The sequence below is a fragment of the Ovis canadensis genome, chromosome 9 (assembly GCF_042477335.2).
Source record: "Ovis canadensis isolate MfBH-ARS-UI-01 breed Bighorn chromosome 9, ARS-UI_OviCan_v2, whole genome shotgun sequence".
Taxonomy (NCBI): Eukaryota; Metazoa; Chordata; class Mammalia; order Artiodactyla; family Bovidae; genus Ovis; species Ovis canadensis.
This window is the reverse complement of record NC_091253.1, coordinates 44,542,084-44,613,860: the sequence shown is the minus strand read 5'-3', so window position 1 is coordinate 44,613,860 and position 71,777 is coordinate 44,542,084. Positions and strand designations below refer to the sequence as shown.

At 42.5% G+C, this 71,777-nt stretch overlaps 1 protein-coding gene across 2 annotated transcripts; it reads left to right on the top strand.

The window, feature by feature from the left end:
• The first annotated feature begins 21,963 nt into the window (after positions 1-21,963).
• On the top strand, positions 21,964-63,324 carry RB1CC1 (RB1 inducible coiled-coil 1). 2 transcript variants are annotated; one of them, XM_069600021.1, is made up of 24 exons: positions 21,964-22,361; positions 31,861-31,975; positions 32,906-33,026; positions 33,960-34,086; positions 34,243-34,413; positions 36,710-36,912; positions 38,302-38,728; positions 41,808-41,978; positions 44,627-44,811; positions 44,975-45,161; positions 45,243-45,324; positions 45,446-45,507; positions 46,714-46,817; positions 47,211-47,337; positions 47,426-49,326; positions 53,808-53,973; positions 54,518-54,626; positions 54,708-54,936; positions 55,495-55,549; positions 56,415-56,462; positions 57,633-57,691; positions 59,246-59,382; positions 61,276-61,346; positions 62,075-63,324. In XM_069600021.1, exons 3-24 carry the CDS (start codon positions 32,956-32,958, stop codon positions 62,150-62,152), a joined length of 4,770 nt encoding a protein of 1,589 aa, XP_069456122.1. In that variant the 5' UTR covers positions 21,964-22,361; positions 31,861-31,975; positions 32,906-32,955; the 3' UTR covers positions 62,153-63,324. The 2 variants fall into 2 exon arrangements, with proteins under 2 accessions (XP_069456122.1, XP_069456123.1); XM_069600022.1 differs by lacking the exon at positions 59,246-59,382.
• Positions 63,325-71,777: the final 8,453 nt, after the last annotated feature.

Below are 71,777 nucleotides of genomic sequence, written 5' to 3'. Positions count from 1 at the left end.
GTACTCTTAAATTGATGGAACAACCACCAAAATTATTATGACTAGTCATAGCTCGGGTCTCTCTAGCAGGGCTAAGTGGTGACACAGAAACCAGGGTGCAGATATGCACAATGATTCCTGCAGAGAAGTGCAATCATTTTCTTGGTCTTTTAACTTTGTTTGCAGCATACACACAATCATTCTAAAAATATTTTCTCTTGTGTTTGCAGAGCTGAAATGACACCTTCCAAAGGACCTGTGTGTTTTTCTGTTGCTGGTGGATGGGGAAGGCTGGTACCCTCGTCTCCTGGGGAATGAAGAGCCCCACACATCCTCAACTGGAAAGGGAGATCCTGACAACATATTGAGCATCAGAAAATAATTTGTCAAAGAGAAAACACTTCCTTCTCTCTCAACCTTTCAGTCATCATTTATCTCTGCCGGTGATATGTGAATGGACCCGGTCAAATTAACCTTTGTGTGTTGTTGTTTGGTCGCTGATTCATGTCCAACTCTTTGTGACCCCATGGACTGTAGCCCACCAGGCTTCTCAGTCCATGGTATTCTTGTCCATTCAAGAATACTTCAGTGGGTTGCCATTTCCTTCTCCAGGGGATTGAACCTGCATCTCCTGCATTAGCAGGCAAATTCTTTACCACTGTGCCACCTGGGAAACCCCCAGGAGATCATATCTCCATACATTTGGCTGTCATATCTCTGTTGAGTTTCTCTCACGTCTTTGTTTTTGGTAGTCCTGACAATTTCAAGGAGCAGTGGGCAGGTATTTCATAGAATGTCCCTCAGTTGAGATGTGTCCCATGTTTTTCTCTTGATTCAAGTGGAATTCTGTTTTGTGGGGACTGACAAAGTACAGTTTGTTCTTATCATCTGTATCCAAGATACACACCACCAACACGACTTACCACGGTCAGGGCTCACCTGGATTGACTGACTGAGATGGAATTGCTCAGATCCCCTGAAGTACAGCTACTGTTGTTTCCCCTTCACCACTGTGTTCCCTGGAAGGCTTTGCATACAGCCCACTCCACCACCTTGACAGAAGTGTATCTACATAAATTATTCAGAATTCTTTTGCACAAGTTCAGTTCAGTTCAGTCACTCAGTCCTGTCTGACTCTGTGATCCCCTGGACTGCAGCATGCCAGGCCTCCCTGTCCATCACCAACTCCCAGAGTTTACACAAACTCATGTCCATTGAGTCGGGGATACCATCCAGCCATCTTACCCTGTCGTCTTCTTCTCCTCCTGCCTTCAATCTTTGCCAGCATCAGGGTCATTTCAAATGAGTCAGTTCTTCACATCAGGTGGCCAAAGTATTGAACTTTAGCATCAATCCTTCTAATGAATATTCAGGACTGATTTCCTCTGGTTGGATCTGGTTGGATCTACCTGCTGTCCAAGGGACAACACTTGGGTCTTCTTCAACACCACAGTTCAAAAGCATCAATTCTTTGGCTCTCAGCTTTCTTTATAGCCCAACTCTCACATCCATACATGACTACTAGAAAAACCATAGCTTTGACTAGATGGACCTTTGTCGGAAAAGTATTGTCTCTGCTTTTTAATATGCTGTCCAGGTTGGTCATAATTTTTCTTTCAAGGAGCAAGCATCTTTTAATTTCATGGCTGCAGTCACCATCTGCAGTGATTTTGGAGCCCCCCAAAATAAAGTCTGTTACTGTTTATATTGTTTTCCCAATGTTTGCCATGAAGTGGTGGGACTAGATGCCATGATCTTAGTTTTCTGAATGTTGAGTTTTAAGATGACTTTTCCACTCTCCTCTTTCACTCTCATCAAGAGGCTCTTTAGTTCTTCACTTTCTGCCACGAGTGGTGTCATCTGCATATCTGAGGTTATTGATATTTCTCCTGGCAATCTTGATTCCAGCTTGTGTTTTTTCCAGTCCAGCATTTCTCATGATGTACTCTGCATAGAAGTTAAATAAGCAGGGTGACAATATACAGCCTTGATGTACTCCTTTTCCTATTTGGAACCAGTCTGTTGTTCCATGTCCAGTTCTAACTGTTGCTTCCTGACCTGCATATAGGTTTCTCAAGAGGCAGGTTAGGTGGTCTGATAGTCCCATCTCTTTCAGAATTTTCCACAGTTTATTGTGATCCACACAGTCAAAGGCTTTGGCATAGTCAATAAAGCAGAAATAGATGTTTTTCTGGAACTCTCTTGCTTTTTCCACGATCCAGCAGATGTTGGTAATTTGATCTCTTGTTCCTCTGCCTTTTCTAAAACCAGCTTGAACATCAGGAAGTTCACGGTTCACGTATTGGTGAAGCCTGGCTTGGAGAATTTTGAGCATTACTTTACTAGCTTGTGCTGCTACTACTGCTGCTAAGTCGCTTCAGTCGTATCCAACTTGTGTGACCCCATAGACGGCAGCCCATCAGGCTCCCCCATCCCTGGGATTCTCTAGGCAAGAATACTGAAGTGGGTTGCCATTTCCTTCTCCAATGCATGAAAGTGAAAAGTCAAAGTGTCCGACTCAGTTGTGTCCGACTCTTAGCGACCCCATGGACTGCAGCCTACCAGGCTCCTCCATCCATGGGATTTTCCAGGCAAGAGGTGCCATTGCCTTCTCCAACTAACTAGCTTGTAAGATGAGTGCAATTGTGGTTGAGCATTCTTTGGCATTCACTTTCTTAGATCACTTTATTTCTAACCAATCAATTTAAAGATCAAGATACTTAACATCTCTATAGCTTCTCTTGATCCTTGGATTAAATCACCACCCTTTTTCATGCCCCCTGGCCATTTTACCACCAGATGTATGGGTTTAAGATTAAGGATCACCAGTTGCTTTTTCCTCAGGAATATGGAACAGAATTTCTGGACCTGAGTGCTGATTATTTATCAGACTAAAGACGCGTTACAAGAATTTAGGACAACAGAGGAGGATGTTTACCGACTGGGTTCTCAGAGTTCCACACTGACTGCCTAGTAATTTTTAGCTCAGCCTCACTTTCTAAGATAGCTAACACTCTGTCTATAGATGCAGTTCAGTTCAGTTCAGTTCAGTCACTCAGTCGTGTCTGACTCTTTGCGACCCCATAAATTGCAGCAGGCCAGGCCTCCCTGTCCATCACCAACTCCCAGAGTTCACTCAGACTCATGTTCAAGTCAGTGATGCCATCCAGCCATCTCATCCTCTGTCGTCCCCTTCTCCTCCTGCCCTGAATCCCTCCCAACATCAAAGTCTTTTCCAATGAGTCAGCTCTTCGCATGAGGTGGCCACAGTACTGGAGTTTCAGCTTTAGCATCATTCCTTCCAAAGAAACCCCAGGGCTGATCTCCTTCAGAATGGACTGGTTGGATCTCCTTGCAGTCCAAGGGACTCTCAAGAGTCTTCTCCAACACCACAGTTCAAATGTATCAATTCTTTGGCGTTCAGCCTTCTTCACAGTCCAACTCTCACATCCATACATGACTACTGGAAAAACCATAGCCCTGACTAGACGGACCTTAGTCGGCAAAGTAATGTCTCTGCTTTGAACATGCTATCTAGGTTGGTCATAACTTTTCTTCCAAGGAGTAAGCATCTTTTAATTTCATGGCTGCAATCACCATCTGCAGTGATTTTGGAGCCCCGAAAAATAAAGTCTGACACTGTTTCCACTGTTTCCCCATCTATTTCCCATGGAGTGGTGGGACCAGATGCAATGATCTTCGTTTTCTGAATGTTGAGCTTTAAGCCAACTTTTTCACTCTCCTCTTTCACTTTCATCAAGAGGCTTTTTAGCTCCTCTTCACTTTCTGCCATAAGGGTGGTGTCATCTGCATATCTGAGGTTATTGATATTTCTCCCGGCAATCTTGATTCCAGCTTGTGCTTCTTCCAGTCCAGCGTTTCTCATGATGTACCCTGCATAGAAGTTAAATAAGCAGGGTGACAATATACAGCCTTGATGTACTCCTTTTCCTGTTTGGAACCAATCTGTTGTTCCATGTCCAGTTCTAACTGTTGCTTCCTGGCCTGCATACAGATTTCTCAAGAGGCAGGTCAGGTGGTCTGGTATTCCCATCTCTTTCAGAATTTTCCACAGTTTATTGTGATCCACACAGTCAAAGGCTTTGGCATAGTCAATAAAGCAGAAATAGATGTTTTTCTGGAACTCTCTTGCTTTTTCCATGATCCAGCGGATGTTGGCAATTTGATCTCTGGTTCCTCTGCCTTTTCTAAAACCAGCTTGAACATCCAGGAGTCCACGGTTCACATATTGCTGAAGCCTGGCTTGGAGAATTTTGAGCATTACTTTACTAGTGTTTGAGATGAGTGCAATTGTGCAGTACTTTGAGCATTCTTTGGCACTGCATTTCTTTGGGACTGGAATGAAAACTGACTTTTCCAGTCCTGTGGCCACTGCTGAGTTTTCCAAATTTGCTGGCATATTGAGTGCAGCACTTTCACAGCAGCATCTTTCAGGATTTGAAATAGCTCCACTGGAATTCTACCACTTCCACTAGCTTTGTTCATAGTGATGCTTTCTAAGGCCCACTTGACTTCACATTCCAGGATGTCTGGCTCTAGGTGAGTGATCACACCATCGTGATTATCCGGGTAGTGAAGATCTTTTTTGCATAGTTCTTCCGTGTATTCTTGCCACCACCTCTTCTCAATATCTTCTGCTTCTGTTAGGTCCATACCATTTCTGACCTTTATCGAGCCCATCTTTGCATGAAATGTTCCCTTGGTATCTTTAATTTTCTTGAAGAGATCTCTAGTCTTTCCCATTCTGTTCTTTTCCTCTATTTCTTTGCATTGATCGCTGAAGAAGGCTTTCTTATCTCTTCTTGCTATTCTCTGGAACTCTGCATTCAGATGCTTATAGCTTTCCTTTTCTCCTTTGCTTTTTCGCTTCTCTTCTTTTCTCAGCTATTAGTAAGGCCTCCCCAGACAGCCATTTTGCTCTTTTGCATTTCTTTTCCATGGGGATGGTCTTGATCCCTGTCTCCTGTACAATGCCACGAACCTCATTCCATAGTTCATCAGGCACTCTATCTATCAGATCTAGGCCCTTAAATCTATTTCTCACTTCCACTGTATGATCATAAGGGATTTGATTTAGGTCATACCTGAATGGTCTAGCGGCAAATCTGTCTAAATAAACCTGCTTTCACTTTACCAGGGCTGGCTCTTGAATTATTTACTTTAGAAGCCTCGGACCCCACTTGGCAGCCCATCCCATCTGAGGGGCTCGCCCGACACCTGGGGCCTGATCCTCCACTCGCACTCTACTCTTTCCTGCAACAACATGGAGTTCCTCCATGTTGTGAATTTGCAGTGTTCTCCCTTCTAATCCAAGCTCTCTCTGAGGATCAGAGCTGAGGTGTGATCTTCCTGAAGCATTAGTCTGATTATGACATCAGCCAATTAAAACAGTACCTGACCTGGTAGGAACCAGGCTGCATGGCAGGAGGTGAGCAGTGGGTGTAATTGTCAACTAAAAATGATGTACAACTTGAAAGTTGAGACTGAAGTATTATTTGTGGCAAAATGAGGACTGCACCCAGGGAGGCAGTACCTCAGAGAGCTCTGAGAGACGGCTCCAAAGAGGTAGTGTGGCAAGGTGAATATATAAGGTTTTGGTGAAGGGGGAGTTCAATGTGTGGGGGAGTATGTAATTTCCTCGGTTCTGTCTCGTCACAACAAAAAGTTGAAGTGACAGACCAGAATTACAGCCTTCAGACAGACCAGTGTTAACAGCCCTCGGACAACCAGTGTTACAGCTCCGTGTTACAGCTCATTTTCATTTAGAAAGTAAAGGAGAAAACATCCTTGAGGTGTGAGGGCAAGCCGACCCAAAAGATGCAAAGAGAAGAGAAGCCCCGGGCTCAATTTTGGCTCCTCTTTTTATCCGTTTTTTCTCCTCCCCCTGGGCCTGCCCTATGTAAACTGGGCTAGCCAGTGCTGTTTGCTTTACCTGAGGTCCTCACTCCAGTCCTCAGACCTTCCTTTCTTCATTCCTATTTTCATTGACTTTTCCCTTCCTTGTCTTTTAGCCACCGCCATTCTGGACTCCTTTTTCCTATTCTAACTACCTATCAAATGTAATCAAGCTTCCTTTACAAGAGGCTTTCTCCTAGTCATGAGGATCTGATGTCACCATGAACAGATTTAGTGCTTTTCTAGATATGAGGAGATGCAGGGATTGAGATCATAAAATCTGTTCCTAAAAATATCCAGTCATGTAAAGACCTGTCCCATCAGATTCCCTGGAGCACAGATTCCCTCATTCACCCTGAACTCCTTCAAGAGGTGTTAAAGGTCAACAGCTGCAGCAGCACAGGGTTCAGTCTCCACAGAGGCAGATGGCAGATGCCCTTGTTGTTACTGTTGTTTAGTAGTTGGCAAATGCTCTTGGCAAGTGCCAATTCGTAGTTGACAAAAATCAAACACTCCCCTCTCCTATCCCTGAGAAAATTGTCTTCCATGAAACTGGTTTCTGGTGCCAAAAAGGGTTGGGAACAAATGAGTTAAAAAACCTTCAAGGGCTCCCCTAGTAAAATTCAGCACCTTTAGCTTGTCATGAGTAAATTCACGATCTTGATTCAATGTACTTCTTCTTTAATCTCAACCCACAGATACTATACCCTCAAAACCCAAACTTCAAGGATACTTTATTCTTTCTCTCTTTCCAGCCTGGGCAGTTGCAGACACTGGTCTTAGCTCAGAGCATGGGAAGGGGAGGGGCCCTTCCTCCTTCTAGGCCAGAAGCTCCTGCTCACCTTTCAATTGCATAGAGAATACTCTTGCTTTCCAAACCCTTCTCTGACTCTCATCTCCCTTCCCTTTGTGTCACCTGAAGGTCAGTGTCCCTCTGTGAAGTCCCGCTGTCCAGCTCAGTTTCTGGAACAAGGCACTGACCGCAAAGCTGAGGTGAAACTGCACCTGAGGGCTTTCTTCTCACTACTTTTCAGAAATTTTAAGTCCTCTGAGGACAAGATTCAGTCTGATAGGATTTTTTTTTTTTTTAACTTTCTAGTACTTAGTGCTGCCTGGAACACAGGAGGGGTCCAACAACTGCTAACTGAACCAGTGACTCAATCTCATCATCTCTTCCAGCCTGAAAGTTGAAACTGCCACAAAGATTCACAGCCTCCTCACCTCCAGGGGTAAGTCTACCTTTCAGCTCCTCAAGGACAGAAGTAACTCCTACCTGAAGACTAAAAGTCTCCTCAGTCTTCTTTTAAATTTAAATTAGATGGTTAGGAGAGGGGCATAAGTATAAATACCCCCAAGAGATTTCAGAGATTATCTGTGAATTGACATTAACCTTTCCACAATATCTGCTTTCTTCTGCCTGTACGGGTCAACCAGGAGAAGGTGAGTGAGACCAAGTTTTTAAGTTATAAATAACATAGTTTTTCTGATAGCTTTTTTAAAATACATACTTCAAGTACTAAACAAAAAGCACTGAATTTTTTTGCTAGCTTCAAGAGTGAAAATACTTGTTTTATGAACATTTAGTTTGCCAGTAAGTCAGATGAATTTGAAAAAAAAAATGCAAATACTTTAAGAACATTCTACCTTGTAGATTCTATTGAACTGTGAATTAGATAATTTTTGAACAAAACTATTCTTTGAGTTAAAGTTTTTGATCAAAGCCTACTCAAACCAAAAACACTTTCAAAATAAAATTCTGCAGTCTTTGAACAAACCTGGAAGTAAAGCAAAGTGAAAATTTTGCTAATTAGAGAGGAACAGCTTTTAGTGGAAATGTGCTAAGGTGTGTATACAGTTGAGAAATGTAAGATTTTTGACAATTGAGACATTTTATGTGATAAGAACACATACTTTAAAAATTTCCTCAGTTTGTCTTGCTTATGCTGGACTGTGCAATTTCTTAGCCTTGGCAATTTATCTCTCTGGGTAAACGTAACATAAACAGGCATGTCTGATTTGGAAACTTCTGTGAAAGTCAATACTTAGGAGAGTTCTACAGGAAAGGATTATTCCAGAAGAATTAACTGCTGTGAGTTAGATCTCTAATTTGTCAAAGACAGTAATCTTAGAATTATTCTTAGCTTATTAACGGTTCCCAAAAGGGCTTCTGGCCTTCCCAGGTGGCTCAGAGGTAAAGAATCTGCCTGCAATGCAGGAGACATGGGTTTGATGCCTGGGTCAGAAAGATCCCCTGGAGGAGGAAATGGCAACCCATTCCACTATTTTTGCCTGAAGAATCTTGTAGGTAGAGGAGCCTGGTGGGCCACAGTCCATGGGGTCCCAAAGAGTCTGAGTGAGTGACTGAGCATACACCCACTTGTGATGTTTTACTGCTGTTAATCTCATATATATATATATATATTTTTCATTTCAGATGTAGTATTTCTCATATCTAGCAATTTAACTTGGTTCTTTCTACAATTTACGTTTCTTTTCTGCAACCTTCTTGAGCATATTAAGTATACTTTTAATAGCTGTTTTAATGTCTTATCTACTGACTATGTCATTTCTGCATCTGCATCTTGGTTTTCTTCCTATTGGTACTGAGACAACATGTTTTACTGCTTAATTGTTTGTCTGGTAATTCATGATCAGACACCAGTGCTGTCAATTATGTGCTATTGGATGTTTGAATATTTTAAGATTTCTTTAAATATGTTTGGGTTTCAGTTCTACAATGCAGTTAAATTGTTTGAAATCCATTTGACCTTTTTGAGGCTTATAGCTCTATCAGTGTAAGTAGCTAAATAGTCTGTTTAATCTGACTTCAATTATAACCAAATACCTAAAAAAAAAAAAGTGGATCTGAGAGCGAATCCAGTTCCTTTTATTCAGCCATGGCCAGACGTAGAAAAATTCATCCAATATCTTTTTTGATAGCAGTTCCATGAGAACACTTAAGTTCACTTGTCGACTTTCAAGTACGTAATACTGTTAACTGTAACCATGCTCTCCATTAGATGCTCTACATGCATCTACATTAGTTAGAGATGGAACTTATCCATCTTATAACTAAGACTTTGTACCCTCTGACCAACCTCTCCCTATTTCCTCCACCCAGGAGCCACTGGCTACCACCACTGTTTCTATGAGTTCAGTTATTTTCTTTTGTTTTTGCCATGCCACATGGCTTCTGGGATCTTAGTTCCCCCACCTGGGATGGAATCCAGGCCCTAAGCAGTTAAAGCACTGAGTCCTAAACATTGGATGGGGGAATTTCCTACAGTGTCTTTTAAAATTCTCTCCACATGCATGTGTGCTAAGTCACTTCAGTCTTGTCCAACTCTGTGTGACCCTATGGACCGTAGCCCTCCAGGCTCCTCAGTCCATGGGATTCTCCAGGCAAGAATACTGGAGTGGGTTGCCATGCCCTCTTCCAGGGGATCTTCCCAACCCCGGGATCAAACTCCTGTCTCCTATGTCTCCTGCATCTGCAGGCAGGTTCTTTACCACTGGCGCCTCCGCACGCACAACCATGTAGCAAGTCAAATGAAATCAAATCACATTCTTAGAATGAACTTCATGGAAATGATTATTTGTGACTGAAAACTGCACACATTTTTGTTTATAATTTTGTTGCCCCCTAACTTACTGACTCTAGAGGGGCAATTTACAAACAATTCAAAGGATGAGGTCAAGCCTTCAACCCCAGAAAGAAGGGCTCTTGGGTGAAAGTATTGATGCAGGTAGTGGTTGCTTGCCTGCTCAGTTGCGTCCGACTCTCTGTGACCCCATGGACTGTATGCAGCCTGCATGCACCTCTGTCCATGGGATTTCCCAGGTGAGAATACTGGAGTGGGTTGCCATTAGGCTGCTGATAAGCAGAACTGCACTTAACAGGAATGGCTAATGGCTAATGGCTTCTGTAGGGCAGGTTTGCTGTGTGCTGAGTTGGCCCAGTGCAGGCCTAACTGTAGCTGAAAGCAAGCCTGTAACACAGCTTAGCCTCACCTATCCTCTACAAATAAGAGAAATCAGACTGAAATATCTTTGGTAGAGTTTCTCAACATGAAGTCCTTGCTTCTTTATTGGTAAACACTGAATTTTGTGCATTTTTTTGGATCAGAGTGTCTGTAGCTATAAACAAATTCTAGAAGGAGGGAATGATCTCTTAAAATGGTAAAATCTAGAGTTTGTAACAGGAACTCTATTTCTGTAGATACAGGGTATCCCACCCAACGAGAAAATTGAAAGTTTTTTTACCTAAACTTCAACCTGCGTATAGATCTTTATCCTTCATCTGCCTGTTTATTTTGAATAATAAATACTGAATTAATTTTGTTGTTGCTTAGTATTAAAATAAAACCATGTGATTGATATTAACTCAACATTTAAAAATGTTTAAAGGTTTCTAGCTTATAGTGTGGAGAAGGCAATGGCACCCCACTCCAGTACTCTTGCTTGGAAAATCCCATGGATGGAGGAGCCTGGTAGGCTGCGGTCCATGGGGTCGCTAAGAGTCGGACACGACTTAAACGACTTCACTTTAACTTTTCACTTTCATGCGTTGGAGAAGGAAATGGCAACCCACTCCAGTGTTCTTGCCTGGAGAATCACAGGGACTGGGGAGCCTGGTGGGCTGACCTCTTTGGGGTTGCACAGAGTCGGACACGACTGAAGTGACTTAGCAGCAGCAGCAGCAGCTTATAGTGACCCCTGGTGTTGTTTTGAAAAACATGCAGATTGCTATTCTTAGCTCTCATCTTTAAGACCATCCACTGATGTTAGCTGGGGCTTCCCAGGTGGCTCAGTGGTAAAGAATCTGCCTGCCTGAAGAGACATAGATTGGATTCCTGGGTCAGGAAGATCCAGAGTATGGCAGGAGGAGGGTATGGCAACCCACTCCGGTATTCTTGTCCAGAGAATTCCATGGACAGAGGAGCCTGGTGGACTATAGTACGTGGGGTCACACAGGATTGGACGTGAATGAAGCAACTTGGTATGCATATACACACACATTTTGGAGATACACATAGCTCTAGTTCATGCACTATGGGTAGTCTTCAGTTGTATAACTTGAGTATACTGCTATTTACTTATCTGCACCCCAAGTGGGCAATTATGCTTTTCTCATATCACTTTATCCTTGTCAGAGTGTCTGTTGTTGTTTGGTCGCTTAGTCATGTCAGAGTGCCTGATCCCTGATAAATGTTTGCTGAGTGAATGAATAAACTAAATGAATCATCCATGAGTAACAAGGAAGCTTATTGTGAAGCATGTTAGACTTCTGGTATGGACTGTAGTTGAGAATCACTACTAGAAATTGCAGTGTCAAAAGGATGCCCAGGAAGCTCCAAGCCCAACCCTTTGCTTTGTTTTCATGATCTTAGAGGCAGATAGACAGGGTTGGAGAAGAATAGCCTTTTACTGCTTTCAAGCTCTGTAGAATATAGTTTTTCAGTTTTCATAATTGGCATTAATATCCTCAGTCATCTCTCAGCTGAAGAAACAGTACATCTCAAGGATGATCTTTCTACTTTTGAATTCAAACAGCACTCTATTAGCCATCTTTTGAATTGTAGGGACACACCCAGCTGGCTGGCTACAGGCCATCACAACCTGAGTATGGCCTATATTTACTGAGTCAAGAATAAATCTGCCTAGGCTGCTTTGTTGTTACAAGGAGACCAGTTATTTAATGCTCAAGTTCGAGTTCAGATACTCTGATTCCTCAGTTGGTTTTCATATTGTGACAGAGGGCAGCTTCCATGCAAGAACTTGACAGCACTGACTATGCAGTGATGGCAGTTTTGGCATAGGACATTATTTAATATTTGGGGATGATGCATTTTGTGGCTGGGGCAAAGCAATGCTGAAATGTGGTTGACTGAAACCATGCCTAGAAATTTCTGATTTTTGGCAAATTATCACACATACTTTCTCCTGGTATCCAGCTTCTACATCCTTACCCTAAAAGTTTTCAATTGTAGACAAGAGAGAACATTTTATGAATGTGTTTAAGGAAAATAGGTTTGTTTCTTTCCTGTCCTATATTTTAGACATGGACCTTATCTTAATGACTGTATCTCCTTTTATTACTCACCTTTCAAAATAAAATTATACACCAAGGCTTTGCTGATAGAAGCATTTCTGGACAAATTTTCTTTGAGCTGAGTTCATGTTGACTAGGCAAGTTACAAAGCTACAAACTTCATACATTATCATTTGTTCTTCTTTTGGCCACACTGCAAGGCATGCAGGATCTTAGTTCCCTGACCAGAGATCAAGCCTGTGCCCCCTGCATTGGAAGTGCAGAGTGTTGATCGCTGGACCAGGGAAGTCCCTCAAAAGTTTCATTTTAAAGTATATGCGTCTACTAATAATTCCCTTTATCTTGAGACAGTTGTCTTGCCATGACTTGTACTAGTGTCCTGGAAAGGTATTCTTATCAAGAGCTAACAAAAGTTTAAAAGTTAACTAATTATATAAATAGTATGCTATTACATTGGTTTTGAGAAAGCAATAATCAGCCTAAGACTGAGACAGCAAAAATGTGCCAAAACAAAATTTTCATGCTATTTAGAATTTTAAACAGAATTTGAGGAAAAACAGCCACTTAAGCCTATGCCTATATATAAAGCACTCAGTGTGATACCTCATACATGCTTATTCCATTTTATCAGCTCCCTTTTTCTGAAATCAGTGGTATATCTATTAAAAACATTTTTTATGAATATTTTTTTATTTTGAATTGTAATGGATGTACAATTTTATATTGTTACATGTGTACAGCATGGTGATTCACAACATATTTCATTTATAATTATTATAAAATATTGGCTATACTCCTTCTATTGTACAATATATCCTTGTAGTTTATTTTATATATAGTAATTTGTGCCTTTTGGTTCCCTATCCCTGTACTGTCCCTCCTCCTTTCCAGCTCCCCCTGGTAACAACTAGTTTGGTCACTATATCCGTGTCTGCTGCTTCTTTGTTATATTCACTAGTTTGTTGAATTTTTGACTCCGCATATAAGTGATATCATACAGTATTTGTCTTCCTCTGTCTGAATTATTTCACTTAGCCTGATACCCAAGTCCTGTTGCTGCAAATGGCAAAATTTCACTCTTTTAATGGCTGGGTAGTCTTCTATATACCGTATATCTATATACCACGTCTTTATCCATTCATCTATTGGTGTACGTTTAGGTTGCTTCCATATCTTGGTAATTATAAATAATGCTGTTATGGACATGGGGGGTGCATATATCTTTTTGAATTCGTGTCCTTTTTTTGCAGGGGCTATGTACCCCAGAGTGGAATTGCTGGGTCATAAAATGCTGCTGTTTTTAGTTTTTCAAGACACCTTCATATGGTTTTCCAAAGTGGCTGCATCATTTTAAGATCCCCACCAGCAACGTATTAAGAGTTCCAAATTTCTCCATACCCTTGTTATTGTCTTTGATTTTAGCCATTCTAACTGATGTGAAGTGGTATCTTGTTGCAATTTTGATTTGCATTTCCCTAATAACTAACAAAATTGAACATATATTCATGTGCTTATTGGATAAGTGAATATTTTTGTTGAAATGTACATTCAAATCTCAGCCTACTTAAAACACTGGGTTCTTTTTTATTGAGTCATAGGAGTTCACTATATAGTCTGGGTACTTGTTCTTATGTTCTCACTTTCTGTGTAATCTTTTCCATTTATGATGGTGTCTTTTGAAGCACAGTTTTTAATTTTGATGAGGTCCAATTTATCTAATTTGTATGAATTGCCTGGTATTATACCTGAGAAAGAGCTTCCTTGGTGGCTCAGTGACAAAGAATTAAAGTGCAATGCAGGAGACACAGGAGACGTGGGTTTGATCCCTAGGTCGGGAAGATCCCCTGGAGAAGGAAATGGCAACCCACTCCAGTATTTTTGCTTGGGAAATCCCATGGACAGAGGAGCCTGGTGGGCTATGGTCCATGCGGCCTCAAAGAGTTGGACATAACTGAAATGACTGAGCATGCATACCTAAGAAACTGCTGTCTAATGCAAGGTCACAAAGATTTTCTCCTATGCATTCTCCTGAGAGTTTTACCTTCTAGCTGTTCCATGTAAGTCTTTGATCCAGTTTGAGCTGATTAAGTGGTATGAGGTGGTAGCCCAACTTCATCTTTTCAATGTAGATACCCAGTTGTTCCAACACCATTGGCTAAGAAGGCTATTCTTTCTCCATTGAAGCATCTTGATGCCCTTCTTGAAAATCAATTAACTTTAACAGTTCATTTCTGGACTCTCAATTCTTTTCCTTTAATCAGTATAACCTTATGTCAGTACCACACTGTCTTTTCTTTTTTTAAATAAATATTTATTTGGTCATTGTCCCAAAGTTGGTGGTTGTTCATTTGGTCAGTCATGGCCGACTCTGTGTCCCCATGGACTGCAGCATGCCAGGCTTCCCAGTCCTCCGTTTGCTGAAATGCATGTCCATTGAGTCAGTAATGCCATCCAAGCACTTCATTCTCTGTCGTCCCCTTCTCCTTCCTTCAACCTTTCCCAGCACGGGGATCTTTTCCAGTGAGTCGGCTCTTTACATCAGATGGCCAAAGTATTGGAGCTTCAGCTTCAGCATCAGTCCTTCCAGTGAATATTCAGGGTTGATTTCCTTTAGGATTGACTGGTTTGATCTCCTTGGCTATCCAAGGGACTCTCAAGAGTCTTCTCCAATACCACAGTTCAAAAGCATCAATTCGTCAGGGCTCAGCCTTTTTTATTGTCCACTCTCACATCCGTACGTGACTACTGGAAAAACCACAGCTTTGACTAGATGGACCTTTGCAGGCAAAGTAGTGTCTCTGCTTTTTAATATGCTGTCTACGTTTGTCATTGCCTTTCTTTCAAGGATTAAGCATCTTTTAATTTCATGGCTGCAGTCGCCATCCACAGTGATTTTGGAGCCAAAGAAGATAAAGTCTGTCACTGTTTCCATTGTTTCCCCACCATTTGCCATGATGCGATGGGACTGGATGCCATGATCTTAGTTTTTTGAATGTTAAGTTTTAAGCCAGTTTTTTCCCCTCTCCTCTTTCATCAAAAGGCTCTTTAGTTTGTTCCTCTTTGCTTTCTGCCAAACTTGGTACTGTTGCTCTTGTTTAATTGCTAAGTTGTGGCTGGCTCTTTTGCAACCCCATGTACTGTAGCCCGTGAGGCTCCTCTGTCCATGGGATTTTCCAGGCAAGAATACTGGAGTGGGTTGCCTTTTCCTTCCCCATACACTGTCTGGATTACTGTAGCCTTGTGCTAAGTTTTGAATTTGGGAAGTATAAATGCTCCAAATTTTTTCTTTTTCAAGACTGTTTTGGCTATTCTGGTCCTTTGGATTTCCATATGAATTTTATGATGAACTTGCCAGATTCTGCAAAAACAAAACAAAACAAAAACCCAAAGAAAAAACCTACTTAGGATATTGGGAGGGCTTATGTTGAATCTGTAGATCAGTTTGGAAAGCATTACCATCTTAGTAAGTCTTCCAGTTCATGCACAGGGGATGTCTTTAATTTCTTTCAACATTTGTAATCTTCAGTGTACAAGTCCTACAATTCTTTGGCTAAGCTTATTCCTATTATGGGCTTTTAAGATGGAGGCTGTTAAAAAGAGTTGTTTTCATTTCTTAAATTTTCACTTTTTAAATTTATTGCTACATTACAGAACTCTAATGAAAATGCTTTAAGTAAACACCACCACTGAAGCAGACTCATGAAGTAGGAAATCACTTGGTGTGGACTTCCACTGTTATTTTTTGAATCTGTACTATCTGTTCTGTTGAAGGTATCCATTCCATAACTTTTTTTAAAAGGCTGCATGAACTTCCTTTCAGGAAACATGTGATTCTGTTTATTCCTTGGTGATGTTGGACATTTTTCAGAAAGATAATCTCCTTGAAATAGGAGTGTTTGGGGGAGACTTGTATAGAAAGAAGACAAGCATTTCACAGAAAGATCTCTCTTGGGTAGGTTTCCAGAAATTTAGGGGCAAAAAGGAATGAAGCAGGAAAGAGGAAGAGATAAAAAGCCTGCAATATGAATGTGATAAGAAAGATGTAAAACCGAAAAATTTGAAACTCTTTTATATTTTAAATGTAGCTAAATGTGTGTACTGAAATACACACTAACACTTCATTAATTTCAGGAACTGATGGAGTTTCATTTTTCAAAATAAAGTATTTTGAGTGGCCAATTATTGTTCTGGGACCACACAAAATGTCTAAGTTGTAGTGTATTTTACATGTTTGTTTTTTTTTCCTGGCCATGACTCCTGGCTTGCGGGATCTTAGCTCCTCTGACCCAAGATTGAAACCAGGTCCTCAGCAGCGAAAATGCAGAGCCTTAATCACTGGACCACTAGGGAAGTCCCTACATGCTACTTTTTATCCTAACCTAGAGAGTGATGTGAGGTAGCTACAATAGGTATTGCTACCATTTTAACAGGAGGAATCTGAAATCATAGATTTTCCAAATCCAAATCAGACCTCTGGTTTTCCTAAATGCTAACAACTTATGGTCTAGTTATGTATAAATATACGTATTTTAAAAAATTAGGGCACATTTGAGAATAACAAATGATTTCAAGTTAATTCCTTTAAAAGTACAGAGATATATAAAGCTGTGAATGGATTAGGACTTATCTGATAAATTCATCTTGAGAGAGAGGAAAGCAGTACGGATAAAAAGGAGAAGGAAGATTTAGGAGGACTGTAAGGATCTGTGAAGATTTAGTCCTTTGTTTCTCAAGGCCATCATCTGTATTAGAATTCCCTTTGCTGCTGTTTAGTTGCTAAGTTGTGTCTGACTCTTTGCCACCCCACAGACTATAGCCTGCCAGGCTCCTCTATCCATGGGGATTCTTCAGGCAAGAATACTGGAGTGGGTTGCCATTTCCTTCTCCAAGGGATCTTTGTGATCCAGGGATTGAACTCAGTCTCCTTCTTGGCAGGAGATTCTTTACCACTGAGTAGAATTCCCTTTACAACGTGTTAAAAAAAGTCCTGGGCCCTGTCAATGGTATATATCCAGTGTACTTGACACTAAAAAGTGGATAAATTTCCAATAGTCCATTCTTCTATACAACAAAATTGATTTAAGTAACAATCATGCATTAATAATGGCCAAAAAATAAAGACTGAAAATTTTTATTGAAAAGTCACATAATCAAGGCAGTCAAAACTAAAAGTAGCATAAACATTACAGAAACAAAATGGAAAACAATCTCTCTAGTTTTTGTATCTACCTAAGAGTTTTAATTATAATCTTTTGTTAAGAGATCAACATGAGATTTCATGTAAATAACTGTCTAGCAATTAATAAATCAATTTTAATAAACCTGAAACAGCCAAATTTACCTTCAGCAAGTACTAAATCATACTGCTGATGTAATGCTTTATTACTTTAATCTTAAGTGGAACAATAAGCAATTAAGGATAAATTCCAGTTTTGAAAGATGCTTTAAATTCTGTAAAATGTTCTGCATATGCACTTAATTTGGCATGTGTCAAGTGGTCTCACAGAAGGACTGACAGATGACGGAGTCAAGAGCCATGACCCCCTCGCTGGAAGGGGCCAAGTGCCTGGAGGGGGAACCAACGGGAGGCATGGATAGGTCTGCAGATGAAGGAAGGCAAGGAAGGGTGGAGGAATTCTTTCTCACAACTTCCTTGTGATGTAGGAGGTGACATTATTGACCAAAGAGGGATTGGAAAGAGGTGGGGCTTAGGGATTTAAGAGCAATACAATCTGATGGAGGGTTGAGAGCTGACTAGGGAAACACAGCAGAGTGAGGCAGGACTAGACACCAGTAAGACACCCAGTTCAGTGCATCTCTTAATAAACTACATTAAAAAGGATGTCTGGTGGTTCGGTGGTAAATAACCTGCTTGCCAACACAGGAGACACAGATTTGATCCCGGAGTGAAGAAGATGCCCTAGAGACAGAAAAGGCAACCCCCCCAGTATACTTGCCTGGAGAATCCCATGGCCAGAGGAGCCTGGCGGCTACAGTCCATGGGGTTGCAAAAGAGTCAGGCATGACTTAGCAGCTACACAACTTGGAGGTATTCTGCCTGCATGGCGTCAGGGAGGGCTGACTGAAAGAAATGGAGGAGTGGAGGAAGTAGTAGCTTCTGCTTCAAGACATCCCAGCTCTACTTTTTGACATTTTAAGCACTTTTTCAAAATGATGCGACAGGAACTTGACGTGAAAGATGACTGTTTTGTCTCGATCTACTGCTGTGAATTTGTTGGAAAATGAAGCCTGCTGCATTTTCTTGTGTTGCAACACTAGAAACAATGTTGCTCACCAGCTCCTCAAGCTCCTCACTAGCTTTGAAGATAGTCACTCATAACTATCACCATTATCATTAATAACATGTGTGAATAACAACAGGCCAGCTGAATACGGCAGCTGTAAATAGTAAGGTCTGTAAATAGTACCGGACTAATTAACTTAATAATCACGTGCCAACAGCCTCTAAGTAGCACATGACCACACTTTACACACTAAACTAGCTATGATCTTCAAAACAAAGTCTGAGGCTTTTAAAAGGAGTTAACTTTTAAAAACAGGAAATTATGATTCATATTGTGAGTAAAGTCATGTCAGTCGTGGTTGCTGGCTGTTTGAACATAATCTTAAGATGTTTGAGAAATACATAATGCAGATGGGGAATGAAATCCCCAATCAGGCAGAGTTAACAAAATTAAGCTGTGTACTGTGATCTTCCCGATATTCTGATGCATTTTTGGTTAGATGTCATAAACTTGTCACTAGAGTGATTTTTGAATGGTCCCCCATCCAAGTTTTTTAGATATTTAAGGACAGAGGGAAGAAGTTTTCCACAGTACCTTACCTAGTCAACCTTCAACTTGAATATTTGCATAATTCATTACTTTCAATATTTTACTAAGTGCCAAGCTCTCTATAAAGTTCTAAGTTTAGAAATGAGTCATTCATAGTTCCTTAAGGGTTTTAGATTTAGATGGGGAGATGAAAGTTTACTTGTGTAACATGAAGCAGAGGTGGTGGAAGGGAGAGTAGTCACTATCTAGAAGCTGGAAGCTGGCTGAGGTCTCAGATCTGTTTTGAAGGATGACTTTGAAAGATGAACAAGATCAGAAGAAGGATCCTGGATGATGAAACTCATACCAGGCAAGTGTAAAGGTGAGAAGTGCCAGAAGATAACCTACAGGTGTGCTGCTACCTAGGAGATTCATAGGCTTAGAAGTTGTATCTAACACACAAAACAAAATCAGTGAAGGTCACAGGCAGGTAAGAGACAGGATCAGAATGGTCTTAGATAAAGTAACTAACAAAAGATGAGTTGGGAGGTAAGCTGAGCAATAAACTGAAAAATGTTTTGGGTGCTGTTAACAAATATGAGTGTCCAGCAGGCACTGGGCAAATAGCTTTATCACAGAAGGATTTCCATTTTGGCAGGTCAGACAGATACTGAAAGGTACTAGGTTGGCCAAAAAGTTTGTTTGGGGTTTTGTGTAAGATGTCATGGAAAAACCTGAACGAACTTTTGGCCAACCCAACAGAAGGATCTAGGTGAACTCTGGGCATGTCAGGGAAGGACTCCCTGAGAAGGTGACACTCAAGTTGAGACCTGGTGGGAAAAACAGCTTTAACAATGGGACTGACCTGAAGTACTTAGGGTGTTTTAATAGTAGCCTCTTAAGGATTCCTAAAAAGAAACACTTTCTTTTGCCCACATGGGAAATCTACAGAAGGACCTAAAATGTTTATTAATGAAATAATGTGATGAGGACAAGATTCAGTTTCTTCTCTGCACCTCATGTTTTCATCATTTGCATCTGTATTATAATTACTTTTGGGAATTTGGAAGAGGCCTAAATAACAGATTTAAGAGCAAAGGGAGACACTACAGAGGGCAGCAGGGAGAGAAAAACATTTAAAAATGTAAAGGAGCAGTGGTTTAGAAAGTTCAAATTAAGTCTCATCATTGTCCATTTAATACAGTAACTTGGGGGCTGGTCCTTGGATTTTTTGTTTGTTCTTGTTTTCACTTATTAAGGGAGAGTGCAGAGGGTTGTCAATATCCTTGGCTTTTAGGGAAATATAACTTGCTGAGGATTATTATAGACACATGAAGTATCAGGAAACTGCAGTAGTGTTTTCTCTGTTATAGTTCAGTTGCTAAGTCATGTCCAACTCTTTGTGACCCCAGGGACTGTAGCATGCCAGGCTTCCCTGTCCTTCACCATCTACCAGAGTTTGCTCAAACTCATATCCATTGAGTCAGTGATGCCCTCCAACCATCTCATCCTCTGTCACCCCCTTCTCCTCCTGCCCTCTATCCTTCCCAGCATCAGGGTCTTTCTCTAGATATGTGCATGTCAAAAAACTAATCTTGATACATTTTCACTTATCACTAGGAAAGACTATTGGGCATATACATTTGTACTATTTACACTCTGGAAAAGGGGAAGATGAGGACTGAATTAGTTTTATTCTCCTTCTGACCCCAAAGAAAGAAGTCAGACAAGAAACATTTAAAACATTTTATTCACTAGATTTGTCACAGCATATTCCAGTCATGATTTTACACACTAAGGTGTATTTAATTTGTAATGATGAATGTCATCGATGTCTAAGAGGAAGGTCAAGCACCAATATATTCTTTAAAGGCCTAAGACTGTGCTTTGCTTACCAATTTTCTGGCTGAATTTCTTCTTACCGCTTACTCTGTTTGTACCTATTACTATGCTGTGTCTGATAGAATCAGCTCCTTCAGTCTTTCGAGCTCACACCTTCCCCCAAGGCATAACAATTTAGCCTCTTAATTTCAGTTCCCTGCTGTACATCGTTGGTGTGGTGTAATAAGACTCCACTTCCAAAAAAAAAGTAAAATGACTTGCCTCTTTGGGATCTGTGAAGTCGCTCAGTCGTGTCCGACTCCTGCGACCCCATGGACTGTAGCCTACCAGGCTCCTCTATCCATGGGATTTTCCAGCAATAGTCTTGGAGTGGATTGCCATTGCCTTCTCCAGGGGATCTTCCCAACCCAGGGATCGAACCCTGGTCTCCCACATTGTAGACAGATGCTTTACCGTCTGAGCCACCAGGTAAGTCCTAGTGGGATCGGTAGGAGTGTTAAAACAAACAAAAAATAAATAAAGTAGTACGCTGTAGGTCCTTCTTAGCCTTTCGGATACCGGGTCAGTGAGATGGAAACTGAAAATCCGTAACGCTAACCAGCCGTTTAGTGTTTATCAGTTCCCAACTTGACAAATAAACGTTCAAAGACTGCTTCCCAGTAGCGTGTGTTCGGCTTAGCAGCCCTTGAAAAGGGTGTTAATACCCATTTTTACGCAAACACAACTCTAAAGCCCTCTAATGACTCACCTGCAAGCTGTTAACTTACAGACATTCCTCGATTTAACAGAAATTCTGAAAGGATTATATATACTGTTCCACCTGTAACTTCTGATCACCGGACTTTTAATACTTAAAACGTTGCGGCTTCAAGCCATTGCCCATGATTGGTCACCTTCACATAATCAAGAGCTCCCGGGGACTGCTAGAGAATTCAGGGTCGAGCTGAAAGAGGCGGTCGCAGCGCTTTCGCCCTCTTCCACCCGACCCAGCCTTAGCTCCCTTCTTCCCCGTTCCCCGTGAGCGTGCGCCGCCCGCACTATGGGACCGGCCTGGGACAGCTCTCCCGGCGCCCAGTTCCCTTACAGGCCCTGGTCCGGTCCCAAACGACGTCCCGTTCCGTCGGCTGCCCTCCACCTCCTCGACAGATCGAGCTCTTCGGCCCAGGCTAACTCAGGATTCGGCGGGTAGGCGGGTGCAGGGCTATTCGCTGTAGTGGAGGTCAGGCTCACCTTGGGGCACTCGCATTCGGACTGCAGCCAGCACCGTCCCAGACTGCCCGGCGGAGTCTCCGGGGTCACGAGAGGACTCCTAAGTCGCCAGCCCCGGCATCTACAGCCACAGGTCGCGGAGCAGTTGGAACCAGCCCTATCCGGAAGCACGTCGACTTCCGGCAGCCCTACGACTTCCGGGCCTGCGCTGAGGTGCGTTGAGCGCGTCCGCCCCTCCCCCGCCCGCTTCCCGGCGTGCTCCGCGCAGGAAGGGCCGGAGTCGACAATAACAAACCCGTGGCGGCCGTGTCCGCGGCCCTACCGAGCCCGGCGCTGCCTCGGGTTCCGTCGCCCGGCCCCTCGGCTCTGACCGGCCGCGGCTCGCCCTTCCCCGGCCCCTGACACAGAGCCGAGGGGCCTGCCCGTCCCCGTGCCCGGAGGTGGCTGCCTCGGCGGTGCCAGCGGTTGTGTCGGTTGGCGGCGCGGATGGGCGGTTGGTAGCCGCCGCCGAGGACGAGGCGGCGGCGGAAGATGGTGCCGGGGGCCGCGGGCCCTGCTGCTGCCGCCGGCGGAGGAGGAGGCGCTGCCCGGTAAGCGCGGCGTCGGGCCCCTCGGGCGCGGGTCCCGGGGCTGGAGGCGGAGGTGGGCAGCTGCGCTGGGCCTGTGCGGCCCGGACTCTTCGGTGCCCCCCGACCTCCCAGTGCCCCCCGACCTCCCGGTGCTCCCAGCCGGCGTCGGGAGCGCCGGGGCCCGGGACGCACCTTCCCCGCCGCCGCTCCTCCGCCGCCGGGCCGGGCTCCGAGGTGTCAGACGGCGAGCCAGCCGGGGCGAGGGTCGCAGACGCGGCTCTGTCCGGACCCCGGAGCCCGAGGCTCCCCGAGAGCAGCGTCCGGATAAAGTTACTCCTGGGAATGACTCAGCCTCCGCCGGCCCGCGGGTGGGTGCGGGCCGGGGCGTGTGTGCGGATTTCACAACTTCCCCGGCCGGAGCCGGGCGGCCCGGCCGGGGTTGGGAGGGTGTATCTCCGCGGGCTTCCCGCTGAACGCGCCGCGGCGCCGGGGGTTGTTTGGTAACTGAGTCCCCGCACCGTGCTCCTGCCGTGTGGTCACAGCGCGGGGCCTGCGGGCCGGGGCGGGCCGAGGTGCTCGCGATGGATACGGAGGCTGAGAGACCTCAAGCCGAATAGGGGAGGCCCGATGCTGGCCGCAGGAGGACCGGCCTGCTTTGCTAGCCGCCGTATTGTACAGTTTCTCGGTTGTCTTGTGTGGGTGGTGCTTGTGTGTGTGTGGTTCTTCGCAGGGTGGGGAGGTTAGCAGCTTAGGAGGGGTACTGTGTGATGAGGAGTCTCGTTGGAGCGTTTCCATGTTTGATACACAGAGGGTTCTTCCAGGTCCGGTGTTTCTGTGGAAAGACGCAAGGGGCCGTCGAGGGAGGCGGCTGATTGGATCTGTCAGCAGGCCCTGCTGAGGATCTGAGGATGGTTTTCTCCTCTCTGTTTTTAATGTTGTAACAACAGAATATGGTCTGAATGAACATATTTTCTCAACATTTATGTTTAACATTGTGTCTAAAACCTAGAGTTTTATAAAACAGGGTGCTTTATGTTGATAAACGGTTGTGTTGGTAAATGCCTGTTAATGGAAATCAGATATGGACTCAGACATGGTTTTAAAAAGAGTAATTTAATTTCGTCTGTTTGGAATGCTTTATGTTTGTCACAGTTAGGATTGTTTCCGGTCTGATTCTTGTGTGGAGATGTTGGATGATAGGAGAGGAGAACCACATTTTTCTGGCCCTTGCTGAACACAGACATGGTCGGAATAGAGGGCAGGTTTACTTCCAACAAATATAACTCATTGAAAGGGCAGAGGGCACAAGACCTTTGTATTTTGGGGAGGAAAAACAAACAAAAAACCCCACACTTTTGAACCTAAATGTTTATTATGTAAGCTTGTTCATTTCAGTCAGAAGCTTGAGAGGAGCTCTTATTGGGCCTCTAATTTTGAGACTGTCTTTAAATTCTCCTGCATTCAGCAAATGCTTTACTTTGCAGATGTGTGTAACTTTTCAAAAAAAAAAAAGCAGTGGGTAGTAAAATGTTCTCATCCAGATAGTACTGTTTGGTAATCCCAGTAAGCTTTTCGTATTCAGAAAACACTGGCTCAGGCACCTCCAGTGAAAGTCCAGCATCCCCCTTCCACACTCACTCACTCCCTCAGATGGTTGTTACTTCCTTACCAAGGTAGACCACGGAGCCAGGCTCTACAGGGAATTCAGGAATGTGTACCATGTTGCTTTTGCCCAATAAGAGAAGGGAGATTGAAGTCCTGTATACAGTCAACTATTTAAGCGTTGTCTGAAATCTGAAGGAAAGACCCAAGAGAAGTGAGGAAGCTGACTATTTCTGACCATCTCGGAATAGAAGGAAACTGCAGTACCTCTGAGGTTCTTGGCATATACAGGGAAAAAGATCACTAAAAACTGAGCAGACAGGAGTGAGGGGAGAGCAGTAGGAAGAGGTGGTGTCCTGGAGGCTCAACAGATACTTAGAGAGAGGAGAGTAACATCCTGTAAACTACCATGTTCGGAGGCACAGTGGTTTGTTCAGGAAACCTGGTGAATCTGGGAAGCAGTTTGAATTGAGAGTCATTCATTTTTTCATGAAATGTTAAACCCCAGCAAGACCCAGTTTTAACTCTAGCAATGAGCAGTGAACAAGGGGAACTTTATATGTAAGCTTTGTATGAGGTTGTAGAAAGCGGCAGTGACACACTGGTAATTTTAAGGAAGATCAGTTGCAAGTTCACACTACGTTGAGATGCGCTGAAATAGACACAGTGCTGGAGGAGCAGATTGTGGAGTGCTGGGTTGAAGATTCCATACTTGCTATACATGTCATGATTACAGTGCTGTGATTCTTCCATTATTGTGGATCTGAGAAACCTGGAACCTGGGCCTCTTGTGCAGGGCCCTGGAGGGTGGCCTTACTCCATCCCTCAGGGAAGCTGCTGTTCTCTTAAGTGACTCTTTGCAGGCACAGTGCTTGAGTACCTCCATACACCCCTTCTTCCAGCTATTTAGTGGCTGCCCTGAGGGTTATGGGATTTTCCTCCAATTTTGCCGTTGAATTCTCCTTTAAAAATTTTTTATTTTAATGGTTTTTTTTGGTCCTGCCATGCAGCCTGTGGGGTCTTAGTTACTGGAAGAGGAGGGATGGAACCCTTGTTCCCTGCAGTGGAAGTGTGGATTCTTAACTACTGGACCACCAGGGAAGTCCCTAAATTCTCACTTTATTGGCTTGTAATTGTGCTTAGAGATGGACATAATTGTGACTGGTTCAGGACTATTTAGGTCATATTTTTCTTTTATATGCTGTACATAATTGGCTAGTAATCATCAGAATACTGAAATATTAGTCAATCAGTGCAGTTAATATTTCCATGACTGTGTTTTTAACCATTACACTGCAAATTCCAGCTGTGCACATCCTTTTTTGATATTGCTGTGTATTTACATGCTATGAAAGATTAGAAAATCTTGTTGTAGATACTACCGTGTGAGACGTTAGACTTTAAACAAGCAGAATTCACATTTACATTTAAGGACAGTGTCATACCTTGTTTCATCACTAAGTCGTGACCAACTCTTGCAACCCCGTGGACTGTAGCCCACCAGTATCTTCTGTCCATGTAATTCTCCAGGCAAGAATACTGGATTGGGTGGTCATGCCCTCCTCCAGGAGATCTTGCCGACACCGGGATCGAACCTGGGTCTCCTCCATTGGCAGGCAGATTCTTTACCACTGAGACACCTGGGAAGCTCATATTTGCGATTGTTAAAAAACTACCATGTGCAACCCTGATGTAGCATCTTTTAACAGTTATTCTGAGAATCTATCAAATGACATGCAACTTTTTAAAAAATCTTATTTATTTTTAAACTGAAGCATAGTTGCTTTACAGAATTTTGTTTTCTGTCAAACATCAACAGGAATCAGCCGTAGAACATGCAAATTTTTAAACTGCATTAAGGATAAAGTAATAATCATCTCTATTGGTACACATATTTCAGACTGTATTTAAAGTCATGTGTTTTACACAGCTTTTATGAATGTCAGGGCACCACAGTGCGGAATACGTTTATATGTACTGATATGGAGAGATTCCCATGTTATTGCGCTATTCAACTCAAACAGATTGCATGTATGCATGCTGTTATCTCATTTTTGAGAAACTACTTTGTCTACGTGTACTTCCTGTATCTGGAGGAAGACCCCAAAGGCCCAGCTTTATCCACACTGCCAGGGCTCTCCCTCTCGCTCCATTCCTGTCCTGCTGTCCTCCCATCAGGTTGGTTACAGACACCCTGGACCTTTCTGGAAAGGCTCTCTGGGGAGTGTGAGGAAGATGGCTGATCTACTCTTCTTTCCTTCTTTTTTCTTTTCTTGGCAGAGAAAGAGGAGGATCAGGTGGGAATGAATCTGATCTGGAGATTGGAAGCCCAGTTTGCAGTCCCTGGGTGACCTGGACACTCCCATTTGTGGTGAACACCACTAGTTTCATTGATGCAGCACCCGTGGCCCTTGGGTTCAGTTGCTGAATTACAGTTTGCAAAATTGCAAATCAGACAGAAGTTTTCCTACTCCTTATTCTTTCTCTGAAGCTTTTGGTCCACCTTGTCCAGCATCATCCACATTTCATGTGGTCTGCTAGACCTGAGAGCAACTTGAGGGTCTTTGGACTCCCAGCACCTGGCATAGAAGTATTAGTTGCTTAGTTATGTCCAACTCTTTGTGACCTCATGGACTTTAACCCGCCAGGCTCCTCTGTCCATGGGATTCTCCAAGTAAGAATACTGGAGTGGGTAGCCATTCTTTTCTCCAGGGGATCTTGCCAACCAGGGATCAAACCTGAGTCTTCTGCCTTGCACGCAGATCCTTTTTTACCATCAGAGCCAAAATCTGGCTTTGTCGGGTGTTCAGTAAACATAAGGTGAATAATGACCAGCAGTGTGCTGTTTGGGAGGTCAGTTGTTGTCTGGGGCTTTCCCTTTGTCTCCCCGTGTAAGGAAGCTGATTGTGAGTTTTGAATGGATCAGACAGGTTGACAGTAAGCTAGAGTGACAAACCTGATTGTTGTGGTGGTACTGCCTCAAAGAAGAAATTGCAGATATCCAGTGATAAATGATAGACACTTGTGTGAATATGGGAGATGCTTTCTTGTTTTTACAAGCATTAAAGTACAGTTGTAACACCTGTATCTCTGGGAATAAATGCACTGGAATCAGTGTTTTTAAAAATACCCCCTCATTTATAGCTTACTGTATCCCAGAAGGACCCAGGAGGAACAGATGTCCTTTCACGATGTGAGATTGTTCTCCCCACATGAGATACTTCATACGACTTGACAGCTTGAGTGAGCTCTGTAAGTTCAGAGTCAGAGAGGGAAGGCCGAAGGCCATCTGTGACCACGGGCGACTTCCAAAAGGGCTGATGGACCCAGAAGGGCTTTCTGACCACACTTGAATGAGTAACTTTCAAATGAGCAGAAATGGCAAGTATGGGAAGACTGTAAAGTGAGAGGATGGGTTTCATGTAGGGAAATAGCTGGAGATACTTGTGGAAAGGCAAACAGGTTGATTATGAAGTTGTAAAATGTTGGTAAAGTTATGGTTGTCACCATTTTTAGAGTTGTTATTATATGCCTTGCACCGTGCAGTAATCTGAGATGCATTATTGCTGTCCCTCTGCAGAGGTATTATTTCAGTTCTTAATGTGCAGAGGTCATCTGAGTCTCCGTGGGAGAGTCGGCATTCGAGTACAGGTGACTCGCCATTTCAGTGCTCATCTAGCTTAGGCCAGAGTTGGTGGGTTCTCGTTAAAGGGGCGGGCAGACGATGGAGTTCAAGGAGACTGTGTACCGAGTGGGTCCTGTCCTGAGGTCAGCAGGGCAGTGGCTGTGAAGAAACAGATGACAGGTTTGTGGCCTGCGGTGGCCACAGTGAGGCTCCAGGGGGCGGAGCGTCTGGCTTGTAAGTGGTGGGCGTGTTCAGGAAGGGCTGGAGCAGGGTAGAGGAGAGTTTCCAGGCTCTAAAATAAGGATTATGTCATTGGAAAATCAGGGGTTGGATTATATAGGAAAAAAGGGATAGGATGCAGACAGAAATAACTGACGTCTTGGGTAGCAACAGAGTGATAGTTTTGTTCACAGAGGAAGTTAGGGAACAGTTTTAAAGGGAAAGCACCAAATTGAAGTGTAGACCTGCTGAGTTTGAGAGACAGTGTGGTTTCTGGTTGGAGATACTTGCAGTGATTGAGCACCAGTCCTGAGCTGAGGTCAGAGGTCTGGGAGGGTTCATAACCCTCAGTGGCGGTCATCTTCCCTCTGGTTGGCATAGCCCTTCTCTGCATGTATACATTCTCTGTGTTCTCACAGCCCTGTGACTTGGGAAGTCTCCTGCTTTGTTGTATCAGAATAATTTAGGTTAGTTGAGGTCCATCAGTCACACAGTCAGTAGTAGAGGCAGGACTTGAATATAGGTCTTCTGACACAGGATCCACGTTCTTTTCACAGTGCTCTCCTCCCTCTTCTGTGCATATCTGGGGAAGTGTGTGGAGTGAGGGGGTAGTTCTCCCTGGGAGCCTGATGGGGGCCAGCCAGCCTAGGACCAGCAGGTGAGGAGTCTTGTCCATCCCTTAGCTAGACCAGCTGAGATGGTGGGTTTTCAGGTCCTTTATTTCTTTGTAACTGTGTGATGTTCTTTTTTTCCTTTTCAAAAATGGAAACAAGTATTTTTAACCCCCAATTGGGATTTTTAAAGAGACCAAAGTCTAGCATCCAGAGATAGCCTTTTAAAAAAAATGGATGTTACATTCTTCCAGACTTTTTAATGCTTGTGTCTTCATATACATCCTTCAGTATTAGTTAATAAACTAAAACCCACAAACAGAATCACATGGTACATTCTGTAGCTGAATGATGATAAATACGTCACTTACCTATAGGTATGGATTTAATGAACATTTTAAACACATTTAAAACACAATAAAATGTGGGTGGGCCACACGTCCCCACCAGGAGGAGGCAAGACTGTCCCTCCTGACCCCGGAGAGGACCCCCAGAGCCCTGCACCTGGAGCACGCCAGACTCCCTGCCATGCAAATCTTCCTTTGTCTGCTTTTACCTTTAATGTGTATCCTTTCACTATAATGAAACAGTAGTCCAAAGTACAGCACTTTCTGAACTCTGTGAGCTTAGGTGACGCCTGAACTTGTAGTCCGCTGGTCTGAAGTGGGGGTGGTCCCGGGCACCACCAGACTTGTGGCTGGGATCCCAGGGGGCAGAGTGGTCTTGTGGAGCTTCATCCATCCAAGTCTGGGTTTGATTGAAACCACTGCACACCCATATGTGGAGTGCATTTTGAGTGTCAATAATGCTGTTTATGAAGTACCTGTAATAGTGTGGAGAGACAGTTATTAGTGGACAAGTAATTGATGAGTCAAGATATACTGGATGATGCTCTCGTATGAAATCCTCACGTAGAGTTTTTGTCATTGTTCAGTTTTTCTCTCACACCACAAGCCCTCCAGGGCAGGCAGGGGTCTGCACTTTTATTCACCCAGGACCGGCTCTGCCGCTTGGGAGCTCCTGACGGTCAGCTGTCTATCACTTCAATCTGTTGGCTTCTCAGCCTTCAAAGATTTGGTTCTGATCTGCAGTGGGACAGGAACACGTCTCTTAGTGTTAGTGTAGAGCCATTGGGTGCATTTGGAGAGTAACTGCATGCCCCGTAATCGGTAGTGGGGTGAATGTAGGTGAAGTGGAGCCTTACTTATCCTTGGTGGAGATGACAACGTTGAAGGGATTTACTTTTGGGAACGAGCTGAGAAATCCTGTGGTCAGTGTTACTCATGTGACTTCTACACAGTCCTCACAGGAATATAGGATAATTCTTTGCTAGTGTGGGATTATTCATTCATTTTCTTGAGAAAGTATTTTAGAGCTGGTGTTCAGGAATGCAGGATGCTTGCTTTAAAGAAGCTTGTTATTCAGGAGAGGTGAGAACTGTGTGGAGAAACATCCCAGTAGCTGCAGCAGAGAAGCACACGTGGATATAAAGTCAGCAGAGTGAATGGCAGGATTGTGTGATTAACCTCATGAAAGAGAATGTGTGTGTGTGTGTGTGTTGCGGGGGGGGGTGGGTTGCAGTAGATCATGGTGGGTGATGATCACAGTGGGCAGAGGAAGGAGGATCTAGGCTGGGGAAGAGCCTCAGAGACTTGAAGTAGCTCATTTTGTTAAGAGAGTTAAGCCGGGTGGCCTTTGGGAGTGAAATCTGGGGAGGGGAGGAGAGGAAGAAGCCATACAGTGTCTGCCATTTTACTGGACTGTCCGGACTTGGATCCTGTGATATTACTGAAGCCCTGATTTCTTAGTTTCCTTATCTGTAAGGTGAGAATGATGATAGTATCCCTCTTAAAGGATTCTGTCTGTCTGTGTGTATTAGTTGCTCAATCACGTCTGATTCTTTGCGACCACATGGACTGTAGCCCATCAGGCTCATCTGTCCATGGGATTCTCCAGGCAAGAATACTGGAGTGGGCTACCGTACCCTGTCTTCAGGGGAATCTTCCTGGCACAGGGATGGAACCTGGGTCTCCTGCATTAGCAGGCAGATTCTTTACCATCTGAGCCGCCAGGGAAGCTCAGCTTAAAGAATTCTTGTGAGGATCAAATGAAACATTTCATTTAGTGAAGCATTTATTAGAACAGTGACCTAGAGCATAGTACATACTTATGAATGGTGGCTGCTGCTATGAAGGTCATCCTGATGGTGGTTGGTGTTCAGGAGTGGAACTATCTTACACACACAACACCCCCCCCGCCCCCCCCCCCCATCCTCCCTGAGGACAGTGGGAGGATGCTGAGGGAGGTGAGGGGTCGAGGATGCAGGGAGCATGTTGAGAGACTTGTGGAAACCAGAGACAAGTGAGGGCTTGATGAACACAGGAGCCTCAGGAGTCAAAGTCGGTGGTGTGTAGACAATGAGACTACTACTAACTGGATTGTTACTGCTGTTTACCTACCTGTGAGGAAGACAGGATGGTCTGTAAGACAACACGTGAGAGAGGGGGTTTGTTGGTTCCATTAGTAAAGAGAGGTTTTAGGTGGTGGAGCAGATGGGGGCGGGGTTATATAGAGAACTCGGGTCTAGGGAGGCATGCTGGCAGGTTTGGTCATCAGCAGTGGTGCCACGGGAGGTGGTGGGGTCCCAGCCAGACACTGGGGAGGAGGCCCAGGAGGAGGAGGAGCAGTCACCCAGCAAGGGTGCTTCCTATCTGCCCAGAGATCTGATGGTCTCTACTCACTGTGTTCCCTCAATGCCCCTGTGATGCTGGTACTGTATGTGAGAAGTACTACAGTCCTAGCTGTTGGAAACACACAGATGTATTATTCCACATGTGCTGGGTGCTCTGTCTCAGTAGCTTCGGTGATGGTCTCTGGCAGGGGTGGGGTCTTGTCTGAGGTTTGGCAGGAATTGCCGTGCTTGTCAAGAACCAGCTCCTTGCAGGTTCTTGAACGGAGGCTTCTTGCTGGCTCTGGCTTCTGTTTCTTGCCACGTGGGCCTCTCCATATGACAGCGTGTCCTGTGAAGCTGGTGGGCGGGAGCGGTCAGCTGGCAAGGTGGAGGTTATGTTGAGGAGGTGCTATCGTAACCTCTTGTTACCCTGGCCGAGTTTCAGTGGTTCCAACAGATCCCAGGCCCTGCCCATGTCCAAGGGGCTGGCTTTGAGGCTCGCGGCTATGGTACCCTTTTATTCCTGTTTTACAGAAGAAACCGTGAGTATTAAATATACAAGTATTGGGGACCATTGTGTATTAAAGACAAAAGGGACTCTAGGCTTTGACAGTGTTGGGGAGCTCTCTGGGGACTTTGATGTCTTTTTAATGTTTAATGGGATGGTCTAGGATAAGGTCATGTGCTTGTGGTTCAGTGAAGAAGAGTAGAGATCACTCTTTTGGAAGAGCATGCTGTTGTTATTGTTGAATTATTTTTCTCTATAATAATCCAGAAATTTTTCTTTTCTAGTTCACTGAGTTTAACCAGTAATGCCATTCAGTTGCCAATATCAAGCAAAGCAAACATAAGCCACTTGTAATCTGCTTCTTAAGAACAGTGGTAGTCCTTCTAACAGTGCCTGCTGGTGAGTCACAGTTCCTGCGTTTATAACGGAGTTTTGATCTAATGTGTTTAAAATAGTGATTTTGGAAACGTTAATTTTAAAGCCTTGCTTCCTTTCTTTTCCCTTCTTCCCTCATAATTCTACTCTAAGCTCATGTAGAAAGAGCATAAAGAAAGATAGCTACTAGTTTCTGAAAATTTAGTTTTTGTCATCTTTCGTCACTTACATTGATCTTGGGGGTTTTTACCTCTGGTCGTTAAAAAATAAAATACTAGTTCTTGACATCTGCCCCTTTATTCATAGATGAGGAAGCTTTATTAATATGTAGGATTTTGACTTGGATAACTGGGTAATGGCAGAGTTGTCTTCAATATTCAGATATCCTATGCACTTTGTGCTGTTCCACAAAGTGATGAGCTCTTAGGGCCAGAGTTTCTTGTGTGGAGTGTTTCTAGCTCAGCATGGAGGTGGAACTTGGATTAACCAAGTCTTTCCCTCCTGTTGCAAGTGGTGGCTCTTATTTGCTGTTAGTAAGTTTAAAACTATTTTGTTGTTGTTGTTGTTGTTGTTGTTGTTCCAAGGAAGAAGTTGGGAGAACTTTTGGAGTTAGAAAAATGTTTGACCACATTTTTAATTGTTATTCTTAATGTTGTGTGGTACATGAGAACAGTGTGAAATATACACCAAACTGTTCTAACTCCTCGCCTCTTTCTTCCTGAAATCAGTTATTTTTTTTCATGATAGAAGTTATACTTCTCATTAGCCTCATTACTGTTCATTATTATTTTTTAAGCACCAGCCTTACTGAATTGTCCAGTTAGCCTTGTTAGACATCAAATCCTATTATTTTTTTGTTGCTTGTGTATTATAACTGCTCTGTCTTATGGGAACTTAAACCACAATTATACGTGTGTTTGTAAATTGACAACGTCTCTTGTCTGTTTCTTTCAGTAACTGTATCAGAGTGTGAGGTGTAAGCTTACAGAATCCAGGAAACCATCATGAAGTTGTATGTATTTCTGGTGAACACTGGAACCACCCTGACATTTGACACTGAACTTACAGTGCAAACGTGAGCTGTGTTTTTCTTGATTTTCATCAGTTTTGCATTTTGTACCTGTAGAAAGTTAAAGATTTGATTTTGAGAATACTGTTCCTTTGTTAAATAAGAGTGGCAATATGAAAAGTCTTATATCATTGTTTACGTGTACAATTGTCATCTTTCTCTAAAATGTTAACATTAAATTTGTTAAGTTGTGCTTTGTTGTTTGTGTGACTATATTTTCACAGTAAACAAAACTGATTTCAAACCAAAGCAGTCTAATAGAAGTAAGTTTTCATAGCTGATTGTTCTGAATTTCACAGTGCACTGCTGAGAGTATTGGTGCTAGCTGTATAAACCAGCATATTCCAGTCCTGTGGTTTTTCATCATTGTTTTTATTATTTTAATGAATAAAGCCAGTAGTGTTTGTTTTGTTAGAGTAAAATTTGGGATAAACCTTATCTTTTTTAATGGATGAAATTACTTTCTGAGAGTTCTGTTTTTTTATAAAGTATGATTTGACTTGTAATTGAATGGTTTTTTGAAAGATGAGAAAATGGGGGCAATTTTCACATGGTATCCACTTAATGTGTTTTATGTAATGGGATGTATGTTAAAATCTCCACAGCACATGAGGATTTTAACAAATTCTAATATAAGCAGCTTTGCTACTTATGTAAAGATCACAGAAATAAATATTTCTGCTGGCTGCACTTCATAGGCTCAGTGTTAGATGTGGCACATGGGTGGTTTACTGACCTTGTAGTTATTTATGATTGGCTTGTTGATTGTGGAATCCAGTTGCGGGAACAATAAGCTTATATATTTTACTACTGTTTGGGGGGAAACTTTTTGATTGAAGTTCATTTGTCAGACATTTTTGCACAGAGTGACTTTGATAATGAGAAAGGCTGTCCTCAGGCAAATGTAAATAACTGATTTGCCCCCCTCCCTCTCTGAAGTGTGGCTGACCTGAAGCATGCGATCCACAGCAAGTACAAGATCGCCATTCAGCACCAGGTGCTGGTGGTCAACGGGGGCGAGTGCATGGCTGCCGACCGCAGGGTGTGCACCTACAGCGCTGGGACGGTAGGTGCCTGACCTCCTGCACGCGGGCGGGCTCCAGCTTTCCGCTCTCCGGCGGCTGGGAACTGGGGTCTGACTCCTATAGAGGGCAGTGTGCATATTTTGTGTCTGTAACAGTTTACTTCAGTTCTTCTTTGTTTTTGTTTTTTACTTCTCTAGGACACAAATCCAATTTTTCTTTTTAACAAGGAAATGATCTTGTCTGAGCGTCTACCTGCTATTCCTAAAACTACCTTTTCAACAGAAAATGACATGGAAATAAAAGTCGAAGAGTCCCTTATGATGCCTGCCGTTTTTCACACTGTTGCTTCAAGGACACAACTTGCAGTGGTAATTGTAATACTATTTATACTTAGTACAGTTTAAAATTTAAAACTGGTATATTTAACAAAATAATGATCGGTAATGTTTTTGTGGACAATTAGGCAACAGCAAATGATCTAAAAAACTGATTACTTCTAAAAGCATTCAAATCTAAATAGCATAGCAGTCTAAATTATAGAAGAAGAATGCCCAAAACATGAAAAATAGCAAACTTTTTGAAAAGATAATTTTGTGATAACTGTCTGATTTATAATTTCAGTTGCACACTTTGTTAGTCATTCTGCAGTTACAGAACCTTAGCGCAGAACAACTATCTGAAACATTTGTTTACCATCTCTCCTAGAGGATGATATGCAGATGATAACCTTAGAACATTGCTTGGATCAGTGAAGTTCCTGTGTTCAGGCAGACAGACACAGGCAGAGAGCTTAAGGATCTCTTAAGAGTGTGGTTCTTTCTTGTAACCATGGTCAGGTCCTGGAGGAGAACCCAGTTTCTTCCTGATACATACTTGTATTGCTGCTTGCAAACCCTATGGGTTGTTTCCCAGTCATTTTGTTTGTGTTTGTGTTTGTGTTTGACTTGCTAGTACTTTGCTATAATACTAGCTGTAAGCTGTCAGCAGGGGGACACATTTTCCTTTCAGACATAAAAAATATCTGATAATCAACCAAAAAGTATTTACCTTTTATGAAGATAAACTAGTAAAATAATAAACTACTAATAAAGATGAATACTTGCTTTCTAAAATATATTTTTTAGCAGTCTGTTTTAATGTAGTACATGCATTTGTGAAACTGGCTCATTCTTCACATGAGATGCAACATAAAAAAGAGAACCTCATCTCTCATCTTTCTGAAATATGTTTAATAAACATTAAAGGGTCTGGAAATGATTTTTAGAAGGCAGCATTAGTTTTAAAAAGGCAAATCTGTCAACTGAATTTATTTGCTAAAGTTCTTTAGATATGTTTTCCGATTATTGGTCTACAAGTAAACTAATAAAGATAGATTATACAGTTGCATGCCATTTAAAAATATCCATTTTAGGTGATATGATTGCATATTTGGTAAATCTGAGAGAATTTAATAAAAATCCATCAGCAGGAATTGTAAAGTTGATTGGAATATGTGATTAAAATGTGTAGACATTATTCATATTTCCCTTATTGGTTCTCCTTTAGAATAGAAATGGGAAATATATTGCATTCTCAATAGCAGCATCAACAAAATCGTATACAGTTCTAGAACATAAAACATTATAAACAAATGGAAAGATATTCTTGATGTTCATGATCATATTCTAATCACAGTGTTCACTAGCTTAATTAGTTAATTGCTGTGATGAAGCATTTTTGCTTCTGGGGAATGAGGAGAGTTTGGGGGATTTTATTTGTTTTGCTTAGAAAGATCACTGTCCACGTATAGGTAAGAAAATAAGGAGAAAGAAAAATGGGAAGCAGAGGGAAGAAAGTACCTCAGGTTGTAGCATTCCTCCCAAAAGCTGCTGTACGAAACCAAGACAGTGACCTGTAGCTCAGGCTGTCTACCACATCAGCAATTAGAGACTTGTGTCTTGGGCCATTCCATGGGGTTTGTGGGATCTTAGTTGGTCACCCAGGGATGGAACCTGGGCTCCCAATAGTGAGAGCCTATATTCCTCACCCCTGGACCACCAGGCTCTGTCTTCTAACCATCCAGAGTGCCATCTCCAGAGTCATATTTCCCAGTTACTTGTGTGACCTTGGACTTTTGTCTTTACTATTAGTAAAATTAATAATAGAGTTTTGTTTATTAACATACATATTTGAAAATGCATGTATCACAATTAGATGTTCATCGTCATTGTATTTTCACAAAGTGAACACAGATTTAAAAATATGGCATCAGCCATGGCCCTCCTTTGCTTTCAGTCCCCATTTTTCCCTTCTGTGAAGTTGATCAGTGTCTTAACTCCTTTTGTGCCTGACCTGAGTCAGTGCAATGTTCTGAGACTCAGTTGTGTAGTTGCAGGTTTGTATTAACTGCCACGTAGTATTCCCTTTTGTGAATCACAGTTTTACTTTTGATGGTTGTTGTTGCCTGACTCTGCGGGGACCTCCAGCCCCCTTATCCTCCCCCAGGTGTGAGTTCCTCCTTATTACCATGGCAGCAGGCAGGAGCCATAACCTGGAACAGTCCTGAACAGTGCTTCCTTTGACATGAGTTCAGAGCACATTCATGCATGTACTTAAGTACACGTGTGCAGACGTGTGCATAGGCATTACCTTCTCTTACCATTTGTTTCTTCTTTTCCAACATAGGAAATGTATGAAGTTGCCAAGAAACTCTGCTCTTTCTGTGAAGGTCTGGTCCATGATGAACATCTTCAGCACCAAGGCTGGGCTGCAATTATGGCCAATCTGGAAGATTGCTCAAATTCCTACCAAAAGCTGCTTTTCAAATTTGAAAGTATTTATTCAAATTATCTGCAATCCGTAGAAGACATCAAATTAAAACTTACTCAGTATGTTTGCCATTAAAATGGATAATAAGATATTTGTTTAAAATACCTTTGCACTTTATCAGTACTTTCAGTAACGGTCACTTCATTTCTAGTAGGCCACATATTTATTATAATTGAGGTTTATTTTTTTTGAGACTTTTATAATGACTTTTATGGAGTGTAAAATTTGTAAAACTATGGTTAGTTTTATCCTCCGCATATTATATGGATTTACCACATTTTGTTTTCTTGTATTTTCTTTATGTAAAAGACTCTTTGAGATTATTTAGAAACCCAAGAATCTTTGTTTCTTGCCTTGCTACCAATAAAGTGAGGCAAAATGCAAATGAAAAGTTTTCAAAGTTAGTCAAAGGAAAATTTTTTAAAAAAATACTGCCATATGATGTAGGCTTGCTAAGATGGAAAAGAGCCATTATGTTCTAGTTCTCATTTAGATTCTTTTCTTTTTTGGTTCTTTGCATGTAAGCATCTGATACCCATTGGTTCTTTTTTAAAAGGGCTATAATGAATGAAAAAAATACGGCAATAATTCTGCACAAATGTAGCCCTTTGTTGTGTGTGTACCTGTATGCTTTCAGTGTCTTGTATTCATTTTTTGTTTGTTTTTTCTTAAATTTTTTATTAGAGTTGGAGGGAAGTAGCATGTTCTTTTTTGAAATCAAATGGGCCTTATTAATTCAGGTTTCTGTATTTTGTGGTATGAATATTTAGAACATTTTGGTCTTGAGATGACAGTGGGACACATCTTGGGAAGGAAGAGAGTGATTAAGACTGGAAAGAGCTTTTAAAAGTTTTTGTAATAACCTTTTCAAGTAAAACTGTTCAGGGGTACAAGGCAGGAGCTAGTCATCTCATGTTAATGTAGGAGCATAAGTAATTTTACATATATTTTTATAGAAGTTAAATCGTCAAGATTTCATCTTTCCTTCATGTTTTTTGACAACATATATCTATCTGCCTGTCTGTCTATTTTCAGGGTGTGATAAACCCAAGAGTTAACCTTAATCTCTAATAAAACTGTTAATTTTATCCTCTGCTTTCATAATATCTAAAATGTTTGATTAGCTTAGAGACAAAACATTAAACTTTAAGAGACTGCTATGGTAAATCTTTTCTATAAGTTGGAATTTTTTATACCTTAAGTTTAGTTAAAAACTGAGTGTCCGTATGTATAGTGTGGACTTGGTACCTTTACTTTAGAGGGTCTCAGTGTGTAAAGGTACTCTCCTCTCTGCTTTCTTTAACGGACACCTTGTGGACTGCTCAGATGCATGTAGTCTAAGAGAGAGGGGGTGAGATTTCTATGCAGAGATAACCTCTTCCTTTCAAAATGCTAACCTCTAACTCGAGCAGTCCCATGATTTACTGACAGGTTTTTTGTACTTTAAGTTTAGGAACTGCGGTTTCAGTCATGGCCAAGATTCCGCTGTTGGAGTGCCTCACCAGACACAGTTACAGGGAATGTCTGGGGAGAGCAGATTCCTTGCCTGAACGTGAAGGCTCAGAAAAGGCTGAGACGAAGACCTCCACTGAACTGGTGCTCTCTCCTGATACGCCTGCAGCAACGAGCAAACCCTCGTTAACCTCATTTCACATGTCTGTGGAGCACATAGCCCCAGACGCCGCAGATGCTGAAAGTGGAAAAGATGTGAGGGAGCCTTGTCCAAGCCCTGCCCAGCGGGATGCAGCTGCAGTAGAGGCTAAAGAGGGGGACCTGCCTTTCTTTAATGTTTCTCTGTTAGACTGGATCAACGTGCAGGACAGGCCTAATGACGTCGAGTCTTTGGTCAGGAAGTGCTTTGATTCCATGAGCAGGGTGAGGAGTCTTAATCTGATCTTTCTTGTGTCACTGTGTTGTTTTCGCCAATTGAAGTTACATTGCCTACACTAAGTATTTCCTGTACAGTAATGGGAGAAAGGGTGCCTTGAGCCTCGGAGTGAAACTTCATAACCATGTGTAGGAAGGACCTTGGACAAACCAAATAATTTAACGGGTAATGTAGCCATACTTAGGAAACTGACAGCAAATTTGGGAAGATTACTAGAGGTAATAATAGGTAAAATCTCTCTGCAGGGCTGAGGCTTGAAGTGTCCATTCCAATGGGGATGGTTTTTGTGGTGGTGGTAGTACTTAGAATTTTTTTCTTCATGGTCCTGTAGTATCACTTGGACTTTTTAAATAGCTCCTGTAATTTGTCTCTGCAACTATGCTGCAGATATAATTTTGCTTACATCTTTAACAGTTAAATTGTTTTACTCTGAAAATGATTACATTCAGTGAAATACACAAGTCTTGAGTGGTTAGGAACCAGCTTCCAAAGGAGGACAACACTGAACCTTTCTCCCTCCCAGAAAACTCTGTGGGCCTGTTTCTAATCGGGCCCCCACGCTACCCTGGCAGCTGGCCTCTGATGTTTAAAAGAAGTAATTTTAGATTCACCTGAGATAAAAGTCAGAACTTAGACATTGTTTTTTTAGTTGTATTTTGTAATCATAGTGACTTTTGCTTAGGGTTATGCTCTCCCCAAGTACACTTATAAAAGCTTTTAAAAGCTTTTAAATTTGGGGAATAAATCTGGAATAAAGTTCTTCAGACCTCATCAGTAAGTGGTAGAAAATCTTGGCTGCCTGAGAGGAAGTTGGTGGGGCACGTGTGTCAATGAGGCGGACCAGGTGAAACAGTGTGTGAAGGTGAACTTCTCAGTCAGTTGGACAGAGGCTTGGTCTGTGGTTGGCTGTTGGGAGAAAGGCCACACAGATCTGGGTGCCTGGAAACAGCAGCCTTCTGTTCTTGCTGAAGGTGGAGTGCAGTCTGAGTCGTCATTCTGTCAGTACCCGCGTCCTTGATGACATCCTGTGGGCATGGCTTTCATTTTGGCCATTCATTATTTGTTGTCAAAGAAAGCTTCAGTTAAGACATTTGCCTGGGTAGAGAAGTGTGGAATATATTATGCAAAGATTACTGCCAGAAGTGAATGAAAGCTAGTGTTCTATTCAAACTATTGATGTTTTAGTACCCTGAAAATTCCGTTCATGTTTGTGGAAAATCAGTCATGTGCTTGTGATAGAGTGAGTGAAGTGTCACTTTTTATAGTTTTACATCAGTCAGAGAACAGGCCTCTAGGCCACGGGAACCTCTTTTTAAAGGGCTTACAGAGAGCTATGTGTTTGTATGTTTGAATGAAATCTAGCAAAGACTCAAGTTTTATTCACTTTATATGACAAGAGAGAAGAAACAATAATCCTTGTCTGGCTTGATGAAAATTCACATTCATTTACATCTACAGAATTGAGTGAGTCTCAAGACACTCTTCCATATTCGTCTGTATAGTTGTGTTGTTGTGTTGCTCTCTCAGTGAGTTATGAAATACAGGATCATCATAACCAGCAGCATATGGTCTGGAGTGTTTTCTTCCTTAAGTCACTGCTGTTTTGTGTGTCATGATTTTGCCCAAGACGAAATCTGTTTTAGTCATCTTCTATAGCCTTTTGTCACCCTAATAATTTATAGCTAGTCAGTACTTTGGAAATGTGTGCACTGGACTCACCATGAAAATAGAAAATGTTCACATATGCACACATTTCAGTTAGCTGTCATACAAGGCAGGTGCCTCCCATGTTAAATAATGGCTCTTGACGTCTTCATGATCTTAGAAGTGCAGCTGCTTATGACTACACTGAATTCTCAGTAGCTGTAGAATAATTCATGTTTAATTGCTTACTTGTGTTGTCAGCATGCTGAACACTGTACCAAAAATAAATAATTGGTTGTCGCTCAGCTGCTAGTGTTCAGGGAAGATGTGTTTGACGGGACTGCTCATAGTGAGCAGAGGTGGGCTCAGTAGCTGGTAGGGCAGTCAGCATGAACAGAGACCTAGCTGGAGAAACTCAAGATTCATTCGTCTGCAGTTCTGTGTCTCTGGGCAGAAGGAAGCTGTTTAGGAACGTGAGCAGAGGACAGCTCTAATGAGTCCGTGATCGTGGCTGATGTCCATGTGGAGATGGTAGCAGACAGGCAGAAACATGGACTGGACACTGGTGGGAAGATAAAGGGTTGGAAAAGGTTGGAAGTTACCTTATTCTGGTTACAGTCACTGCTGAAACCCTGTGAGAAGCAGTAGAAATGGGCCACTGCACAGAACCCCCCAGGATCGCCTGTTTATGGAAGAGGCGGAAGAGGAGCAGGGTCCAGCGGAGGGTACACTGAAACTGGAGGAGGTGGTCTCCGATGGGCCACGTGTGAGCCCTGAGAGCAGCCAGTGCAGGGCCATCTGCACGGAAGACACCAGTGTGCAGTGTTCTTCCAAGGGGAGAGGAGCAGGTGGAGAGAAATGTTTGGGTTCCTTGAATTACGTAAATTCCAGGAAACGTGGAGAATTAAAGTCCAGCAATAGGAGTGATTACACAGCGAGAAAGTGTAGGTGATGAAACAGATTGCTGGAGGAGTACAACCTGAAAATAAAGATATTGCCCACAGGAGGGAGGTTTGAAGATGTTGATATGTTTTATGGGGGAGGTTGGATTGATTAGACAGGTAATGACCAAAGAATATGTTTTTGTTACTAATTTTGCCCTATTTCATAAGAGCTTGAAAATAGCATTTTTGGTGGGCTATTGAGAATTGAATGAATTGGGCTTGAGTTGAAAGGTGTATGCCTGGAACTAGATTACTTCTTAAGTATCCCAATATAATCAGTAATAATTGTGTTTTTGTAACATTGTAATTACCCTGTTCTTGACCTTATAGAAATATAATCTTGATTTCTCATGTTTCTACTTTTGTATAATCTTTACTATCACTTTTTTTTTTTTGAAGTTGTAGGTCACAATAGTGTGAAATGTATTTTACGCTCTTGGCTAAAAATTTCATTCATACGTATTTCCATGTCACTCAGCTTGATCCCCGGATCATTCGACCCTTTATGGCAGAATGCCATCAGACTATTGCCAATCTCGATAATCAGAACATGAAAGCCATCAAGGGCCTGGAGGACCGGCTGTACGCCCTGGACCAGATGATTGCCAGCTGCGGCCGACTGGTCAATGAGCAGAAAGAACTCGCTCAGGTGCTTACTGCAGACCTCTCTCAGGAAAGGGGATTTGTGGTTTCTAGACTAGTCTTTTATATACACTGTTCGTTTGCTGTGCTCTGTGTTTCCATGTCACCCGTGAGTACTGTTAACTGTGGTATTACTGGTTCTGGTAGGACAGGAGGAGGCCGGTTCCTCACGTTCAGAGGTTTGAGCTGAGGCTGCACTGGGCGGTAGGGGAACCCTGCACATGCCGACAGCCCCTGTCCGTGATCCCTGAGCACCTCCTGCTCCCGCCTTAGGAAAATGGGGAGCCTTACGAGGTCTAGTTCAATGCTGTGTTCCAAGAAATCAGGTACAGAATCTTCCTGCAATGTGGAAGACTGATCCCTGTGTTGGGAAGATCCCCTGGAGAAGGGAAAGGCTACTCACTCCAGTATCCTGGCCTGGAGAATTCCATGGACTATACAGTCCATGGGGTCACAAAGAGTCGGACATGACTGAGCTGCTTTCACTTCCAAGAACTCTGATACAAGATTAGATTTATAACCATGAGAAGGTGGTGGGATTGTGGAGAGTGACTGACCTGGACGTTTTCCCCATGTGGTGATGTTCTGTAATTTTTAAACATGTTTGAAATATTTATAATGTTTTTATAGTTTACAGACTGAATTCATCTTGTAACTACCAGATTCTCTTTTCCTTTCCCTTAATTTTGGATCCAGCCCCCTTAACTGATTTCATCTTGTGTTTGCACTGACTGGGTCCCCACCCCATGCCACCCCCACCCAGTGCAGTGCTGAGTATTGATAGATGTTATACTGGCCGTCCTTGGTTAATTCCTGATCTGTGGGAAATGGTTGACATTTCACCATTACAATGTTTGTAGTAGGTTGGTTTTTTTTTTCCCCCTTGTTTTATTAGAAAGCCTTATAAGGTTAAGGAAGGTACATTCCATTTCTAATCTTGGACCATCCTTGGATTCTTGGAATACTTTCATTGTGGTCATAATATATTGTCTTTTTAATGTATTAGCAGTCTTCCCTTTAAATGATACATTTATCTTTGATGTATTAAAGTCTATCATACGTTAAAAATGGGCTTCCTTGGTGCCTCAGAAGGTACAGAATCCATCCATAATGTGGGAGACCTGGGTTAGATCCCTGAGTTGGGAGGATCCCCTGGAGAAGGGAAAGGCTACCCACTGCAGTATTCTGGCCTGAAGAATCCCCATGGAGCTTGACAGGCTACAGTCCATGGGGTCTCAAAGAGTCAGACATGACTGAGCAACTTACACTACTTTTCTACAGTAAAGTATTCTTTAATATTTCCAGCTTGTGGTAAGTTCAGGTTTTGTCATTGGAAAATTCTTTGTTTCTCAAGGATATTTTCTCTTGATAGGGGATTCTGGCTGTTAGTGATTCACTTGTAGCCGTTTGCCTTTGGTTTGGTTTTTAGCAGTTTGTGACATGGCGAGTTGTGGCTTTCTTTGTATTTCTCCTGCGTTGAGCTTGCACTCCATGGATTGTGGATTGATGCAGTATTTTCCTTGGATTCAGTAAAAAGTATTGAAAACCTCTTAAGATTTTATCAAAGGAGATTAAAGCAGTACTTTTTTTTTTTTTAACTAAATTACAGAAAAAGCGTCATGTAACATATTGGAAGAAAAATAAAGTATAACATTATTATTACTAAAATTGTCTTATTTTCAGAATTGAACCATCTTGACTTTAACAAATCATTTAAACCTAAATTTACATTCATGATGTTTAGAAAAACATGAAACAGTAAAGAGAGAGAACTACAGAAAGAAGCTATGTGTGCTGTCCTAGCTTGAGTCCTACAAATGCGATTGTACGGCGGCAGGTGTGACAGTAACATGGATGTGCACACCCCAAAACTTCCTTAGCATGTTAACTGTTCAGTAAATAGAGCAAGAGGAAAGCTGTCACTACACTGACTCATCAAGACATCTCTTCAAGATGTCTTTAGACTTACTTTTTTTAATTGTTTGCTGTTGGATTTGACATGTGTGTCTGAATCAATCTACAGCCTAAGCACAGTCCTTACCTAACAAAAAGATGCAAGGCTCCCTTGTGAAAATAAATAAGGATAGCTAAGAAAAGAGTCTAGTCATTTTTCCTATAAAATAGTACTGTGGAAATCATTGTTCTGAAGACATGCACACAGGTCAGTGGAATAAGGTACAATAGCCCAGGATTACTGGAGTGGGGAATGGTTTTTCAATAAGTGATGTAGTCAATCGATTGTTACTTTATTGGGAGAAGTGTATACTGTTGAGTATCACTGATTAGATTAAATCTTGTAAAGTCAGTGGGCCTGTGTGACTTCCTTGCGCTCTGACGGCCTAGCAGGGGTTTACAGTCACAGGTTCTGGTTCTCATCTGCCTGCTGTGTCCTTGGACAGGTTGCTTTATCTTCCTGGATCTCTCTCTCTCTCTCTTTTTTTTTTAAAGCATGAAAATTGAACAGAATTAGATAAGCATAAATTTAAAAACTGAATCTTTTGCTATGGACCTATCTACTACATTCAGAAAAGTAGGAGATTTTAAAATCTTATTTGAGAGGAGAACAGTTTGTGTCTAATATGAAGCTTTTCCTCTTAAATGAATGTTCATGTTTTTAATGAAAGTTAATATCCTTTAAAATGTTTTCTCTCAAAGGGATTTTTAGCTAATCAGATGAGAGCTGAAAACTTGAAGGATGCATCTGTGCTACCTGATTTGTGCCTGAGTCATGCAAATCAGTTGATGATTATGTTGCAAAACCATAGAAAGCTGTTGGACATTAAACAGAAGTGTACCACTGCCAAACAGGAGCTCGCAAATAACCTTCATGTCAGACTCAAGTAAGTCGTTCTCAGGCAGCTGCTTTGGGATGTTGGGAGTTGATGCTTTGTGTTTCTCCCAAGTGATGGTGTGATTTTATTACCATACTGACGTACTTTATCGGTTGACCACCATGGCATGGATGGTTTTTCAGAGTCTGTGCATCTCGATTTCATTCTGCAGGTGGTGTTGCTTTGTGATGCTCCACGCTGATCAGGATGGAGAGAAGTTGCAGGCTTTGCTCCGCCTGGTTATCGAGCTCTTAGAAAGAGTCAAGATCGTAGAAGCTCTGAGCACAGTTCCTCAGATGTACTGCTTAGCTGTTGTTGAGGTTGTCAGGAGAAAAATGTTCATAAAACACTACAGGGAGGTATGCAGGCTGAACTGTGTTTACTGTGTCTGGGCCTCAGTGAGTTGGTGCTGATGTTAACATGTGCTCTCCTTTCCTCAGTGGGCTGGTGCTTTAGTCAAGGACGGAAAGCAATTATATGAGGCTGAGAAGTCAAAAAGGGAATCCTTTGGGAAATTATTTAGTAAGTGTTCTTTATTAATAACTTACATTTTTTAAGAAAAAGTGCTGGTTTTATTTTGTAGTTATAAGTACATTATGCAGCCGGAGTTGTAGAGTAACTGCATGTTAATCTCTTTATACAGGGAAGTCTTTTCTAAGAAATCGTCTGTTCAGGGGATTGGACTCCTGGCCCCCATCCTTTTGTGTACGTATTTATTTTCTAACATGACTAAGTCCTGTGTGTTCAGACCTTTATTTCAGAAGTAGAGATATTTATCAGAAACAACTTTTTAATCAAAATAACAGTGTTTTTGACTCTAAGATGAATTCATAGTATTGGTCAGGAGTCTACTCTGCTCGGAACGATGATGTCATAGGACACTGTTGAGATGGGTGGGAATGGAGTCTCTTCTTACTGGGTCTGTCTCCCTCCTCCTCTCCTTCCTGCTCTCCTCCCACCTTCCCTTTCTTTCATTCATGTTGGACAATCCCCAATCAGGTCATCTTCATCGAAGCCATGAAATATAAGGTCCTTGTGTTTCTAAACCGGAATGGGACCACTAGTTTTATTACATGAAAAACAAAACAAAAAACAATTCCATGGTCAAGTAAGTTTTGGAAATGCTGTCTGTCTGTTTTCTCCTCACACACATTTTCTCTTCACACACTGTTTCACCGCCGTGCGTGTTTCGTGCTACAGGATTCCTTAGGGCTGTAGACATGTTTTTGTGTGTCTGCAAACAGGCAGGGTTTCCTACACACACGCCTTTACTGGGGAACCCTGCGTAAGTCATGACTCAGGCCATGGCCTTGTCTTAAAAGCTGCATTTCTCAGCAATAATAAAAAGAATGGTAGGTGATTTTTTTTTTTTTAAGAAGCTGCAATTGACTAAGATTTCATACTTAGGAAAATGTAATGAAAAGTTGGAGTAAAGGGTATGGAAGGAAGTTTTATGTTAGAAAGAAAGTCTTTGCTGCCTTAAAACAGCACCACACACCAGTGGTGACAAAAGTAGATGGAGGGCCAGAGTGGGCCTCAGGACTGTGCTGAGGCCTGTGTGGTAGCGAGATAGATGGGTTCCTTTAATGTAGGTGGGAACAGCAGTGTTCCTGTGAAAAGATGCTAAGAGCAGAGAAGAGAGGGAGCAAGCCGGGCATCCCTGTTGTTTCAGACTGGGGAGATGGTCTTCTCATGGAGCAGTCCTTCATTTGTAGTTGATTATCTTATTCTGTTTCTATGGGATGAGTAGATTGTTTGAAGCATTTTAAATTACTTATTGTATTGAATTATATAGTAAGAAATACAGTATTTATAACAAGAAATACAGTAAGTATAGTCAATATATAGTAAGAAATCATATACAAAATTATCCTATATATTATTTGTTAATTTTTTTTAATATATATATAGACACAGAAGCCTCGAAAGTTTGACTGTGAACTTCCAGATATTTCATTAAAAGATTTACAGTTTCTGCAATCATTTTGTCCTTCTGAAGTTCAGCCATTCCTCAGGTAAATGCCTGTAGTTCCCACTTTGGGATGTTCTCGCTGTCCTGGGTGGTGGGAAGAGCACCAGTGCTCACAGGGACTCCAGAACAGAGGAGGGTTTCATGATGGGCTGGCTCTTCCATGGCTGGTTTGGGAAGCTTGCGGGGAATATAAAGATGATTTGAAAATAAAGATCAGAAAATGAAGATGATAAAGTAGAAGTAAATTAATGCCTTACATGAAATTAGTTTTTTCTGATAGTAATCTGTGTTGTTGCATGGTATGTGTTAGTCTTCTTAAACTTGTTTAGTATTGATTGATAGAGAATCATTTTGGCCACAGATTACAATATTTGGTTGTAGTTATCCCTTTCTCATTAAGAAATTAGAAGTCTAATTTGGTTGCGCTTTGTTTCAGGGTTCCCTTACTTTGTGACTTTGAACCTCTCCACCAGCATGTACTCGCTCTGCATAATTTGGTAAAAGCAGCACAAAGTTTGGATGAAATGTCACAGACCATTACAGACCTGCTGAGTGAACAAAAGGCAAATCCAGTTCTTTACAGTGGTTCGCCCCATTAGCATGCATGCCTGTGGTGTCGCAGCTCGGTCAGCCTGTCCCTCTCTCTTCCAGGCCTCTGCGAGTCAGACGTCCCAACAGTCGGCTTCCTCGCCCCGGCTGGAAAGCGCGACAGGAATCACAACCGCTACCTCACCCAGGACACCGCCTCCACTCGCCGTGCAGGATCCCCTGTGTCCTGCGGTCTGCCCCTTAGAGGAGCTGTCACCAGACAGCATTGATGCCCACACGTTCGACTTTGAGACTATCCCCCATCCAAATATAGAGCATACTCTCCACCAGGCCTCCTTAGACTTGGATTCACTAGCAGAAAGTCCTGAGTCGGACTTTATGTCTGCGGTGAACGAATTTGTCATAGAGGAGCAGCTGTCGTCTCCAAACCCCATCAGCGACCCGCAGAGCCCGGAGATGATGGTGGAGTCCCTCTACTCCTCTGTCATCAACGCCATTGACAGCAGGCGGATGCAGGACACCAGGACCCCCGGTCAGGAGGACCCGGGCAACCGCGCGTCCCTCAGTGCCCAGCTGGGGAGGTGCCGCGCGTCCGCCCATGACTCGCACCTTAGCATTCAGACCCTGAAGGAAGACTTCTGCCACTTCCGGACGTTCGTGCAGAAGGAACAGTGCGACTTTGCCAATTCCTTGCAGTGTACAGCAGTAGAAATAAGAAGCATTATCGACAAAGTAAAGCACTCTTTGGAAGTAACACTACATGAAAAACATCAAAAAGAACTAGAGTCTTTAAAAAGCGAGTACGAGGGCAGGCTCGCTACCCTGGTGAAGGAGAGTGAAGAGAACAAGAGCAAGATCACCAAGCTGCGGGGGGACCTGGCGTGCCTGGAGGAGGTGCTGCAGAACAAGGATAACGAGTTCGCTCTGGTCAAGCACGAGAAGGAAGCCGTCATCTGCCTGCAGAAAGAGAAGGACCAGAAGCTGCTCGAGATGGAGCGCGCAGTGCACAGCCAGCACTGTGAGGTGGAGGCACTGCGGCAGTCGCGTGAGATTGCGCTGGAGGACTTGAGGAAGCTCCACGTGGAGAATGACGAGAAGCTCCAGCTACTGCGGGCAGAGCTCCAGCGCCTGGAGCAGAGTCATCTGAAGGAGCTGGAGGACACACTACAGGTCCGTCACACACAGGAGTTGGAGAAGGCCATGAGCGAGCACAGACTCTGCTTGGAGAAACTAGAAATGGAAAACCAGCAGAGGATCGAGCAGATCCAAGATTCTCATGCCGCAGTCATCCAGGAGAAGGAGCAGCAGCTCCAGGAGTTAAAGCTCAAGGTTTCGGATTTGTCGGACATGAGATGTAAGTTAGAGGTGGAGCTGGCCCTGAAGGAAGCAGAAACTGACGAGATAAAAATGTTGCTGGAAGAAAGCAGAACCCAGGAGAAGAAGACCTTGCAGTCTCTCTTCGAAAAAGAGACCGAACAGTTGAGAGCAGAAATCAGTAAACTAAACCAAAAGATTCATGACAATAATGAAAATTATCAGGTGGGCTTGGCAGAGCTGAGAACTTTAATGACAGTTGAAAAAGATCAGTGCATTTCTGAGTTAATTAGTAGACACGAAGAAGAATCTGATAGGCTTACAACTGATTTAAACAAAATGACATTGTTGTATCAGCAAGCATTTGAAATAGAAAAAGGCCTGAAAGAAGAATTAGCTGAACTGCAGAGTAAATTGGACTCAGAATTGAGTGCTCTTGAAAAACAAAAAGATGAGAAAATCTCCCAGCAAGAGGACATGTACAAAGCTATTATCCAGAAGCTAGAGAAAGACAAAGAGGAATTTGTCATGAGACAGGAACGGGACCGAGAACAGTTAGTTCAGAGGCTTAATTGTGAAAAAGAAGCTGCTATTGAGACTGCCAGAAAAGAAATGCACTTGGAAAGAGAAGCTGTTGAGAAAGAGTTGTTAGAGAAAGTTAAACATCTTGAGAGTCAATTAGCAAAAAGGTAAGAAAGAACTTCAGTCTGTAATCATAAAACTAAAGTCTGGTGATTCAAATTGTGTGTGTAATCACAGTACCTTAATTTCCTCATTTACCTTAGGTAAAAGTAACCATTGAGATATTTGTGAAGTAAAAATGTCCTTTTTAAAGTAGTCTGTGTTACTTAAAAACATTTGAAAGAAAGAACAGACTGTAAATCCACTGGGATGACCTCTAAAAATGGATTCGTATTTTGCATTTCAAGACAAATAAGTTTTGGAAATTTCAAATGTTTTCAGGATCTTTTTCCCCTTTTTTTAACATATAAATTTCCTTTCGGTTTATATGTAGTTTGTTCCCTGAATTCTTCATTTGAAAGTTACTGATTTTCGTTCTTTTAAAATCATGTATGTATGTATAAAAGAGCAGCAGTTAGTAACGTCCAGGTTGCGACTGTAGCTTCCTGGTTGTTATTTTCTGATATTACAGTCTCAGTTATTTCCTCTGTGATTCAAAAGATAATGTTAAATTCTGGGTTTTATACAGTGGTGGGGTTTTTTGCCTTTTTATTATTGTTGTTGTCTGATGTTACTGCCTTTGATCAGAGAAAATGGACTTTGGTATTTCTACTCATTAAAATTTATTGAGGGGGTTTGTGGCCTAATAAACAATTTCTAGAGCATCATTAGTTGGTTCTATCATTAATTCTTCCAAGAGAGTATCTGTATAGCTGTATGTGCTTTATGTAATTTAACCTCCAGCTGCTTATCACTTTTACCCAGTCTCTTGTGATTGACTATCTGCTCTATACTGTTCATAACCTGGCGCACAGTTGAACCTCCAAGTCTGTTTTGAAAACAGAAGCTCTTTATGGTTTCTGGAGGGATTGGAGGCTCTTAGAGGAATTGACCTCGAGTGTCCTCAGAGCCTGGGGGATGCAGAGGTCGAGGCAGTCATTGCAGAAGGCCAGGGAGGCCGGCGGCACCAGGGTCCTCCAGGGGCCAGTGATGGGTATGGTGCGCAGTGTTCGGTCAGAGATTGTGGTTCTCGCGGGGTACTGCCCAGACATTGCACCCCCTCTCATCCTGCCCCTTCTCATCATGCTTTGGAGTCCTCTGAGAATCCTCTGGACACTGGGCCCTCCTGCAGCATCCTTCCTGCAGGCTCGCCGTGGCTGCCGTGAGGGAACGGAAGCCCCAGCGTACCTGCCCAGTGCTGTCGGGACTTGTGTGGACCCCACCTTGTGTCCGCTGTGTCACCTGAGTGTCCTAGCTCCAGGAGTGAGGCTGTGTCCACTTTATGGTAACTGAGGAGACCATGGCAGGGGTCAGTCTCCACAGACCAGGTACAAGCCTAAAGCCAGGTTCCCTGCTTCAGAATCCGAAGGGCCTCAACCGTGGTTCTCCCGTAGGACTTGCCAAAGCTCCATTCAGTGTCCATTTTGGCAGAGCAGCTACACAGGTTGGCGGTGGGGGGGGCGGGGGGGCGGGGTAGGGTAGGGGGTAATGCTCCCACAGCAGGGGCTGCACAGGTATTCAGTGGAGAAGCTGGAGCAGCAACTCAGATGTGCTCTGTCCTGCCTCTGGGTCTCAGAAATCCTCACCCTCACCTTGGACAGACCGTCCCTTGTGCCTGAAGTGCTGTACACCTAGAAATCTTGTTGTACTGACAAGCTGTGGCTCACGCCCCTGATAGCTCACCCACTGTGTCTTGCCCTGATAGCTCAAGTAGTTGCTAATTCCTTTTTTTTTCTTTAATTGTAAAAATTAATTTATTTTTGGTCATTCCAACACATGTGAGACCTTAGTTCCCTGATCAAGGATCAAACCTATGCTCCCTACTTTGGAAGCCTAGAGTTTTAACCACTGGATTGCCAGGGACTGACTTTGTTTTTAACTTAAAAAAATGTATTTCATTGACGCAAGTATAATCTGAAGCCCCATGGCTCAGAACGTAAAGAATCTGCCTGCCTTCTCCCCTGGAGAAGGGATTGGCTACCCACTCCAGTATTCTTGCCTGGAGAATTCCGTGGACAGAGGAGCCTGGCAGGCTGCAGTCCATGGACTCACAAAGAGTTGGACACAGTTAACATTTTAATAGTTGATGTACATTGTTATCCTAATTTCTGCTGTGTGGCATAGTGATGCAGTTAAACATGTATATTCTTCTCCATTAAGGCATATCCCAGGATATTGAATAGAGTTTCCTGTACAACAGGACCTTATTGTTTCTTCATCTTGTATATTACAGTAGTCCAGTTAGACTTTTGTGACCTGCCGCCCCCTCGCTTCTAACCTCATTCTCTTCCCTCTGCCCTCCCTACTTGCCTGGAACTTAGCTTTTTGTTTTCCCCACAGTAGTTGGCTTGCCCTGTAACTGTAGGGGTTCTTCTTCAAGACGTGTCACTTAAACCTGCACAAAGTAGACATTCAGTTAGTTCAGTTCAGTCGCTCAGTCATGTCCGACTCTTTGCGACCCCATGAATCGCAGCACGCCAGGCCTCCCTGTCCATCACCATCTCCCGGAGTTCACTCAGACTCACGTCCATTGAGTCCGTGATGCCATCCAGCCATCTCATCCTCGGTCGTCCCCTTCTCCTACTGCCCCCAATCCCTCCCAGCATCAAAGTCTTTTCCAATGAGTCAACTCTTCGCATGAGGTGGCCACAGTACTGGAGTTTCAGCTTCAGCATCATTCCCTCCAAAGAAATCCCAGGGTTGATCTCCTTCAGAATGGACTGGTTGGATCTCCTTGCAGTCCAAGGGACTCTCAAGAGTCTTCTCCAACACCACAGTTCAAAAGCATCAATTCTTCGGCGCTCAGCCTTCTTCACAGTCCAACTCTCACATCCATACATGACCACAGGAAAAACCATAGCCTTGACTAGACGGATCCTAGTCGGCAAAGTAATGTCCCTGCTTTCGAATATGCTATCTAGGTTGGTCATAACTTTTCTTCCAAGGAGTAAGTGTCTTTTAATTTCATGGCTGCAGTCACCATCTTCGGTGATTTTGGAGCCCAAAAAAATAAAGTCTGACACTGTTTCCACTGTTTCCCCATCTATTTCCTATGAAGTGATGGGACCAGATGCCATGATCTTCGTATTCTGAATGTTGAGCTGTAAGCCAACTTTTTCACTCTCCTCTCACTTTCATCAAGAGGCTTTTTAGCTCCTCTTCATTTTCTGCCATAAGGGTGGTGTCATCTGCATATCTGAGGTTATTGATATTTCTCCTGGCAATCTTGATTCCAGCTTGTGTTTCTTCCAGCCCAGCGTTTTTCATGATGTACCCTGCATAGAAGTTAAATAAGCAGGGTGACAATATACAGCCTTGACGTACTCCTTTTCCTATTTGGAACCAGTCTGTTGTTCCATGTCCAGTTCTAACTGTTGCTTCCTGGCCTGCATACAGATTTCTCAAGAGGCAGGTTAGGTGGTCTGGTATTCCCATCTCTTTCAGAATTTTCCACAGTTTATTGTGATCTGCACAGTCAAAGGCATTAGGCAGACAGTATGAAGAGTTGCTCACACGTAAGCCCTGCGTACGGCTTATTTTATCCTAAGTCCGTTTTTGTAGTGAGCAAAGTCCCTGGCTTCATTCTGGTTCCTCAGTAACCTTGAAATGATGCTGCCTGTGATTTTTAATCCACCCCCTCCCCAGCCCTGAAGGAGAAACTTTGAAAAACATTGAAGTGTCCTTTTAAATTGAGTAAATAAATGTACTTTTAAAACCGTCCACTGACTTTGTTGCTAGTATAGTGTGGGAATGTTTACAGTCTTTCTCCTGAGCGGGGGATATTTTAACACCTTGGATGAGATTGTCTACTTCTTGACAAGCATTCTGATGTAGAGGATTGTGAGGTTGAAAGCAGACAAAATAACCAGCAGCCTGGGCTTGTGCTTTCTCGCCAACCTCGCCTCTCAGCCCCTCAGCACCCCTTGGAGGTGAGCAAGTCCTGGGAGAAGTGAATCTGAATTCAGGCATATGTCAGTTTGCTGTGTACACATTTAAGTTTTGCTTTAATTTAGGGTTACCTACTCATTAGCTAACAAATGAACCAAAGCCTGTTTAAAAAATGAAAGCTCTTCAACAGATGTGTTCTGCAGGTGTATTTTTATTCAACTCTCAGTCCTGTGTCTGGCAGTTATAGGGAAGGTAAAACTAGAATTTGAAGCTGAGCTCTTGAAGTATATTGATTTTTACATTGACAGTGTTGCCTTTTGCTGTATAAACTGATTATCCTGAATATCAGATATAACCACTCAGCCCCACTGCTGGGAGTATGCGGTCCTTACTAGGCTTTTCCCTGGCACTTGTTTCTCTTTTGCTGGTGGATAAAAAGCGAGAGTTGACATAGAAAGATCTTTTAACACCAGTTAACTACTGCTAGGTTAAAGGAAGATGTTTAGCATTTCTGATGTCATCTGATTATGATACTTGGTATACTTGTGATTATATCTGTAATACTGGGGGGAAGATGTAATACTGTATTTAATTTTTAAAGTCATGCCATGGAATCTGCCAGAGAAGATTCTTCAAGCCTAGTTGCTGAACTTCAAGAAAAGCTCCAGGAAGAAAAAGCTAAGTTTCTAGAACAACTTGAAGAGCAGGAGAAGAGGAAGAATGAGGAGATGCAGAATGTTCGAACATCTTTGATTGCTGAGCAGCAGGTGTGTGGATTCCTGGACTCAGAGGGTTAACAAGTGTGTCTGTATAGCTGCGGTTTTTGCTGTCTTAAGTGTGACTTTTCCTACATTGATCCTGGTGGTATTTGCTGAATATCTTCTTCATATTTAAAAGCATGCTCTCTTTAATGGTCATTATTTCACATGAGTATTTCAAAAAGAAAACAGTCCTAGTTTAGAAATTTAAATTCTGTTCCTGACTTCCTAGCTTCCTCCCTGATCTTGTCAAAATCATTCGCCGTCTTCACATCACATTAATTTTTGCAAATGAAAGTGTTTATACTACTACAAAGGTAACATTTGAGTTTCTTTTCTCTATGCTGTGAAATTTTCTTCTAAATTGTGTGCTGTTAATTCTTATCCATGTGATGAGCTGGCATTTTTATTTAAAAGTAAATGTTACCTTGTGAATGATACATTTCTTCTCCATGTTGAGAGGTACCACCAGAAATAGTTGTCGTGTGTTTTTGTGTCTGTCACTGTGCTGTGCGTGCAGATCATGTGAGTGGTTCTCGTTCTGTTGTTCCAGACCAACTTTAACACTGTTTTAACAAGAGAGAAAATGAGGAAAGAAAACATAATCAATGATCTCAGTGATAAGCTCAAGAGCACAATGCAGCAGCAGGAGCGGGACAAAGGTGAGTGAGCCTCAGGAGTGCGGCGTCTCTGGCTCTGACCGTCGCGCGCCGTGGGTAACTCTGTCCCACCCCCGGCTGCAGATTTGATCGAGTCCCTGTCTGAGGACCGCGCGCGTCTGCTGGAGGAGAAGAAGCGACTGGAGGAGGAGGTCAGCCGGCTGCGGGGCGGTGCCTTCGTGCCCTCCCCGGGTGTGGCCGCAGCCCCTGAGTTGTACGGGGCCTGTGCTCCTGAGGCCCCGGTGGAGGCCCTGGACACCCTTGGTGAGGGGAGGCCAGACTCAGCCATGGAGACCAGCACGATGTCTGTCCAGTGAGTGCTCCGTTCTCTTCAGGAATGGCCAGCCAGCAGTGAGGGTGGGAGGGCTGGGCAGCCCTGGTGGTGACTGTAGCCTGCGGACCCGAGAGCTGGACCTGGTGGATTGTTTATAGCACAGCCTGGGTTAACATCACTGGTTATTTGTGGCAGCCCATATGGGAGTGTTTCACTGGGTGCCTTGGTGTCCCTGCAGTGTCCACGGGTAGCCAGGAAGGGCTGCCAGACTGGTGTCTGCAGGGGTTCTGGGGTTGAGCCCATGGCCTCGGGGAGCAGGGGTTACCAGAGGCTCAGGTGTGTTCATGGGGCTGAGGCCGAGGTGGATGGAGTGGTCACTTACAGGTAAAATCTGAAATGAAAGTCATGCAGGTGGAAGTGAGGAGGAGGAGTGTGGTTCCCCCAGGACTATGGGTACAGGGAGGAGGAGTCATGTGAGGTGAGGGTGGTGTGGATTAGCGTTGCACAGTACACGTGTCTCAGACCACCTCATTGTGCATTCTAAGCATGTTACAGTTTTATTTGTCAGTATGGCTAAAGTAAGTCATTTTCTCTTAGAGAAAACGTCCATCTGCTCTCTGAAGAAAGACAGCGGATAATGCTGTTGGAACGAGTAAGTGCGTTTTGTCCGTGTTGAAGCATAGTTGGTAAAGGCCTTCACTCTGGATCGCAGTGAAGCGACCTTACACGAGAACAGGCTTTGTTGTGTTTATATATTAGATCTTTTTAATGGTTATTTTGTGGTTATTTTTGAGAAGCTCTGTCATCTGTGATCCTAGTGGCTGGTAACAGTTCAGGATTCAGCAACAAAGTTTAAGTGTGCATTCTGCATACTAGTTTTCAAAAATGAAGTATTAAGTATTTTCCAAAATGGGGCAAAAATAGAATATGTGAATAATGAAGAAAAGTTAGGTTTTTTAAATAGGGATTGATTGAGGTGAAGAGAAAAAAATGACAATAGGGGTTTCTTAGTTGCAGACTTGGCTTTCTTTGTTCATAGAGCACTTTTCATTGCTTAGGCTTTGAAGATTTTTAAGTTTCTTTTGCTCTCCACAAGATAACTGCTGAGGATTCAGAGTCTGAACTGCAGACACGTGCTCTCGCTGCTCGGGTCTGCCCTGTGCTCTTGTTAGTGAAGGGTCATCATGTCTGCTTGCCTGTGTGTAGTGACTGTAGGTCCCACCTCCTGGGCCACACCTCCTAACACAGCCTCTGGGGACAGATCTCCATAGTTAGTATATATTTGCAAGTGCTCGAGGGCTTCTAATGCAGATTAAACTTTGAGAACACCTGACTTATGGAAGTATACCTAAAAATTATTCCAATTGTCTTTTATGCCAGTAAATTGAACAGTTGGAGAGACTGCCTAGAAAAGAATGTCCCCAAGATCTTCTTATACTAGAGATCAGCATTAGTCCAGTGTGTTTGGATTTGAGTATTTATGAGCATAAACCATGGTCTCTTTCTCTTCTCTGCAGACACTACAGTTGAAAGAAGAAGAGAACAAGCGGTTAAATCAGAGACTGGTAAGGTTTCTTGCCCAGTTGATCTTAACATTTAAACTGTTTGTGTCACATTTCATTATGAAGATCAGAAAGTTGTGTGGTTTGATTAATTCATGCCTGGTAGGTTTCGTTGACTAATCAGTTTTACAAGTCAGTCTTAGTGCTTTAATAAAACAGTTGCTTCATTTTTCATACTCTGATGATTACGATTTATGAGGAAGTGGGAGCAGTTTGAGGCCTGTTGAAAACCTTAAGGCACTGATTAGAGTGGAGTTACTTTAAAGTGTCTTGTAAGGAGGCATCCAGTTTCTTGCACATGCCTGTCTTAACTCGAGCAGTAAAACTTCCACGTTATTTCCACAACTGCCAAACTGTCAGTCCTGAGCTTATGACCTCAGCAGCTTTAAGGCTGTTTGCTGTTTGTGTAAGTGAAGCACATCCTTTCAGGAAGACGTGGAGAAGTTGCTGCCGCAGCAGCCCCCCATGTGCTCTGGACTGAGTCCCTGGGGGAGGACACTCTGCTTCGAGGGCATCGTCACTGTGTCCACTGCGCTCCCAGAGCAGTAGGCAGTGCATAGGACACTGTAGGTGCTGTTCGGTGTTTAAGACGGAAAGTCATTTATCTGTCCTTGGTTTGTGTGACTAAAGTTGGGCCACTCTGCTTGGGAGGGTTAGGTATCCCTGCCATCCTTTCTGGCCCCCAGACTTTGGGACCCACATCCCCTGTATCAAGTAACACAGTGTGAGAAGTGGGCTGAACCCTGACTGAGACCGGTTAGCCCTGCCCTCTCCCACCTGGATGCTTGCAGGGGAGGATGGTCAGCTGCCCTTCCTGGGCTGCTGCTCACTCAGAATCATGGACTGTAAACTCTTACTGAAATCATCAGCTTCTTCCTTCTGATATTTGTTAGGGTTAAGTATCTGTTTATTGATAAAATAATTCTATATCCAGTTTTTAATCCAGCCAAATTTGATTAAGAATAGCATAAGTAGAAGTGTAGGTAAATGTGTACACTGAGAGTAACTGTTAAAGGAAAGGCATTACATTAATGAAGCATGGGAGTTTGGGCCCTGAAAGCTGGGACGCAGACGTGACTGCACATCATAGTGGAAGAAGTGTTTGCAGTCAGACCTGGAAAGTGCTCGGAGAGAGCACTTGACTCATGTAAGCTTCAAACTGTTCTGTTCCAGATGTCTCAGAGCATGTCTTCCGTGTCCTCAAGGCATTCTGAGAAGATAGCCATTAGAGAGTAAGTATTATGTTTGTCTTTTATGACTTTTTTCTGTGAAAAAAAATTGCCAGATTGAATAGTAGTGAATTGTTCATGAAAATATGTTTCAGTGACTGTAGCCCTTCAGCCTCAGTTTCAGTCAGCAGAGTGTTATACATTCATTCATAATTAATTTTTTTTAATTGAAAAGCAAGGTTTTTCTGTACTGTTTTGGGGATGTTGTTGTGCCCAGTCGTGTCCAACTCTTCTTGACCCTTTGGATTGTAGTCCACCAGGCTCCTCTGTCCATCGGCTTTCCCAAGACAAGAATGTTGGATTCCTTCTCCAGGGGATCATCCCCACCCAGGGATCGAACCTGGGTCTCCTGTGTCTCCTGCATTGGGATTTGAGGACATTGGGATTGTATTGGAAGTCCTTCCTGTCCTAGCTTTAATTGTCACTTACATTGCATTCCTGAAGCCTCTTCAGTTGCTGCCACCTCTTTTAAATCCCTTTTACCACCTTCGTCTTTTTCATTTTAGATTGGAGACTCTTGATTTTTTAAGTTGCAGTGTTTCTTCTGTTTATTTCTCAGACTTTGTTTTATTGATATGCTACACATCAATAATGCACTGCTTATCAGCACTGACTTAAAAAATAAACAAGACTTTCTGTTTTGTCTGTAATAGATCTATCAACCAAATGTCTGGGTTACTGATATTAAACTGAATGATTTGAAAGGGCTTGGTGTATCTGTCTTTCCCTACCAGCTGTATGTCAAGTCAAATCAACTTAAAATCTTTCAAAAATGAGAGAGATGAGCTTAAAACAAAAACACCATCTCCAAGAAGCCCACCTTCCCTTTTGAGGTGTTGTCTTCTGATGCTTGTCCAGAACATGTCTGGTCCTATTCTTTTAGGCAGGCAGTTAATTGTGAGATAAACAGTTAATGAAGGAGAGACTGTTATCTTTGTAGAGTTTCCCTAGAGATGTTAATGATTTATCAGGTTCAGGACCACTATTGTCTGAGAGCCAGATTAACTTTGAACTGGTTTTGCGAAGACAGTTCTGAAGGACCCTGAGGAGACAGACAGACGCCATCTGAAACCTCAGGCCATCACACCTGGTCTCCTTACTGCCTCTCCTTCCAGACTGAGGAGACTCTCCTCAGAGCCTGGAGCAGCACTGTTGGACAAGTTAGCGCTTCCCTCCTTACCGTGACTACGCGTTTGCTCCCTCTGTTTGTGTGCGTTGTTGTAAAATAGTAGGTTTGGATGAGTACCTTCTTCCTGTAACTAGGTGAACTTGGGGATTTTTTTTCCTCCTCACCCAAGCTGTGTGCGTGTGTGTGTGTGTGTGTGGCTGTTTTCTTAACCAGCAGATTATGTTGGTCTCTGACAGTTGCTGGTGTTACCCTTTGAACATATGTGTATGTCCAGCACTCGCATGAGCATCTGCTCGAGCAGTCATGTAGCTGAGACATCTGCTGTTGCATTGATAGCTGAACTGGTTGGGCCCTGCAGAGTCCGAGAGCAGAGCGTTGAGGGGGAGATGGTGGCTTCTCAGGCGACTGAAGCTGCTCCCTCTGCTCAGTTTCCAGGTGGGCGACCTGGTGCTCATCATCTTGGACGAGCGCCACGACAACTACGTGCTCTTCACGGTGAGCCCCACCCTGTACTTCCTGCACGCGGAGTCCCTGCCCGCCCTGGACCTCAGGCCGGGAGAGGGCGGTAAGTGTCACACTGAGACATAAACCCAGTGTGTGCTTGTCTAACTGTGTCAGAGTTACACAGGCAAGAGAGAGCTCTGCTTCCATCTGCTTTTTTGTTTGTTTGTTTTTATTCGGTCTGCATTATCCAGTTGTTTTTCTGGGTTCTGTTGACAGTTCAGCCTGAGTGCAGCTAACGCAGTCGGGTCAGTTATCTCATGCCCTGGCGACAGCAGGATTGTACTGTTAAAATGCTCATCCCTATGTAAGCTTGAATATAACGTGCTCGTTGGTTTATAAGGGCACTTCCCTTGTTTTGGCGAAAATAAATTCTTTTAAATTATAAAATGTCTCTTCTGTGCAACATATCATTCTGTGTTTCTGCCTTGTTTTTCATTATTAAACTTGTCAGTACTTTCATTTTCTTTCCAAAGCAATGAGCTTTGTTAAAATATACGGTGTTACAGTTAGTATATTACAAGTTTATGGTACATTGGCCTTTAAAAGAACTCAAAAAGAACATAATAGACACCCTGAAATACTTTGCCTGAATAGAAAGACTGTATCCATTTGGTTTGATGTTCCTGTTTGGCCTGGAGAATTCCATGGACTGTATAGTTCATGGGGTCACAAAGAGTCAGACACGACTGAGCGACTTTCACTTCACTTCACTTCCCTTCCTGTTTAGAATGGTCAAACGTCAGTTCTCTAACTTAGCCACTGCCTCTGTGGCTGTTGTTGGTGGGTTATGTAGAGTGTAACCACAGAAAGTGAGACTAGACAGTTTCAGTTTAATTTACTAGTTTTGTACCGTGAAAACCATGAACTTGAAGTTTTTCTTTTTTTTTTTTTTTTAATGGTTTTTTGACCAGAGTATTATGCCCTTGACCAGGGGTACTTGTCCCTCCTCAGACTTTAGTGTTAGACCAGAGGTCCCCAAACTCAGGGATCTAATGCCTGATGATCTGAGGTGGAGCTGATACAGTAATAATAGAAATAAAGGGCACAATAAATGTAATGTGCTTGAATCATCCCGAAACCATCTGCACCCCTGTCTGTAGAAAAATTGTCTTCCACTAAACCAGTCCCTGGTGCCAAAAAAAGGTTGGGGACTGCTATGTTAGATGATTCTTTTCAGAAACTGTGACTTGTCTGTGGAGTGCTATACTGGGCCTTAGAATAGACTCACCATGTCCTGTGGTCCAGGGGTTCTTTGTGTCACATGGTGGCGTCTGTGTGTTTGTTTCTGATGGTTTATTCAGGAGATCTGTTAATTTACATCTTGCCAAGTAATGTTTATAGAATAAAATCAGTTTTATCTTCTCTTGGGAATTTCAGAGGTTTTACTCTAAACAGATAAATTATTGGTCAAATACTTTTGGAATCAACTTTTTTTAATGACAACTTCTGATGAATTTTAAGAGAATGAGCTTGTATCTCTCAGCTTGTGACATGAGTTTTTTCATCCTGTATCCTTCCACATTTTTTTCCTTCCCTTCACAAAAGTGGTCCTTTTAGATGTTCTTTCATTCTTAGGTATTTATTTTGCACTGACTGCATTGTGGTGCCAAAAATAAAAATGCAGTGCTTTGCTTTGAACCTAGAAAATCAGCTCTACGCTGCTTTTCAGCCGCAGAACAGGTCACGTGTCTGCACTTACAGTAGGTGGCACTGCTGAGCTGCTTAGAATACCTGGGTTTACTTGTTCCTGATTCGTACTCAGATTGTTTGCTTCTGATTTACTTACCATCTGCACTTAAAGTAAAATGAATCCAGTTTTGTTTTATAAGTCATTTTGCATTTCTGTGATTTCACCTGGGAGAAGGTCCTTAGTCTGTTTTGATTCTGGAAGTTTGATTTTCATGAGTAATTATAATAGTACTTTCAAAAAGAAATTAATGATTTGATTCCGTAGCTTCAGGTGCATCTCGAAGACCGTGGGTCCTTGGAAAAGTGATGGAAAAGGAGTACTGCCAGGCCAAAAAGGTAAGCTTCACGGTGGGATGCAGACCCCGGAGTTGAAAGAAGGTTCTCTGGCTGTGTCATGTAGAAGTCAGGAGCAGTGCTAGTCCTGGCCTTTTAGTTCATTTGAGTCAGGCCTTGAATTTCATGAATGTGAGTTTGCACCAGCAGTTTTATGAATGTTTGTGTTACTTGCCTTCTGAAAATAGAGCTAGATTACCAACAAACTGTCAACCTGTCCAGGAAAACTACTGTTACTGGAAATAGCAAATTACTGTTCTGTGTTGAGTTGCTGGTGCTTCTTGTGCAGTAAAGGAGCTGGTGATGAATCCGTCTGCTGGCAGAGCTGATGCGTCTTAACTCTCAGTGGCCCCCCACTGAGGAGAGACAGGTGAAGTGTTGCTGGCTCAGGATGCGCCTGACTGTGATATTGGCAGTGTCGGTGCTGTGGGCTCAGTGACCTCCAGTGAGCAGCTTCCCGACCCTCTGTGCCCCGTGTACCAGCAGGACTCGAGTTGGGTGGTGCTAGACTTTTCTTTGATGTTCATAGTAATGACATATAGCTCACTTGGCACCGTATCTTTATCAGTGATCACTGACTCTTGACTCAGTATTAGTGGCTGAGTCTCCACTCATATGGGAAGGAGGCAGGTGTCCTTTGATAAAGGTCCCCCCAGTAATCCACCTTTGAGTAGTGTTATGGCATGGAACTTAGGCATTTTGATTTAATCACCATTTTCTTTCTGTCTTAGGCACAAAACAGATTTAAAGTTCCTTTGGGGACAAAGTTTTACAGAGTGAAAGCTGTGTCATGGAATAAGAAAGTATAATTTGTGGAAGAAATTGAGACCTTCTGTGACGTTTTCCTGGTTTGTCCAACAGTGCTCTTTCATCACTCCAAAAACAGCAGGCCATCTTTTTATATAAAAGTCAACAGGACAATGCACTTCATTGGTGTATATCAGTTACTTTTTACCTGGCTACACTTTAGGAACAATAAATTCATCAAAACTCTGAGCTGAATTAAAATGGTTTTGTTTTTTTCTACCCAAGTAACTCTAGAAATGGGGACCAAACTAGTTCATTTTCTCAAAGGGCATACCCTGTGCATTGTGGCCTACGATTAGCCATGCTAATTGCCTGTTACATATACATTAGCTTGAACTTAGATAGTCCGTGTTAGTTACTGTACCAGCATTTGTCTTTTTGTGAAGCCAATATCAGAAGACTTGCACTCTTTAACACATTCTTTATAAAATGTATACATTCTTCAAAACTATTTAAAGAGGAGTGTTCCTGCATGCAGATAATCATGATTTTGTTTGCCTCTGTAGATTACTAAAGCAAATTGTTTCATTTATTTTTTTAAATGCCCTTTGATGTTTCAAAACAAAAAGGAACTCTAATTCAATTGACTGACTTTAAGATCAGGCATATCCACAGTCTTGAGAAGCACTATGAGCAGATGGTCGCCTGGGTTCTCCAAGGAGGTGTGTGCTGGGGGTGGTCTCCAAGTGGCACACAGCCCCTCCCAACACTTTCGTACTCTGTTTAGAAGAATCACATCGACGAGGTCGTAATTCATGGTTCAGTTTCAGAAAAAGTATATTCATTGTACATTAACCATTTAGAGGTCATTTAAATAACAAAATGTTGTATTGTAAAAGACATGTAGAATTTTAAAACAATAAAGATTTGAACCTGTAAATGTGTGTGCCTTTTAAAGACGGAAACATTTTTAATATATTTGAGTGACTGCTGGGAAGTGTGAAAAACTTGTTCTGTATCATATCAAAGAGAAACATGTTTATTGCAAAAATGTTCTTTAACTGTATGCTATGTAACAGGGTCAAACAGCCTTCTGTAGAGTAGAACTGTGTAAACCCGGTCTTCAGATAAATGCCACGAACAGAGGCATTTAAGTGAGCTGCCTGAGTGGATTGAGACTTGTTTTAGGTTTGTTGCTAGAGAACAATAAAATGGCTTTTTTTTTTTTCAGAAAGTATTTAATTTCTTCATAAAAATAAGTTAAATATTTTTTTAAATATGTATATCTAATAGTACAGAAAATGGAATAAACACCATAGTGTATAGAAAACTGAATTTGACAGCATATTAATGAATAAATGGACAAATGATTTCACGTTTCTCTTCAGTCCTTCCATTGCATCCTCATGCAGACAGCATCACCAGCAAAGAGCTCTGTGTAAGGGTGGGTCTGCTGAGCGGATGTTCTTGGGTCTGAGTGAGTCTGCCCGGTGGGCTTTTTTGATTTCAAATTTCAGAGTCATGCTGTGGAATGCAGGCTGAACCTGATCTCTCCTGAGTGGCGCTCTTTAATGTCGACTTTTGTTGCTTATCATTTTTCTTACATCTTATTCTGTATCCATGCTATCAGTGGTTACCTATGCCTTCATAAAGCAAACAAAAAGAAAGTATGGTTTTCTTAGTTACAAAGAAGAGAAATGAAGCCTGGTTGGGTTCTTAACTTTGGGTGGATGAGGCCAGCCATGGCATCGGAGTGCCCATGCTTCTGTCCCAGGTCTGACTTTATCTGGGCAAGCTGCATAAACTCTGAACCCCAATTTTCTCGTGTATAAAGTGGTATAATAATAATACCTGTCTCAGAGGGTTACTTTAGAAAATTAAGGGGTGAAAATGATAAATGTAAAGGGCTTTGAACAATTTCAGGTAAACAGACTAAGTACTGAATAAACTTTAGCTATTACAAAGATTTCTTCTTTGTCTAATCAGAACCTGCAAAATCACTATTCAAACTCGAATAGAAATGTAGCTTTATTGTAAGAATGAAAGTTTAAGTCACATTTACATGCCAGTATATTTCAAGCACATAAGAATTATGTGGATAGTTTTATTTTTGCAAAGGTACCTGGATATACTAAGACCAGAATGAGCAAAAATTACATAAATTTTATTTTTATTAAAAATCATCATGGTGTAAAACATGCACATGCTTTCAAAAAAAAAAATGCCCCTTAAAGTGAAAAAAGTGAAAGTCGCTCATTCATGTCTGACTTCTCTGTGACACCATGGACTGTGTAGCCTGCCAGGCGAGTCCTCTGTCCGTGGGATTTCTCAGCCACAAATACTGGAGTGGGTTGCCATTCCCTTCTCCAGGAGATCCTCCTGACCTAGGGATTGAACCTGGATATCCCGCGTTCCAGATTGATTCTTTACTGTCTGAGATGCTAGGGAAGCTCTTAAACCCCTGTCCTGTTTCCCAACTTTGCCAGGTAGAGGTAATTTTACTTGTTTGGCCGCTTTGATATGCTAAGCTATATGACTCAATTGGCATTTCTGGATAAAGCATTTTTATAATGTCAGTTTACTTTCTCATATGAAAGGAAGATTTAGTTATTTTACAAGAGCCTTTTCTGCTCTCATTCCTGTGCAGTACATTACTTTTTAGTTGGTTAGCATTTACATTATCATGCCGCCTTTTTAAATAGCCATTCTAAGTGGGTGTTTTATGTGCTTGTGGGGAATTTCTGTGTTTTTGTTGAAGAAATACCAGTTCAAGCACTTTGTCCATTTTTTTTGTTTGTTTTCTTTTTATTATTGTAAGAGTTCTTCATATATACTGGATTCTACATTTAGATGATTTATAAATATTTTCTCCCATTTGGCAGGTCATCTTGTCAGTTTCTTGAAAATCTCCTTTGATGTACAGCTAGAATGGCTCTGAAACCAGTTCTCACTTTGAGACTTTGGGGCTCTGGAGAAAGTGAAACCCACCACCACCACCCCTTACAGAGCTTGAGTTGCCTGTATCTCTGTTGAACTGTTCCTGCAAAGGAACTGCTTCTCTTATTTCATCTTTTCCCGGGCACAACTGAAGGAAACCAGTGGACACTTGCAAACGTTTCTTGGAAAGCTTTCCTAGCCAAAAGCCTGTTCATTAGTTTTGCCAGTTATCTTGTTGCTAAAAGACGTCAGTCGCCATCTTTCCATCTTCTGTTCCAGTAGCAGTTTTTCTTTTCCAGCCTTCTCAGGCACTTCCCTGTTCTCCCAGCCTTGTCAGGCAGCAGTGCCAAGTGCTCTGCCCCTCTGGCTGCTGGTTGCTGTGTCAAGTATTTGGTAACCGCTCACTCAGAACAATGGCTTATGATAACATTGATTTGCTTCATGTGGGTGTGCTCATCTGGCAACTCACCTTGGGTTGGGAGCTCCGTGACATTGCTCAGGTCATCCAGGTGCTTTCGTTGCTTATATGTCCTGTGAGAGTACCCTTGTTTCTGAGCAATGGCCACAGAATTCCTAAAAGTGGCAGGGGGCAGGCAGCAGAGTCAGAGGCTTAGAAGTCTTCACTTCTGCCATCTTTTGGTCATCCTGAGTCACTGAGCCAGTCAACACAGGAGTAGCTGCATAATATCCATGTATGTTTATATATATTTGATATATATGTATATATATATATCTATATGTGTGTATGTGTGCATGCACAGCTACTCCTGTGCTTCAAGTTGGGCCAATGACATATATAAAAATTTATATTTTTATTACAGTCTTTAAAGTACCACATGTATGCTTTAAAAACAAGTATAAATATATATTTATATAAATATGTATACTTAAGTATAAAACAAGTGCATATATATGTAACTATAAATTCAAAGTATATACTTCAAAATAGTATATATAAATATTTTGTAATATACAAAATAATACATATATGTACTACAAAAAAGTTTATATATAAATATATATCCACATACATTAATAATAAATACATAGTGCTTAGTCAGTCATGTCCGACTCTTTGTGACCCTTTGGACTGTAGCCTAGCAGGTTGCTCTGTCCGTGGGATTTTCCAGGCAAGAATACTGGAATGGATTGCCATTTCCTTTTCCAGGAGGTTTTCTGACCCAGGGATTGAACACAAGTCTCCTATGTTTCCTGCATTGCAAGCAGATCCGTTAACCTGCTGAGCCATTGGAATGTGTGTGTGTGTGTGTGTGTAGCTACTCCTGTGCTTCAAGTTGGCTCAGTGACTTGGAGATATATATATATATTTTATTTGCATGTATTTTATATACATACAATCTTTAAAGCATCACATGTATTTTTGAAGTTAGGACTGAAGTAGCTATTGGCCATTAATATTTAGGTGTAAATATCCTTGATTTTTTTTTAAAGCATGTGATTTTAAAATCTAATTTTTATAAATGTACCCTTTTACTTAACACTTACTAGTAATAACTGGGAAGCAGTTTAAACTGTTACTAATGTCCATTAATTGAGAGCTTTTATGTTAGCCATCCTCTTAGAATATAAACCAGCCATCTTTGGCCAATTTGTGAGACCACTTTGCATAGTTTACAGTGTTCATGGGTAAAATGGAAATTCAAATGGTTCCTGGCTTATCGCTGGTGAGACACACTATCAGCTGGAAGCTATGTGGTTTACAGACTTCTTAGGTGCTTCTGATGCCAGGGAGGTTGAGCCCCACCTGTTTGTTTGCATCTCACCTTAAAATAGGTGAGGCTTCATAGCAACATCATTTCCAGTGTTGGCAGAAACCTCCATATGACAAAATACACAATCAGTCCTCTCTAACGTACTTTTAGTGAAAGGTGTGTGTGTATGTGTGTGTGCATGCATGCTGAAAATGCTGGGCCATCAACCCACTTCAACAGATGGGAAGATTTGCTGGAGGAGAAAATGGCAACCCACCCCAGTACTCTTGCCTGGGAAATCCCATGAACAGAGGAGCCTGATGGGCTACAATCCATGGGGTTCTGTAGGAGTCGGACACAACTTAGTGACTAAACAATAACAACCCTTTCCCTTCAGAGCCAAGCATTAAGACCTACTAGAGGCAGAAATCCTCCACCTCACCATCACTAGGGTTTAAGGCAATTTAGGAAGTGTCAGCACTTTGGGGAACTCCGGTAAAGCGTCTGCCTGAAATGTGGAAGACCCGGGTTCAATCCCTGGGTTGGGAAGATCCCCTGGAGAAGGAAATGGCAACCCACTCCAGTACTCTTGCCTAGAAAATCCCGTGGATGGAGGAGCCTGGTGGGCTACCATCCATGGGGTCACGAAGAGTCGGACTGAGCGAATTCACTTCACTTCACTTTGACAAATCTCAAGTGTTGCTTCAGAGGGGTCTCTGCAGTGTTGTAGACCCTAATAGTACAGATGCTTCTCTGATGGTCTGATTCCAAACCCATATTGTAATGCTTTTTTCTCAGGCTAGTTTAGAAATGCCCCCCACTAACTCCTGCACTGGCTATAGTGAATAATTAATTTGGCTGTCATTTGTAATCTCTTTGGAATTCTGTTTGGCCAGTAGGTGTCTCCTTAACCAGTCCAGACATCTTCCATGAGTTTGGTTTCCTAACGAATGAGTTCTTAAAGTAAACTCTTATGAACTGGAAAGCCTAATCTCACAAGCTTATACGATGCCTGAGTTTTCAGCAATTTCAGTCAAAATTTTAAGCTCCAGGCTTCTCTCTTCTTCGTCACTGTTTGGGAAGTATGGAGATGTCACCGCCTATGTATTAATAGGTACCACTTTTAAAACAAGTTATACATGATCTATCTAAACCAGTCAATCCTAAAGGAAATCAACCCTGAATATTCATTGGAAGGACTCTTCTGAAGCTGAAGCTGTGATACTTTGGCCACTTGATGCGACTAGCCGACTCATTGGAAAAGACCCTGATGCTGGGAAAGATTGAAGGCAGGAGGAAAGGGTGACAGAGGATGAGATGACTGGATGGTATTACTGACTCAATGGACATGAGTTTCAGCAAACTGTGGGAGATGGTGAAGGGCAGGGAAGCCTGTCGTGCTGCAACCCATGTGGTTGCAAAGAGTTAAGATACAACTTAGCGACGACAACTCATGGTCAGCAAAAGTGCATACTTTCCCCTTTATTTTCATGCCACTGTACACTTAATTAGATCCTTTTTTAGAAAAAAATAACGTTTTCATGAGTATCCCTCAGATTTAGCTTGTAGCATGGAGGAATACGTGGGAGCATGGAAGAGCAATGAGCCATTGTCTTCTGTGACAGTGCCCATTTACACTCAAAATCTTACCAGACAGATCGCTCTTCTTGTTACCAATTAGAACTAAAAGCAACTGTGCATAATTTAAAAATATTTTGAGATGCCTTATGAAAAAATATCATTATGTAATAATAACATTAGAGGTCACCTTCTAACTGTAGTACTTGATATTCCACAAAGCATTTCTACATTGACCCATTATAACACAAGATACTGTACACTCCTTGTAACAGCAGAAGGCTTTCAAACTACAAAGTTTTGATTTCTTGAAAAACTAAGAGGCCATTTACTGTCATCAGTGATCAAAGTATTAGCTGAAATAGCTGAGACTTCACAACATGAATGAAATGATAATTCCTAGTGAATAGAGTGGGGCTTCCTATGTGGTGCAATAGTAAAGAATCTGCTTGCCAAGCAGGAAGTGCAAGAGACGCATGTTCAATCCCTGGGTCAGGAAGATCCCCTGGAGAAGGAAATGGCAACTCACGCCAGTACTCTTGCTTGGGAAATCCCATGATCAGAGGAACCTGGTGGGCTCTAGTCCATGGGGTCGCAGAGTCACACACTACTGAGCACACCCACAATGAGCAGAGACTTGTGGATATAACAAATGTCGAAAAAGTTTCTCGACTTTCAAGCATAAATGCTGCCTTCTTATTACTTGAACTATCGCTTTCCTTCTGTTTAACACAGGTGTGTCCGTGCTGCTCTGTCTTCTAAATAACTTCTCACAAAGCTTTTTCCTAAGGGAAGTCCCTGATGGTCCAGTGGTTAGGACTCCATGCTTTCACTGCCAAGAGTGTGGGTTCAATCCTTGGCTGGGGAACTAAAATCTTGAAAGCCTGGAGGTATGGCAAAAAAAAAAAAAAAAAAAATCCATAGTCACAGTTCTTCCGTGTTCATAAATAAAGGCAGAGAGCGGGTGTGGTTCTGGTATAAAGCAAAACCCATGCTGATTTGTAGTGGCAGAGTATACAGATGGTCGTTGATTTATAATGGTTAGACTTTTTTACTATCCCATGAAAGAGATAGACATTCAGTAAAAGCCATATTTTGAATTCTGGATTTTGATCTGTATAAGAGGCAGTGCAGGCAGACCATGTGTGAGCATAGGGATTGTCAGTTTCCTGCTTAGTGAGCCTCTTGTCACAGGAAGAAGTGTCCTGCTACAGTTCAGTTCAGTTCAGTCGCTCAGTCGTGTCCAACTCTGCGACCCCGTGAATCGCAGCACGCCAGGCCTCCCTGTCCATCACCAACTCCCGGAGTTCACTTAGTCACATCCATCAAGTCAGTGATGCCATCCAGCCATCTCATCCTCGGTCGTCCCCTTCTCCTGCCTCCAATCCCTCCCAGCATCAAAGTCTTCTCCAGTGAGTCAACTCTTTGATGAGGCAGCCAAAGTACTGGAGTTTCAGCTTTAGCATCATTCCTTCCAAAGAAATCCCCGGGTTGATCTCCTTTAGAATGGATTGGTTGAATCTCCTTGCAGTCCAAGGGACTCTCAAGAGTCTTCTTCAACACCACAGTTCAAAAGCATCAATTCTTTGGTGCTCAGCCTTCTTCACAGTCCAACTCACATCCATACATGACTACTGGAAAATCCATAACCTTTACTAGACGGACCGTAGTCGGCAAAGTAATGTCTCTGCTTTTGCATATGCTATCTAGGTTGGTCATAACTTTTCTTCCAAGGAGTAAGCGTCTTTTAATTTCATGGCTGCAGTCACCATCTGCAGTGATTTTGGAGCCCCAAAAAAGAAAGTCTGACACTGTTTCCACTGTTTCCCCATCTATTTCCCATAAAGTGATGTGACCGGGTGCCATGATCTTCGTTTTCTGAATGTTGAGCCAACTTTTTCACTCTCCTCTTTCACTTTCATCAAGAGGCTTTTTAGTTCCTCTTCACTTTCTGCCATAAGGGTGGTGTCATCTGCATATCTGAGGTTATTTGATATTTCTCCTGGCAATCTTGATTCCAGCTTGTGTTTCTTCCAGCCCAGCGTTTCTCATGATGTACCCTGCATAGAAGTTAAATAAGCAGGGTGACAATACACAGCCTTGACGTACTCCTTTTCCTATTTGAAACCAGTCTGTTGTTCCATGTCTAGTTCTAACTGTTGATTCCTGGCCTGCATACAGATTTCTCAAGAGGCAGGTTAGGTGGTTTGGTATTCCCATCTCTCTCAGAATTTTCCACAGTTTTGTGATCCGCATGGTCAAAGGCTTTGGCATAGTCAGTAAAGCAGAAATAGATGTTTTTCTGGAACTCTCTTGCTTTTTCCATGATCCAGCAGATGTTGACAATTTGATCTCTGGTTCCTTTTCTAAAACCAGCTTGAACATCAGGAAGTTCACGGTTCACGTATTGCTGAAGCCTGGCTTGGAGAATTTTGAGCATTACTTTACTAGCGTGTGAGATGAGTGCAATTGTGTGGTAGTTTGAGCATTCTTTGGCATTGCCTTTCTTTGAGATTGGAATGAAAACTGACCTCTTCCAGTCCTGTGGCCACTGCTGAGTTTTCCAAATTTGCTGGCATATTAAGTGCAGCACTTTTACAGCATCATCTTTCAGAATTTGAAATAGCTCTATTGGAATTCCATCACCTCAACAAAAGAGTCCGAAATGCAGTACTTGGATGCAATCTCAAAAACGACAGAATGATCTCTGTTCGTTTCCAAGGCAAACCATTCAATATCACAGTAATCCAAGTCTATGCCCCAACCAGTAACGCTGAAGAAGCTAAGTTGAACGGTTCTATGAAGACCTATAAGACCTTTTAGAACTAACACCCAAAAAAGATGTCCTTTTCGTTATAGGGGACTGGAATGCAAAAGTAGGAAGTCAAGAAATACCTGGAGTAACAGGCAAATTTGGCCTTGGAATATGGAATGAAGCAGGGCAAAGACTAATAGAGTTTTGCCAAGAAAATGCACTGGTCATAGCAAACACCCTCTTCCAACAACACAAGAGAGAAGACTCTACACATGGACATAACCAGATGGTCAACACTGAAATCAGATTGAATATATTCTCTGCAGCAAAAAATGGAGAAGTTCTATACAGTCAACAAAAACAAGGCCAGGAGCTGACTGTGGCTCAGATCATGAACTCCTGCTACAGGGAGTCTCAATTAAATGCAGCGAGAGGAGGAAAAAAGAAATCCCTCATTTCACCATTCAAGCTGCACATGCTGCTGAACCTACTCTGGAACTTGGCACATTCTTAGATGGACTTAAGACATTTTCACAAGATATGAAGTGTAAGTGACCCAGAACTTGTAGAAAATTGAACGTGATAAACTAGTTCCACTGGGTGCATCAGAGAAATTGTGAACAATACTTACATCATGCGATTTTTTTTTAAGTTGTCATTTTACAAAGAGTACATGGAATTTTATTTCTTACAAATATTTATAGA

Coding starts and splice junctions, on each gene's coding strand:
- RB1CC1 (XM_069600021.1), top strand. CDS start 32,956: ATGAAGTTGTATGTATTTCTGGTGAACACTGGAACCACCCTGACATTT. Junction 49,327..53,807: donor GAGAGTCAATTAGCAAAAAG/GTAAGAAAGAAC, acceptor TAATTTTTAAAG/TCATGCCATGGAATCTGCCA. Junction 59,383..61,275: donor CCTCAGGCCGGGAGAGGGCG/GTAAGTGTCACA, acceptor TTGATTCCGTAG/CTTCAGGTGCATCTCGAAGA.